This window comes from Mytilus galloprovincialis, chromosome 2 (assembly GCF_965363235.1).
Source record: "Mytilus galloprovincialis chromosome 2, xbMytGall1.hap1.1, whole genome shotgun sequence".
Taxonomy (NCBI): domain Eukaryota; kingdom Metazoa; phylum Mollusca; class Bivalvia; order Mytilida; family Mytilidae; genus Mytilus; species Mytilus galloprovincialis.
The window spans coordinates 59,304,727-59,364,850 of record NC_134839.1 but is presented as its reverse complement, the minus strand read 5'-3'; the positions used below and the strand labels follow the sequence as shown (position 1 = coordinate 59,364,850).

The 60,124-nt window shown below is 32.4% G+C and overlaps 2 protein-coding genes across 3 annotated transcripts; one reads left to right on the top strand and one right to left on the bottom strand.

The window, feature by feature from the left end:
- Nucleotides 1-19,804: 19,804 nt before the first annotated feature.
- Nucleotides 19,805-42,067, bottom strand: LOC143063987 (uncharacterized). Of its 2 annotated transcripts, XM_076236465.1 has the most exons (6): nucleotides 41,970-42,064; nucleotides 34,474-34,505; nucleotides 33,967-34,023; nucleotides 23,968-24,069; nucleotides 21,076-21,206; nucleotides 19,805-20,199 (listed from the first exon to the last, which is right to left on the bottom strand). In XM_076236465.1, the coding sequence occupies exons 2-6, from the start codon at nucleotides 34,481-34,483 to the stop codon at nucleotides 19,918-19,920; spliced, it is 582 nt and encodes a 193-aa protein (XP_076092580.1). In that variant the 5' UTR covers nucleotides 34,484-34,505; nucleotides 41,970-42,064; the 3' UTR covers nucleotides 19,805-19,917. The 2 variants fall into 2 exon arrangements, with proteins under 2 accessions (XP_076092580.1, XP_076092581.1); XM_076236466.1 differs by lacking the exon at nucleotides 23,968-24,069 and having other exon boundaries at nucleotides 41,970-42,067.
- LOC143062330 (uncharacterized) lies at nucleotides 24,816-27,506 on the top strand. Its single transcript, XM_076234049.1, has 3 exons — nucleotides 24,816-24,907; nucleotides 26,127-26,229; nucleotides 26,714-27,506. Exons 1-3 carry the CDS (start codon nucleotides 24,848-24,850, stop codon nucleotides 27,487-27,489), a joined length of 939 nt encoding a protein of 312 aa, XP_076090164.1. The 5' UTR covers nucleotides 24,816-24,847; the 3' UTR covers nucleotides 27,490-27,506.
- Nucleotides 42,068-60,124: the final 18,057 nt, after the last annotated feature.

Here is a 60,124-nt window from a genome sequence, read left to right as displayed (position 1 = left end):
AAAAGTAAAGGCGAGCCATTATTTTTATTTGAAAGAATACTTTTGCTATCAGACATTCGGCATTGTACTAAAAGCTTGTCAGCTGCTTGGCCGCACACAATTATGTATCCGGTATCTGTTTATTTTTTATAACCTCCTAGACAGATGAAATCTTGTACGTGTTTTCCTAAAGATCCGACGACCTTGAAAGAATGCATTTTGGCTTTTATCTAGACTTTCTCTCATTACATGTTTATAGCCTGGTATCCCGGCCCGATATCTAGCTGCGCGTCGTAAGGACAAGATAAGCCAGGACCTCCAGGCTATACATGTTCATATCTATTACTTCAGTTATCAAAAAAAAAATAAAAAAAAAAAAAATAGGGGAATAATTTTGTGAAGGAGACACATTGTCGCTTCCGATTCCCAGCACTATTTTTGCAATGTCAATGTAATACTATGATCGATTTGTTTTAATTACTGTTATTTAAAGATTTCGTCGGAATGAATTCCGTTTAAATATCTCTTAAGTTAACACCGTATTTTGTAAATATCTACTGAAAGCAGATAAATAATTCGTACAACCCTTAAATATCAACTGTTACAGCAGTTTGCATTAAACAAAAAATAAATTAACCTAACCCGATACCCAGCAATTCTGTTCTATTTTTTTGCTGTTCTGATCTCCATACTCGTCTAATTAAATTAGAACATAGGTGTATAAAAAACTTTGTACACCCATGGTTAGATTATGTACATCAAAGTCGCATATTGACATGTCGTAAATTATAAAATCTAAGCGTCAAGCTGAGTGATATCTTGAGGCTTGGCCACTGGATTTAGTGTTATGAATAATTGATATATAAGACTTTAATCAGTTGTGTTATTTGATCATTCACAAGAATTTAGAGAATTTACAATATGGTTTTGTGGAAAATTGAAGGAACCCACTTGGTAAAAAATGAAAACTCTGAAGATAGCAATATACAATGTTTGAAGGAATCTTCGAAACTTAGACGTGTAGAGGTATGTAAACACACGTAGCTTTAGAATATATACATGTAGTCAAACACATAGTCGTTAAATCAATGATTTAAATAGATGGATAAATTATTTAATGACGATAGGAGTCAAGCTCCGAGGGGTCAATGATGCCGTTTTTCATATTAAACTTTCACATAATCGTAAAAATTATTACGACATGCTATTGTATTTTTGTCTCATTATGACACGAGAACTTATTTATCAATCTAATGATTTTGAAAAGAGAAGGAAAAGTTCAAAAGAAAATATTAGATTATTGGAGTAGGCAAAATCACTAGCTTAGAATCTTAGACCTGAAACTTACAATGGATAAAAGTATCAGTCCAAGCTTGGACATTCAGAATATTTTACTTACATAAAGAGTAAAGTCATATTTTCAACTTTCCGTGAATTTCTCTTGACTACTATGACAACATTGCACTGATCGCTGAAACTGTTTAATATTTAATACATGTTTTAATTAATTTAACTTTTAGTATCTTAATACTGTCTTAGTGACTAAGAGTGTAACAAAAGGCACTTTGAATGATTACCAACCCTTAAGACATTTCAGTTTCTTACGGATTTAAGGGAATTTTTTGCATTCCCTTTTCAATTCAGATAACTCGAAAACATCTTAATTGTTTGGTTTTTAGTAAGAACTCTTTGCATCAACTTAAGCATTTACGAGCGTAACACGATTCTTTCTTAACACGTTTCAATGTAAGTGTGGCTCTACCTATTCCTTAACTACGTACACTTTGAATGAAAATGAAAATTATAATAAGCAGGCGAATAAATCAAGATATCTTTCAATCTTTTTTTTTAACTTCGTGATTGATCGTAATTACGGAATATATCGAAATAACCGGATGTGTTACAGTACTTTATTGTCAAGGGACCATGTCACTAAATGACAATATGTTAATTTTTACGATAACGATCCTTAACAAAAAAAACGGAAAACATTTATTTCAGAAATTTTAATTGTTAACAGAAGTCTAATGGCAAATATTTCATACAATTCAACAACTTTGAAAAAACAATTCATCCCCCCCCCTAAAAAAAAAAATCTTTCAGACGTCAGTTCGAGCAATCTCGGAATAAAGTTAAAGGTTGAAAGTTGGTTTTAACTTTTCAACTTTTACTGAGTATAATAGTCTCAGATTTTTATTATAACAGGTGTAACAATTCATCTGTCTCGTAACCAGATACACGCTATGAAGAATATTATCAACCTTTTAAAATCTCTGAATACGTTTAGAATATTTTCCATGTTTAGACGATAGAGATAACCATATAAAATATTCTTGTAAAATTCGATAAAAATTTACAACCTTAATTTTTAACTCAGCGATCCCACGAGATTCTGTACAGTGTTTTTTGTGCATTGTGTTTACTGGTCCGAGACCACAATTATTTCGTAGTGCATTTCTTTTAGAAGATAAACGAAAATTAAAAAAAAATCCCACCTGCGCTTTCTCAATGAAATTTTTACAGTGTGTTGTACTACTTTTGGGACAAATTATATCAAAATTATAGAAAACTTCATCGACTCTAACTCAAAATATGGACAATTTTATGTTTAGGGGCGTCTTAAAATGTTTTGAAAGCTTCCGAAGTGCTAATTTTCAACCTTTTTCAGCTGGACCAAATCACTACTTTCCTTTAAAAAAAATTTACAGTGTAATTTCACCCTTTCCCTACTTGCAATTTGAGGCATTAAACATGGAGAAATAAATTTGGAAGAGGTATGAAAATAAATGGCAAGTTACCCACTGTCAGCACTAGGGACTATATTTGCGAGAATCAAGGGACGACAATTGTGGTCTCGGACCTATTGTCAAAAACTATATGTATAAATACTCATAGTAAGTATTAAGTCCATATCGTATATATAGCAAAATCGAGAAGAGTTCATTTGGTTGATATTTTTAATCATTTGACAAACTTATAAGTAAATAATAATGATCGTATAAAAAGAAAAGCTAACCTAGGCAGCATTGATTAGGTAGATATTTTTACTACGTAAAAAAATACTTGTATAGCCATTTTATTAATAGTGGCAGGGGTTCCAGCAGTCGTACGCTCTTTGTGCACAATGGTTTGTTTTTATATAAAAAAAATCAATTAACAAATTTGCTTTTAGTCTAAGATAATTTTTTAAGGCTACTATATTAGTTGTTTACATTGCATTTTTGTTATGACCTCCACAATTTATTTTTAATATCCCAAATAAGACTGTATTTAAATTAAATTTGAACTTTTGAATATATCCATTAATTAGTTATGCCCAAACATCAAATACGTTTGGACATGTTTATAAAATGGAAACAGATGTCGTTATTCATGTGGCGATTCACAAATGACCACGGGAGTTTCCGTGTTTATTTACATTGGTATGTAGATAAGACTAGCTTCAGTTAACAGAACAGGCGAAGGCGGCATCGCAGATACCCCACAAAGCACGTACTAGAAAATCTTAGTCGAAACCTTAAATTTTCCTAAAGAAATCAGGGGAATGCGAATGTGTCAGTGTTTCGTTGGAGTTCCTGTCAATATAATACTTCCATTCTTTGATTTAGTAATAGAATTATGAAAAATACAAAAAAATGTCGTGCCTAAGTAAAAGAATTTTTCTTAATTATTCTTCTAAATCAATGATCCTGATTAAATTAAGAAAGAATGTAACGGCTCAGTGCATAAGACCAAGAAAACAGAGTTTTAAACAAGAGGAACCTCAAGTTCGCCCGACCCCTCGCACATGTCTTTGTGTATGTCTTCAGAGCTGCTGGATCTTTACTTTTTCCAATTTATACTCTTTAGATATATTCTCTTACAAATAAGATTATTATGTCATATACATACATGTACATATAAGAAATTGTATATTTATCAGTGCGTTTCTAAATGATCGCTGATTCCTCGTCATATTAATATTTATTAATATTCTGTATTTATTACTAAAACCCTGGTTTTCTGAGTACATATAATATTTCCCTCTGGACTTGGTAATACTTGCCAAACCTGTTCAGTATATATTGTTATATAACATAGTCAGTCAATTTGGACACACATCTTTTTGTGAAGAACAATAAATGTATTTTTTTAGCCAGATCTCTCCGCCACAGTTTTTCTCTTCTAAGGTTTATGATGACTGATAAGTATGTAAACTTCATTGACAAATATTGCATGAATATGAAAGAATGAGAACATGTTAGGTAGGTAGTGTGTTTACTATATACTGGAATTTGATTGAGCAATAAACATTAAATTCAATTCATGTCCAATCAAATCCCAGTATATATTGAAACTCCGCCTACCTATTGTTTACATCCAAGCAAACATAGCAAGCAAGTTGATCAAAGTCTTGTTTTGCATATTTCTATAGAAGAGCTGTTATGATATCTAAATATAAGCCATGCTTTATACTTAACTGGCATAACCCCGTGGATCAGTTGTGAACAATATAAGTTCTTGACTAGCTGATAACCTAATTCATAGCAAATGGAAATGTTGTGATATTGTCTCATAATGCCATACTAGAAGGAGCAAGATATTTGACATGCTTTTTCACAAGGTTACAGAAGTTAGAAGATATGAATAACTTGCCTTGACACCATGTTTGCTCTTATTACGAAATGCCTTCTGCTCGAATTGGCGGAAAGGCAGCAAATACCAATTTTCCTGTTTTTAATTTTACATGGGCAAGGATCAAACCATTACCTGCTGCTTTCAATGAACTTGTCTTATGACAAGAGCACTAACACTTGAAACACACCATTTTTTATCGAGCCTGTAACTTCTGTCCCAGAAAGCTTGACATATGGATAAAGTAATCTGGCGGCTTCGGCGGTAGCGGTTTTATAAATCTTATTAAAAACTTAATATTTCAGAAGGTAGAAGCCTTTATACTTTATATATAGATGCCTTGTGTTATAAAGTGTCCATCTGTCAGTCTCAGATATCTATTGTCCTTGACCTCGTTTTCATGTTTCATTGACTACCTGAAAAAAAGACTTAATGTGCCCCTCTTATAATGCTTCACTTAACGCACGTTATTTTTTTTTCGAGTCTGTGTGTCTGTTTGTTCGTCCGTTCGTCCGCCCGCCTGTCCCGCTTCAGTTTTTGGTCAAGTTAGCTAAGTTTTTTGATGAAGTTGAAGTCTATTCAACTTCAAACTTAGTGCACACGTTCCCTAGTGATTATGCTATGATCTCTCTACTCTAAATGCCAAATAAGTGTTTTAACCAAATTTCACGGTCAGCTAAACATCGAAAAATATATTACGGGTGGGGCATCCGTGTACTTTGGACGCATTCTTGTTAGTAATATCATTTTATAAATATATAACTATATTTGGTTTATGCATATATTTAAGGTCCTCATGCCTGCCAGACTGTTTTCACTACACCTTTACGTCATTTCATGGATCAGTGAATATGGTTAATTTTTCGTTGTCAAGTCTATTTTTCAGAAACTATGAGCAATGGGTCTACACTATTTCGTGTATCCAATGATTGAAAGGTGTACATCTCTAACTGGCTGGTGTTATTTGATCTTGACCTCTTTTCATGGTTATTTAGGTACATCATCTGACATTCTCTCGGACTTCTCTTGAACTGAATTGTAATGTGCGTATTGGCTTGTTATGCGTTTACTTTTCTGCATTGGCTAGAGGTATAGGGGAGGGTTTAGATCTCATATACATGTTTAACCCCGCCGCATTCATGCGCCTGTCCCAAGTCAGGAGCCTCTTGCTTTTGTTACTCTTGTATTTTTAATTTTAGTTTCTTGTGTACAATTTGGAGTTTAGTATGGCGTTCATTGTCACTTAACTAGTATATATTTGTTTAGGGGCCAGTTGAAGGACGCCTCCGAATGCGGGAATTTCTCGCTACATTGACGACCTGTTGGTGATCTTCTGCTGTTGTCTGCTCTATCGGGTTGTTGTTTCTTTGACACATTCCCCATTTCCATTCTCAATTTTATGTATATATTTCTTTTCCAGGTGGCAGTGACAGTGGCAGTGGCAGTGGCAGTGGCAGTTTAGAATACAATAACTTGACCGTTTATTTGGGAACAATAAGAGAAAAGACCATGACATTAGCTATAGCAAAACTTGGCAAGCTGACCAACCAGCTGTGCAAGAAGAAAATGTTAGATTCATCTCTTCAGCTGGACAATCTCTTCAGCTGGACAGCAATGATGTTCTTGAAATATTTAAAATTATTTGATATCCGAATTTAAAGGACATGTTAAAATGGTAAAATTTTATTACCCGAGGAGCAGAAATTGTCAATTGTTAATTCCATTACAAATTATTTAGATAAAAGAAAAAAAATATAAATTGAACACTCTGAATAACTTTTATATTGTGTTGTTTTAATAATTACAAGACAGACATCGTGAAAGAACTTGGAATTTTGTAAATGTAGTGTACAAACGAAATATGATCAACTGGATAATTCATAGCCTGCATCAAGGAAATAGGAGGGTGACGCAACAAACTGAAGGATTCATACTCTGCAATCGCATAATAGGAGGGTCTGGCAATACACTGGGGGAGATTCGTAGACTGTAGCATTGATAGAGGATAGGCGGATAAAAAAATGAAGTGAAAAAATTGAGATTATTAACTATAATTGCATTAAATTTTATAAGTAATGAATTATATTTTATTATTTGTTGGAAGAAATTTCTTCCAAGAAGGAACATTAAATGAAGTGAACTATCTGTGCTAAACAAATTGAAATTAATATGTAGATGTATTACGTGTTTCTATATTTGATGGGAGAAATTTTGAATGTTTGATATTACTTGGAAGAAATTTCTTCTAACTTGAGAGAGGATGAAAATGAAGTGAACAAGTTGAGTTTATTACATTTTTTTTTTGTAACTAAAATTGCCAACTTTATTAGAAATGAATTTTTTAATTAGTTGGAAGAAATTTCTTCCAAGAAGGAACATTAAATGAAGTGAACGATCTGTGCTAAACAAATTGAAATTAATATGTAGATGTATTACATGTTTCTATATTTGATGGGAGAAATTTTGAATGTTTGATATTACTTGGAAGAAATTTCTTCCAACTTGAGAGAGGATGAAAATGAAGTGAGCAAGTTGAGTTTATTAACTAAAATTGCATATTTTATTGGAATGAAATATATTTTCTAATTTGTTGGAAGAAATTTCTTCCAAGAAGACAGGAAAGTTTTATGAAAAAAATGTAGAGAACGAATATTGCTTTCCATTTTATTAATTTATAGGTTACTGTTCTTCATTTCATTGTGATTTGAATGTTTTGTAAAATATGAATGTAAATTTAATATATATATATCCAATAAAATAATCATATTAATGATGTTTTTTCTCCATGTGTTCCCTTTGCCAGAGAAGAAATTTCTTCTTACACTATTTGTTTATGTTTACAAAAAATACCAATCAAAAGCAGAATATTAACATCCGAAATTGCAAAATTAGGTATATTCACAATAACAGCGAATTTCGACCTCTAAAAAGGACATTCTTGGATTTTCCTTTTTTATTTTGGACTCTCTTATACTTTAATTCAGTCACGGACCCGTGATATCACGGGTGTGTTCTAGTAATTGCTATTTTTGTATGCATTGTGATATATATTTTCCTTCAATTTGATATGTTAAGCGCTTAGAGTATTATGTTTATTAGATAGGCGCTATATAAAAGTTATTTAATAAATAAATAAATAAAAGCCAATACCGCACAGTGAGCTATAAAAGGCCCCGATAAGACAATGTAAAACAATTCAAACGAGAAAACTAATATAAAAAAATCCAGGTCAAATTATGAAAGTTGTTATCCTAATTCTAAATTCCATTTCAAACCGTAGAAAACCTTGAAAAAACGTTGATGACGTCACGGTCACATGACTAAATTATGTCTATGGTCTGATATCAAAATAACGTCAGCCAATCAGAAGACGCGTTACATCCAAAATTAAATTATTTGGAAAATGGCGTTCAATATTCTTTCTGTGTACTTTTGAATTGTATTTTGCAAGAATTATAAATTGTTATTGAAAATATCAATATTTTTAACAGCTTCATAGCTTGTAGCATTATGCTAGCTTTCTCGTATTCTTAGCGTCTGCATTAACATAAAATTCTTGAAATATCTAGTGATATACTTGAAATTTTTTTAGTCTGTAGTTGCGGCGCTTTCTCTGTGGTTATTATGTGTGACGTCATGACGTCATTAATCTTAGTTCAGCAAGATTTTGTTATATTGACCATTAATACAATATACATATAAATAAAAACAAAGCGTCAATAAACGTAAAAATAGAAACAAGGCTACAGATACGTAAAATATTCTTTGAAACACTTGATCATAATATTCAATGAAAATAGTATAATGCTTTACACAATAAGTAGTCTATGGTTATATTAAACAATCATTATGCTCTACATAAAATCAAAGAATTACAAAAGGATCGAAGAACGCGGTATGATAGAACACAAAAATGCTGAGCAGTAATTAAAACAGTGATTCATATTTTACAACCGAGTAGGTTATCTCCACTCAACTGCCACCAAGGGACGAAACCTGTAAAACCGATAGTCTTTGCATTTATACAGTCCTACTCATATCTGGAAAGAAGAATGATATTCTGCAATAGTTTATTTTTGTTTGTTTATTTGTATTTGTCCACTTTTGTTAATGTTTGCTTTAAAGTGCTGTGTTATATTTTATGCGTATTCATCGTAACTTTTAACAAATACAAATGTAAATAGAAAAAAATCATTCTTGTCGCTTTGACACATTCCTCATTTCCATTCTCAATTTTATTAAAATTATACAAAGAACAGTCTGGGATAAAAGCCTTGAAGAGTACACAAAAAACTCACAAAAAAATGATACGCGTAAACAAAACTTTGAATAAAAAGATTTTAAGGAATAAAAAAGTTATGATTATATTATATTTGTCAAAATTATTTAAGATGAACAAAAACAGATAGAGGAAACTAGTTAATGGCATTGCCATAAAAGTGAACAAATAGCAATTAAAAAAAAAACAAAAACAAATACGCATCGAACTCCCGACTTGTGTTGAAAACGTTGCCGGAAATGAGAGAGAGAGAGAGAGAGAGAGAGAGAGAGAGAGAGAGAGAGAGAGAGAAGTCAGTTTGATATGGAATGAAATGGTGAAGACTCTTGATGCAAATAGCTTTAAAATATTAATAATTTGGTAAAGCAACTCATAAAACCAAGAAAAAGAAAAAATATTCTGTTATATCTCCTTAATATTATGAGGAAATTATTTTTTTTATTATTCTAGCTATATATGTATATAGCACAAACAGAAAAAAAGATAAAACTGCACGCAGTGTTTTAATTATTATATCTGTACAAATCAACTTGTCTATTGTAACCTTTCTTTTGCGCCACCTAATTTTCAAAACTAAAGGTATCATTTGCGCCAATAAAATAATCATCCTAATAAAATTATAACGCTTTCTGACTCGTTACACAACACAAAGTCTTCAATTTTCTTCTTCAATTTTGAAGAGCTCTGATTTTTTTTTTATTTTTAAAGGTCGCTCTGGCAACATATCGGTTGCTAAAATTCTTTTGCACGCAGTTTTCAAAATTTGACGTTCTTATTTCTGGACTTTTGTTTCGTGACATATAATAATATAATTCTCCATTCAAAATAATTGTACACGAATCATCTGTGGATAACCTAGCACAACACGACTTAACTGTACATCCAGTTTTTCTTAACTGTTACATCTCCACCTTATTTCTCCAGATTTCTGTACAAATGCCTGACGGAATTTTGTGTTCCTCAACAATGATGACCGGTTTTTCCTCTATCAGACTCTATTTTCTTGAATGGTATATCAGACACTCTTGACTCGTGAAAAAATATTCAATTACTTATAAACAATTTATTTTTTGGTATGATATATTATGTAAAAATATGTACAGGTAAATGTGGCGCAATTTCATTTCATTTATTGGCGCAATTAATACCATCAAAATAAAACAGAGTGGCGCAATTTATACCTTTTCAAACCTGCAATTGGCGCAAATTGATTCTGCCCGTTTTTTCTATCTTCTTTTATTCAAATTATTGAATTAAGTATTTGCTATAACTACATTTGGTTTTGACAAAAACATGCACATCAAACACTTTCGTATCTAACATGGCATGTATGTATGTATGTATTAATACATTACATTAAAAGCTGATATATCAACAGTGAAATCTAATTAACAAACATGAATATGACAATGCGATTATGATCCACATGGAGAGTAAATAACAACAGAAAATAATATTTTGTTCCAACTATAAAACGAGCTTTTCAACATCATCTTTTCTACAGTTTTTTTCAGAATTAAAGTGTCACTTCACTTTTTTTAAAAGTGGAATAAATCGAGCGGGATATTTTCAAATTATAGACTCGACTAAAAAAAACTCAATGTAACGTCGAAAATGTCAACAAAGGAAATAGCAGGCATTCCTATTTTTTCTTTCGTATCGTTTATTTTGACAATTGTGGCATTTGTTGTCGACTTAATTGGTTTTGCTGCCCCATATTGGTACTATGTAAAGATTTCAGGGACGTCTTATTACGGAGGAATATGGCTTAACTGCCAGTCATCATCTGAAACCAACTGTAACACGTATGTCAATATAGAAAGTAAGTAAAATATTGGATTCATTGAATTATTTAATATTCAAACCATTATATTTCAATACTAGAACACACCCGTGATATCGCGGGTCCGTGACTGAATTAAAGTATATAACTATGCGCAAGCCTTATCTTAGTATAAGTACTGTCATCTGATAAAGTCATGCCGATTATAAGATACTCAATTTTCTCTGCTTTCAAATCTTTCTGTTTGAACCCGTCGAACTGGAACTTATCAATTATTGGTAATATTAATTATTTGGAAAACAAAAGGTCCTGGAATGGAGTATTTTTTAATCAACAGCATTGTCCTATATTAGTTATAAATAAAGTTGAATTCTTTGATTCGCTGTTTTACGTCATGCCAGCTAACAAATTGAAACTTATTTTTAGTCCAGATTTTTAGTATTCGTATTGTTATCTTAGAAAGTCTTACGGATTAAAATACTACAATAGGTATCAATTTGACAATTTAGTAGTGTCAACCCTCTGATTATGACCCGTGTATATAGCATATTAATCCTGAATACACCGTTTGGTGGTGCGCCTGTCAGATGCGGAACGTACAGATAAGGTAATAGGTAACAGGTGATTATACTATTGGTATCGGTATCGGACTCGACCCGGAACTTCCTAATTATTGACAATATTAATTACGTGGAAAACAAAAGGGCCTGGAGTGGTGTAATTTTTAATCTACACCTTTGTACTATATTAGTTGTATATAAAGTTGAAGTCTTTGATTCGTCGTTTTTACGTGATCACGGCTGACAAATTGGACCTCGTAATTTTAGTATTATAGATATGTTGTTGAAGTGAATTAAACAGATGTGGAAACGACATCAAGCTCATAACACAAGATAGGACTAAAATTATTATTGAACATTCATATTGTACATTCGTGTGGTACAGACGCTAGTCGAACATTACATGTAGCTCTGATTGTAGAAGACAGTGTCATTCATCTAGAAGTCAATACAATCATTTAACTGATACTTATAATTATTGACCATCAATGTTCAGTCTTTGAACTATGTTATGTGTACTTTAACTAATCAGGTTTTTGAGACTGTTGAGCTTTTTTCAGTTTTTACACCAAAAAAGGTTTATGTATCTGGCTTCCCAACTTTATGATTTGATTACGGCTTTCGTACGGTATATTAATCAAAGGACTATCTAGTTATTTGTAATTCACAGAAACGCTATCGTAGTCTACTAACTAGAAAGAAAGAATGTTTAAAATTTCCTTCACATGACATAAGTTTACTGCACAGAAATGTTAGAAAAGAGTAGATGTAGCAGATATACAAAACCATAGATTTCATAGACAAGTTCGTTTCCAATGGGATTTTCCTTAGATAAACAACCTTAACAATAAAAATACGTGGTGTAATTGCAATGAGAGCATTTGAACATATTTTTAACCTCTAGCTATATATAGTCAAACGAAATTGCTTGAATTTCACAATCGCCACAATACATTATTTTCCAGTGTTGAAATGCTTTAATGACTAAGATGTTTAGTATGAAAATACAATAAGCAGTTTGAGAAAAATATGACATTTTGCAACGAAAAAACAAATGTATCGACAAGATTTAGGGCCATATGATGTCCAGAGGTTATGCAGTCCCGTTGGATTGAAATGATAAAGATCAACCACAAACCTTGAAACAAGTCGTCAATAAATATAGGTCTACGTTGTTTTCTATCATTACAGCATGGGTTGAGGCAGCTCAAGGTATGGAGGTTCTAGGGTTTTTATGTTTACTGGCAGCCCTTGTAACAATTATCGTCAAGTTATTCGTCGTCAAAGACAAACCTGTCTTAAAATGGGTCGTCGTAGGATGTTTGGTTGTTGGAGGTAAGAAAGCAGACATTACTGATTACCTATTTTATAGATTATACAATAAAGCATTTTAAATAATGTTAATAAGTCTATAAAACTACTAACTTTAACTATAAAAGTTGTTTTTTTTCGTTTTGTATTAAAATCATTTTACCCATCAATGCATCGGTAGTTTAAAAAAAAAACCCAGCTTCTATGTGTTGTCATTTAAAATTTGAATCTTTAATTTATTGCAAAAGTATGTTTTGTGCACCCATTTTAAAAAAAGAATGTTTCTACAATTAAAAATATACTCGTTTTCCACATTTATAAAAACCTGGAACTTTTAATGTAGTAGCTTTTAATATGGTGCACAAATAATTAAATATCGATCTATAAATAATAAATATAGTCATTAATGAGACTAATAGGAGTGTGTTATTGTCGGGTTACATGTACTGTGTGTTGATCTCAAGTGAATATTTTACAATAAAAATAAAGATAGAAGTCTGACCATTGTAAGATATTTAGAAATATATTTCAGAAGTTTTTATATATTTACATATTTGCCCTGCCAATCCTTTAAAATCCAGTAAAACAATGACCACCTGATTGAAATAAATAAAAGATTTTTGGCTCGTAATATACTTTCACCGTGTACATGCCTAACAAGCCTCTCGTAAACCTCTATTTAATATTTTTTTACATTCAATAATTTATCAAATATAGTTATGAAATCGTTTGCTCTTTTTCTTTTCAGATCACCATTCACAATCTGTATCATACGGAAGCCGATAAGGGCCATTCAAAAAAAAAAAAATTATGTCGTAATTACGACATAGCATGTCGAAATTTCGACATAACATGTCGTTATTACGACATCGCTATGTCGTAATTTCGACATAACATGTCGTTATAACGACATCGCTATGTCGTTATTTCGACATAACATGTCGTAATAACGACATCATTATGTCGTTTTAACGACATAGCTATGTCGTAATAACGACATCACTACGACATAGCTATGTCGTAATAACGACATCACTATATATATTAAAGAATATGTATTATGATTGCCAAGAGACTAAATGACACAGAAATTAACAACTATATGTTATCATAATGCCCCCAATAATTAGAAAAGCCCCTGCATAGTCAGCTATAAAAGAGGGACGAAAGATACCAGAGGGAGAGGCCCCGAAATGCTGTGTGGCAGACAGTTTTAACATTAATTAATTATTAGCTCCCTTGGTAAAACTCCAAATTTCATATTAAAAGTATTTTTAATTTACACGATGCTTATATATATTTGTTAATTGCATAGCTTTTGCTATTTGAATTCATTGGTTAAAGATATTTATTCATATTGTAAAGTTTAATATTTGTATCGTTGCAAAATCTTTGGTCACCTTCTTTGGTTACCTTCTGTGAGAAACTTATATAATTTATAGATCCTATTTAAGAAGTTACCAACCGAGGAAGGTATGCAGAGTCAGTCAAGGTCTTTTAAACCTTCTACTTGTTCCACCAAATATGTGTGGAATTATATGAGGACTGACATACAGTCCTACCTATAAACAAGCGCTAACTACATGCCTTCGTGTAATAAGAGTGAATTGAAATATAGATTGCTCTCTTTCTACTTTCAAACGTTGGACACGATGTTCCTACAACCTCTAGGATTTAAAACAGAATCTTCGAAATTTCATCCGCAAAACAAAATAAAAATGTTAGAAAACACGAACCAATATTAAAACAAATTCAATATATGTTTCAAATTATGTTTTTACAGCTCTTGATCATATACTAAGTAATATCTAGTATATTTGATGATTAGATTAGCAAAGCTATGTGAAAAAACCGGATGTCCAACGTTACATTTATGAAAAACTGTTTTAAATCTTATGTATAGTGATCCTATTTCTTATTCTCTGATCTTCTTGATAATTGGCAGGAACAACGACAGGTGTCGGTTCTTTGTGGCGTTAAAGCCGTTATTTTTGCCAAATTTTATTTGACTCGATGGCTTCATATTAAGCGGGAATAAGAAAAATGTCCAACGACGTTTTTCGTTATCTCAACGACTGAAAGTGAATTTTGTAAGTTGCAGAAAATGAATAAAAAGAGTAAGACAATAATAATATCTAACAAAAGTACAAATATTTGCCTCATTGTTCGTGAGTTCAAATATCGCTGATTCAATAAAATCTTCTCTACACAGTCGTTTTTCAAACGGTAGCCATTTTGTCCAAGTTGATATTTCATTTTTCAAAGCAGTTAACGCGTATTTTTTATAATTAATCAAAACAAAAGTTAGATACACGAAGAGTAAAAAATGCCAAGATTCTTTTCTTATTAACTACATGTTTGGGTCTTAAAGGAATAAAATGTTTCCACACATTACAAAACAGTAGCCAATTTGTCCAAACGTCGAAAGTTCGAAAGACGCTAATTTCCGTCGTTACATGTGCTAAAGTTTCAATTAAATGTTCATGATAATTAAAACAAATCGTGTTATGAAATTTGGGAAAACAGGTTGATGATTGCTGCCGAAAAAAAAAGAATAACGCATGTTGCTATAGACTCCACCCGGGGACATAGGTTCGACACAGGTTAAATTTTGCAATTTTTATTAATCGTTTATAGCTTTTAACGATTTATTTAAAAGAATGGGGAAAAACATCTCATTACATGAACTTCGTCCAACTTTTGCAAAGACAAATTTTAGACACCAAGACAGTCCTCTAAATGTAAAATTCGAATTGAAATTTATATTGTGGAAGTACTCCATAGATCATTTAAAGTCGTCACTTCAGTAAGGTGCAATCACCAATATCACAAGACTTATACCAGTTCACGGAGTGTTTTACTTCGCGATTTGTCCTGCTATTCATGTTATAACTGTCGTGATGAAATTAATTCCTGTACTAGCGAAGCCGGAACTTTTCGTCAATATAAACTTGTGCATGAAATGGAGGTACTAGTAATTGAAAGACAAATCCCAAACAGCGACGAAAACCGTTTCATCGAATTTTAAAAACCCGGGATTATTTAAGCCGTTTTCGCGGACGACCCAGGAGTAGATTACTATATTTTAAAATGTATATCAGAAATTAAACACTATAGATGACTTGCGGAAATAATTCTCAAGCCAAGGTTCAAGTAATTGAAGGGGTGTATTTCGACAACTTATGTACCAGGGAAAATACAATTCTATTCAAATTTAACCAAGGGTAAAAATGTTCGATTTACTTGCAGAGTGTCAGATATATTTGTATTGGGGTTGAGTTATTATAAGATATAGAAATTTTACAATGACAGATGATATGCACCTTGAAAGTTAAACATCATATGATAAAAGTTCCGTACATCTAAAAAAAATATTTTTTTTATGGAAAACTGTACCACATCTTCCTATATCTACTTCCGTCCCATCTTTCTTTCCCACATTACTTGCTACAGTAATGCATTTTAGTTGAAATAACTTAAAGGGTAAATATTATTAAATAGATTTCCACAACTTGAGGTAATTTATGATAAAATGACATCACAAAACGAACAGAACCAGAATCAGAAATTTAAAAAAATTTGTAATATAATAATATATATCACCAACATATAAAAAAACGAATAAAACTTGCAAAAATTAATCAAAAACCCTCTTCGACGCCGCTTTTTATGTGTAACGTCGTTTTATAGGAACATCGTGCCCATCGTTTGACAGTAAATAAAGAGCAATCGATACGTCCATTCACCCTCAAAACAACAAACCATGGTGTTGTGGGCTTCCTTAAAGAGAGGTGGAAAACTTTGCTTGCTTTGATAGGACTTCTGGTAAGTCCTCATAGTCCCCGGTCGGTTTCTTATTACTTTCAATCAGGATCTATAAAATATATAAGTTTCTCACAGAAGGTAACCAAAGAAGGTGACCAAAGATTTTGCGACGATACAAATATTAAACTTTACAATATAAATAAATATCTTTAATCAATGAATTCAAATAGCAAAAGCTATGCAATTAACAGATATATACTTATTCAGCTTCATGTAAATTATTTAACAATGAAATACATTAAATATGAAATTTAGAGTTTTACCAAGGGAGCTAATAATTAATTAATAACACTGTCTGCCACACAGCATTTCGGGGGCTCTCCCTCTGGTATCTTTCGTCCCTCTTTTATAGCTGATTATGCGGGGGCTTTTCTAGTTATTGGGGGCATTATGATATGACCTATAGTTGTTAATTTCTGTGTCATTTAGTGTCTTGGCAATCATAATACATACTCTTTAATATATATAGTGATGTCGTTATTACGACATAGCTATGTCGTTATTACGACATGTTATGTCGAAATTACGACATAGCTATGTCGTTATAACGACATATTATGTCGAAATTACGACATAGCGATGTCGTTATAACGACATGTTATGTCGAAATTACGACATGCTATGTCGTAATTACGACATGCTATGTCGTAATTACGACATAACATTTTTTTTTTGAATGGCCCTTATCGGCTTCCGTAGTATCATAACTCATTTTAGTTACTTTAATGGAATATGAAAGATAATTTACGTAAAATTGGGGGGGGGAGGGAGGGGATGATAACAATGGTACGTTGACGTTATTCCAAGACTTTAACAAAACATATGTACAGGTTTGTAATTCTATTAACACACAGCTTTATATGTACTTGAGGAAAACCAAGCAATTTTTATGATGTACATGATTGTGTAGTTACCGCCGCTATACAGTGAACATAATAATGGAAATGTTTTTATACATATAAATTGCATTGTTTCTTTGTTCCAGCTGTGCTTATCCTGATTGGAGTGTGTTTATTTGCTGGTAAATCAGTAGATGTGATAACAGAAAATCTTCATTTCGCTTTTGCCTTTGCTATAATAGGAGCAATGTTAGCAATTGCAGCAGCTGTGTTATTATGCTTGGATAAATCAACTTGATATATCTTATAGTTGTTTTCTTTAATGGATTAAAATTATAAGATTCAAAAATAAAAATAAAACTTACATCTATATCATAAAGTTTGCCGAGTAAAATACATTTTGAACAAAATAGATATAAGATGTGGTATGAGTGCAATGAGACAACTCTCCAGCCAAGTAATAATTTATAAAATTAAACCATTATATAGGTCAAAGTAAGGTCCTTAACATGGAGTATTGGCTCACCCCGAACAGCACTTACACTTATAGAATAAACATTTAAAGAATTAAAGAACATATAGAGCAAATTCACTCGTCAATTAAAGAGAGCAGCACAGAATAAAAAAATACCCCCCCCCCCCCCAAAAAAAAAAAAAAAAAAAAACACAAAACACAAAAACAAACAACACACACACAAAAGGTCTACATATGTGGTAGATACTTTTAAAATAATTTATCTTAAATGTCCGACCTTTTACCTTTCATTATAAACGATGTTCTATACTCCATTAGTCATTTAATTGGGTACCAGTATAACCAATATACACCGACTTCTTATAACTCTTTTGGATGCATACTGGTTTATTGGTAAGTTTGGACACAAAGTTTATTCATTTGTTATGACTGGACTTTTAACTAGCTTGTAGTACCGTGTAGTAACTATCAGTAATCATAGATATGAATAACTTGTATCTTTTTTTTTTTAGTTTGTTTGCCTAAAAAGCACTTTCCAATTATATTTTACGTGTTTTCAGTTGTTGCCAAATGGGCAGTCCGTTTAATTGTAAGGGATGAATAAATACGCAACCACGTTCGGTCAGAATGGAAACGTTAAATCGATGCATCGTGTAGGGGGATTACCATGCTCTCTGTACGCTGAAATTACAACCTTGCAATAACTATCATTACTCATAGACAGGAACTTGTGTCTTTTATCGTTTTGTTAATTTAATGTGCTTATCTCATCGGCCCTTTCCATCTAATGTTTAAACTTTACGTCAGTGTTTACCGTTGCAAAGTTTGTCTTCCGTTTGGTTATAATGTGAGATGAATAAATTCGCAGCCACTTCCGGTCAGAAGGGAGGCGTTAAAATAAGATGCATTGTGTAAAGGGGTCACCATGTTCTCTGTGCGTTAAAGAAACCTATTTGAGGTGTCTATAGGTGTACTATTACAACGCAAATTGTCTTCATTATCCAACATCTCCGTTTAGTTCTAAGTTAATTGCTGTCCATCGATATTCATTATAAAACCTACATTTTGTAAATATTGTGTATTTGCTACTGTCCTGAAAACTAGTATGCCAAAAAATTTGACACCGGTTAAATAGCCAGTTTCTCTTATGTTTCATCAGCGTGAAAGACTATAGCTATTACAGTGTTAAAAGTGTAATCAGGTTAATATGAAAAGTGATAACGATACATGCGGTGTTCACGCTTAGACCTGTTGAACTTCATTTGCAATATAATAAAAAAAAAAAAAAAACTGCAAACAATTGTGAATGATTTTGCAACGTATGTTTAACCATTCATTTTAATAACATGGCATGTTAAATGCATTGCAGCAAAAACCCGTTCATTAAAGTTTTTAAGCCTATTTCGTTTCGAATGGAATCAATGCATTCACAGTTGGAAAATATACCCTCAACTCCCCTTTTTCAAACCCTATAATAATATCGCTTGATGTATCTATTTAGAAACGTTATGGTAATAAAACATTTGAATGGTTTATTTATGGACTATTGCGGTGAATTATCCGTTTTTATCACTGTTTTACTGTAGCTATAGGTGAATCAAAATATTTATTTCAGTTGATCGTGTTTACTAGGTGATTCTTTGTTGACGCAGATAGATTGATTTTTATGCACTTTCTAAGGATTTCTGAAAACTGAATGAATTATTTATATAATCCAATATCTATTTTATTTACAAGTAAAATGGAATTAGGTCTTTCAATCTTTTTTTAAGACCTGAATAAAAATCTGCTAGTCTATACTAACTTAAAGTATTACTGTTAATGCATACTAAACCTTAAAACTTTAGAACGAATTTCCAATGAATTTATTTTACTACATCTGAGATATTGTTAAAAGGTTTGCAATATTTTTCTAACATTCTACAAAAGTTTGATGTGTGTATTTGATGTTTTGACAGCATTACGTTGTTATTTGAATCGTTTAGACCAAATAAGAACTTAGGAAATTCATATATAATTTATAAATATCTGCATATATATAATACATGTATATACTCTGTAGCTCATCTTATTGAATCTTTGACAGTGTTATTTGAAATATCACAAAACATATTAAGTAAAAAAATGAATAATACGGAATTCTGTTTCATTTGTATTTATATCATAAAAGTATATACAAAACTAAATGGTTTGGTTCTATTTTATTATACATGTACATAAACAAAAAACACTCTTCCTGAGTGTACTCTTATTTATTCTTTAATCATGGTATTGAATTGTTCAACATTCCAGTTCATTCTTGTTCTAACTCCAATTATGCCAAGTTCTTGTGCTTTCTTATATTGCTGATGGTTCAAATATTCTACGCCGACATCTCGCCATTTTCCTGCTTTCATCAGATTCGCCGTTTTTGGACCAAGATCGCCTCTGTATACTGCACTTATGACAGCAGACCTGACATTTGGTGGTAAGGAATCATATACGCTGTCTCCAAGCCTCGATTTGGCTCTGTTCACGTGTTCAGTAATGTCATGCTGCATTAATATAAAAGAGACAAGAATCTTCTTTATAATCATATTCATAATATAATATTTAAAAAAAATTAGATTGATACGAAAATGTCGGTACCAAGACAGGAACATGACATTTGTTATCCATTCGTTTGATTTGTTTGAGCTTTTGATTTTGACATTTTAATATTTTGTTTATTGACTTTCCGTTTTAAATTATCCTTGGATTTCGGTATTTTAGTTATTTGATTTTTAACTGACTTGCGTATTTAGGAATATTTTGTTCACCTTTTTCCCTAAAATAGAGTTCGACGGATAAGCCATTTTAATTTTGTCCTATAATGAAAAGCTAATTATCGAACAAAAATTTCATTCAAAGTAAGCCAATTAATAATGAACCTTGTCCTCCGGAGGTAATATTAGTTTGTCAATAAAATATAATCCGTTCAAAATGAACATTTAAGAGAGATATTATTCTGACTAGATGAACACTGAAATACTTTCAATCATTTCTTGCTTGACCTAGTTATAGAGAAAAGAATCATATTCAAATGCGACTACGGATTCAAACACGATCTAAATTGATTATCACTCATGTTCTTTTGCTTTCATTTATTCTACAGGCTTTCAAATAGGCAATACTATATTTTATTCGGGCATGGACTTAGTAATTTCTTATTTCCATTTAATAGGACTCAAGCAAATTGTTTGTTTGAAATAATTATAAATAAAAAACATATTCTTTTATAAAATATGTTTTTGGTTTTGAGAATTATCTGCCTGCTACTTCCCGTAAAACATTTTCGTGTAATCAAGATGTCTATCATTAAAGCCAGGTACACACCTTAGCCCAGCTCAGCCACACAAATCTATTTCAGACTGGTAACTTTTTATACTTACATTAAATAGTGTAAGAGCTTGTTCTTTTGTTATGTTTTCTTGTCCCGTCTTAACATTGTCAAAATCAACCTCTGGAACAAGTTTTTGGAAAGTTACTTTTGCATCTGATCTGTTTAGGTTGAACCCATAACCTTAAATATTAATACCAAGAGATAAAGCTAATTTGCGGTGAAAAAAAGTCATAATTATGAGGCTTGCTGTTTGGTTTAAGCCAAGGCCCCGTGTTGAAGGCCGTACTATGACTTTGTACTTGAGTTTTACAAATTGTGACTTGAATGGTGAGCATCCCATCCAAAGAGTGACTCGGGAATAGAAATATGGTCACTTGGTCATCTTCCGACCGGCAGTAAAACGCTTGCCAAAGTGGGGCGTCCGTTTGACCAGGCGGAATGTATCAAGTTTGCAGTCACGTCCGGTCAGAATGGGGACGTTAAATCCGATGCTTCGTGTGGAGAGAGCGCCACGCACCTTGCACGTTAAGAACCCTTGCAACAAACCTTTGAGGGGTTCATAGGTTGCCTGTTGCAAAACAATATTTCTGTCTCTATCCAATATACCATCATTTTCCAGTGGCAGTCCAAATTTCCCCGACTATCATCCCGGATTGCCCTTTTTACAAGACCTACATATTGTATTTATTGTTAACCTGTTCTCGGCCTGAACATACATGAAATATTTGCCACTGGACGTTAAGAAACCAGCAATCAATCATTCGATGGAGGTATAGAGTTGTCTCATTGGCACTTATACATGTACAATGTACCACATCTTCTTATATCTACAGTATAAACTTTTTAACGGCTTTAATGATACGAATTTCTAGTTGTTTGCACTTTTTTCTTATTGTAATTTACAAGCCTTTTCGCCTTGTTTCTTTCTATTTTTACTAAAATAATTTTAATGTGGGCGTCACTATCAATTTTTTGTATAGTATATGTTTTTGTTTTCATCCAGTTATAATGGTGTACTAATTCGATTCTCCGAAACAAGTCCTATTAGTAGAATTTCATGAGAAATCAACGGAAAACATGCGGGCTTTAACACCCCTTATGTTTGACTGAAGATTCGATCTGACGAAGAATTTAGCGGCTCTGTCTTTATATGCGTAGCGCACAACGCAAAGATGTAAACATGATTGTAATTTCGTTTCAAGAGAGGACGTACAAATCAAATGTGCGTGTTGATATGACATTGTTAAATTTTAATGTCAGAGTCAAGACCACTCGACCAACTACGCTAATAAATAACTTAGAAGAAGATCCCTTTAACGAATCAATTAGTGAAAACGGCTTACATTAAATCACTTGACAAAACCAAAACACTTACAGCTACAATAAAGCCCCGTTATACTAAAATAGCAATGTAAAGTCGTACAATGAAAGTTATTGGCGTCTTTTCAAAAGTCAGAGGTGAAAAAATACTAGGCTAGACCGCTGGGTTGTATGGTGTCGGTGTTGTTATTGTTGATACAGTCGCACGACTGGTTAAGAAAGAGAGGAACATTGGTTGGCTTCCTTCTAAAGATTTTTGTTCAAATACATTTGTAAAAGTCGGTTATATAAATAGAATCATATGCAAAACAGTGTGGCTGTGGCCATTGATTGACGACCTAGGTTATTCCATTGAATGGGACAGATTAGGTGAACGTTTGTCTGTAACGACCACTGCTCACTACTTACTTATTATAGAATTTAAACTGTGGGGTAACTAAAGTTCTGAACGTCTTCAATAATAAAATAATTCGAAAAATTAATCAGGAATAACCTTTATGTTTTGATTTATATTATTGATATAAATCATAACATCGTGTTATTCCTGATTAATTTTTCGAATTAACTTCATTTAGGTGTTGAGAACCTTTGGTGACCCCACAGTCTAAGTGTCTTTAGCAAGTACATAGTGAGCAGTGATCGTTACAGACAAACGTTCACATAATCTGTCCCAGTCAATGGGATAATTTAGGTCGTCAATCAATGGCCACAGCCACACTGTTTTGAATATGATTCTATTTTGTTCTAACATTTGATAACAGCTGTGTTGGTTATACTGCATACATTTTGGTGTATAGGTGTAAAACCACCATTAATTTCCCCCTACTTGTCTGTTATCAATAAACTCAATAACTCTAAAAATAAAATTTTGAATCATCACAAAAAAGTATACAGACCTTTAGATAAATATAAATAAGAAGTGTGTAAAGTTTTAAGCAATAATCATAAATAGTTTTTGAGATATGGTGCGACATGTGAAAAAAACACAACCCTGTTTTAGATACAAAGTCCTGTAACTCAAAATGTTTTAATCTTATTTTCACCAAAAAAGTTCATCATGTACAAATCATTTGACAATCATAAGAAACAGTCGTTCTCAAGTTACAGTGCGACTTGGATAAGCCGAACACAGACAAACGGGAGGACATCCAGACGGACAGACAGAAGGACAGACGGACACCAGACATTTGTATGCATTATACGTCCTGTCAAAATTGTGACGGCCGTATATAAACCACCACTGGAAGATAACCAATCAAATTTTCACCTCTTTTGTACCGGTGTACATTTGTGTACAAGCTTAACATGCTTAAGTAACCATGTACACTCAAGTTCCCAAAATATTCAATAGAAACCCCAAATAAAAAAATGATGCTTTGAAATACCCAAGATATATGTGTATGACCCAGAAATGATTTACAGCAATAAAATGTAGGATTAATTACTTACAACTGTCAAATTCAAGGGAATATTTTTTTTTTATCTATTTTAGTATGCAACCGGAGCCGTACTATGATTTGGTGGTGTTATACCTATACCCATTCCATGTACAAACTTTAGTCATCATTTTATTCTTTTTAGCTGTAAAAACAAACCGAACATTCTATTATATATATATTACCTATTGTGGTGTCATGAACGGAAGGATTTTTAGGTTGTGCATCGTAAGCCTTGAGGTTAGGTTCTCCATTTGTCTCGAACCGTATGATTACGTCAGTAATGTCTATAAAGATAATTATATGTATGTGTTACGAATTTAACTCAAAAACACAATTGTTTATAAATATGACAATTTTACTGTGCACCACTATTCGTAAGTATGTTGTTTGCTATATACCGACTCTATGAAAGAAGATACTAATATTAATACACAAAAACACAATGTAAGTTATATATCTTACAAACAGAGACATATAAAACCATCTTTATGTCGCTGATATACATGCATATAAAAATTGTAGACGATGTTATTTTAAAATATGATCTTAAGGTGGCACCTAACACAATAGGGAGATAACTCTGCAAAATCAGCTAAACGTTTTGATTACGTTGTCTTGTTAAGGGAATATTAAGCTTCTCAATGATCAAAATAAGTGTTCGTCAAACTGCTATATAACCAGTGTAATTTTGCTGATAAAACGGTTGGTTCAAATTTTTTGAAATTTTAATATTTTTTCAAAGGGTCAAAATTAATACTTTTTTCTAAATTTTAAGAAAATTAAACGAGCCAAATTAATTTTAGTTAAAGTGTTAGGTACCACCTTATATGATCTTAAATGTATATTACAGTATACCTATTTAAAAAAGCAGTTGGATCTCTGTAATGAATATACATTACCTATGATTTTTTCCCTGAGTAATCAGTAATATTTTTGTCTGATACTTACCATACTGGCATAGTACTAAGTATGTCAACTTAATAATTTAACGTTATTACTAAATTATTGGTAAGTTAGCCCTCCATATTTAAATTAGGTCAAACCAACTGATAATAGAAAAAAATGTTTCGTCGATGTGTTACTGTTAGCAAAACCCTAATCTTAAGCAACACTAAATTATTGGTAAGTTTAATAATGAAATGTATCAAAATTAATGTATTTTGCTCACACTAAAATTATTGACGTTACCCTAGTATGTAAATTTGCTTAGAAATTTCCCATGGAATGTTTACATTACGTAAATGTTTGCTGTGAACAATACGGCTAAATCAAAATTTTTATTCGCAGTTCAATATCATGACACTAGTTTTTGTAAATGATGTTTATGCAGGAAACAACCTTGAATGTGACTTTGGTATGAATCAGAAAAGTACACATAATAATGTGTGTATCACGCGTTTCTATTTTCTGATGTTGTCTATGGCTCGCCGTTCGCGTCAACAGAAATTATAGAACACCAAAAGGGCACATAACAAAGGTGAAGGTATGAGCACAAATTACAAAATTATATATATATATATATATATATGAAATAGTTTGCCAAAATGTAGTTTACATTACACTGCTAAAAATATGATAACAAGTCTATGTCACCGAGTCTGCTTGCATGCTACATGTAACTTAACACTTTCTTGTGTAGGAAATTGATATGTGCATGATCTGAATGAAAATAATACGATGAAATAGAAAATAATAAAATTTTGAAGAGATAGTTTTCAATAAAGAAAAAAGAAAAATAGCGGTTACCTAGGTACAAAATGTACATGTATTTTTTCGTGCTACATTACTCACTGATATCAAAAGTTATATATGCACATTACAATTATATCTAAATAAAATTTAACAACAAATGATTTACACTGATGTACATTCTGCGCCTTTATTATATACATGTATATCCCTTGTTTTTGTTTGATAAAAAAGTGTATTTGCTGTACTATTTAAACAATGATACATAACAATATAAAGGGTTTCTTGTACATGAAGTCAATGCAAATAAATGAAATTTTTATATAAAAGATCGCCAATTCAAGTAAACTTGTACACCGGCGTAATTATACCAATCATTTATGATCCAAAATGGCAGCTATGATGATCAGTCAACTTTAAAAGTGCAGATACATGCAGCTTTTTTACAGTGTTTTTTTTTTAAATTTGATTATATTTTCGAATTTTCAAAAACACGATGACATTGTACAAAATTATTTTTAAAAACAGGCTGGTTTTTTTTTAAATGCACAGCCGAGATAAATAAAAAAAAAAACCAAAAGGTACAGTAGTGTAAAATTCAAATTTTTGCTAAACCTGTGAAATACTTGACTTTCAATCATGTATTCTTCAGGCCTGGGCGAGTGATAGAGGTATATACACCATAACAAAGGTTACACCTGACTACGCAGAAATAACAACAAAAGGCATACCATACGGCTTTGATAACAGAACAGGTTGGTTTTAGAAGTCAACACTAAATCAAAGCAGTATATGTTGGTTTAAGAAAAAAAGACACAAAGCAGAAAAAGAGTTAAAAATATTAACAGTTAATAGCATGCAATACAGAATAACAATTAAAATTGAAAATGAAAACGGGTAATATGTCAAAGAGACAACAACACGAACAAAAAAATAAAAAATGTCCTTTCAGCTTATTTTATTTTAATTTAATTTAAATATAATCGTTTATTATAAACTATTAGAAATTCAAATTAATATAAGTCGAAGACAACGTCATGACTAAAAACGAAAAATATCCTTTCAGCTAATTTTAATTTAATTTAAATATAATCGTTTATCATAAACTATTAGAAATTCAAATTAATATAAGTCGAAGACAACGTCATGACTAAAAACGAAAAATATCCTTTCAGCTAATTTTAATTTATTTTGAATTTAATCGTTTGTTATGGGTCTTCATATTTCTATTTCTTTTAGGCAAATGGGGTATATGGAATTTGTCATTATTTCTAGACGGAGCAGAATTTAAAGCCCGGCAGTCAGAAGTATTCATGAATATCTCTGATACTGACAATAACATGTGTGAAACATCGACATTCATCATGCTAAAAATGATTTTAAATTATATCAACCCAAAAGTATACCAGTTCGACTACCTTGATCCAATAAATTTGACAGTAACAAAAGAACTGTGCGAACCAGGTACCAGTACACACAGCACAGTCACAAAACTTATACACAGTGATACGGGAGAACTTTTGGTAGAAAGGCTGGCAAAACTTTGTAGGGTTGACAATGAAACACACAGACCAGTGAAGTGGTCTCCGCAATTTCACCAAATGTTTTCACATTTGAAAGATCGAGGAATGCCCAAAGTATTGAAGAAAACTAGTACTCCCATTCCGACATCACCGCCTGATTGCTTTAAATGGACCTTTAAATCCCGATATAGTGATATGGATGTCAAAATGCATGCTAACCAATCAATGTACATCAAATCTTGTATAGACTGTGCTACTGAGGCTTCCATGAATGGTCAACTCGATCAATTTAACGGCGATATTATTTGGTATCCAGTGAAATATTTGAGTATAAATTATATAGCAGAAACTTTTGCCAATGATACACTTACTGTCAATATGTGGCAACATGACAAAGACGTTTCTATACTTTACTTTTCAGTGTGGAGTGATGCTTTAAAGAAAATAGTAACATTTATTGAGGTGAAAATTGATCTAAACAAAATAAAATAAGCTGGAAGTAACTGATATTTAAGCTAATATAATAGTTTAAAATATTACATACATTTATTTTAATCGCATGGGAATTTTTTTCAAAAGAGTTTAATGCAACACCTATATGTTAATGATCCCGCTATGGAAAAAAAACAGTTGCGTCAATAGCTCATGGCACACCCTTATTGTGCATATTGAAATTGTTGCAAAAATAAAATGGGATATTTTAGATAGCATTAATCAGACGCAAATAAAAAGGCTCTGTAGAAAAATATGCATAAAGATACACTTTAATATGCTACAAATATTATATTCTGACTGTTAAAAGTCCAACAACTCTGGAACGAAAAAAAATTTGTAGTTATTTAGCTACTCAATGAAGTTTACAAATAACATTTTATTTACATGCATCTGGCAGTCAAAGTCCCATAACTCTGGAATCACATTAGTTTTCTTTTTACGTTAACCCGAACAATCCAGTCGTTATATATAACGCTCCCTATCGATCACTTCATCAACGAAAGGTGGAGAGAATCGGAGACGGTAAGGGCTTGAATCATTCGAGTTAAAGTCGGATGTGTTAAAATATCCAGTGGCGTAGCTTTCCTTCTGTTTATACCGACTCGAGGTTGGGGGTTCAGGGGGGCGCAGCCCCCTTGAAGCTATAGAGGTTTTTACAATTTAAACAAGAACAAATCGTTAAAAATAGTTGCTGTTCAATGTTATTTCATCTTATAACATTGGTTGCAATGAATTACATTGATTTCCCAGTTAGATAAAAAACCGATAATTTCACATGTGAAATAAACGTGGTTATTTCACTCTCTGACGTCATATAACAATAGGCGTTGTCAAGACGTCGATAACGGCGGATCAAAACAAATTGTAAATACGCTGAAAAAAAATAGTTCCTCACATGTTTTACATCAATTTTTTTCAAAAACGCCATTTGCCAATGTAATAAAAAGAATAACTAATTAAAGAATTCAAATATCGAAAAATATTCAACTCGTGACCGAACAACACTGATAATTAACTCATGCGCTACGCGCATTCGTGAATTAATGTGTTGTTGGGTCACTCGTTGAATATTTTTCTCTATTTGAATTCTTCGATTAGTTATTCTATAAATAATAATGTTAATTATATGCCTTACTATCTATACTCAAAGCTATAGAAATAACAAAATACGTGATGGTATCACATTAGACAACCAATGAAAAGTCAGTTTCCTGACTTGCTAGCAGTTACAGAAAGCAGGAACATATATATATATATTGACATACTGTTCCCAGCAGAAAGCAAGCTCAAATTAGGAGATAACTGTATTGTATTTTAAGCTCCGACGGCATCAATTGGGGATTTGATGGTCGCAAATTCAGTTTACTGTCGACGCGTTAGCGGAGACAGTAAACGGGTATTTGCGACCATCCAATCCCTAATTGATGCCATCGGAGCTTAAAATACAATTTTGTTATCTCCATTCTAATGAAACTGACAGAAAACAACGTTAAAACATGTATTTAAAAACTGTTATATGCCGTCTGCGCTTGCGCGTACGTTCCATAGCATCAATTGTCAATTGATGCCATGTAGATAAGTGACGTTATCCAATCAAAATGAACGTTACAATCGTTGTTGCATTAGAATGCCTAATGGCTCCCAATATATTTCCAAGCAGTAGTACACTCTAATATAGTTGGTTGTACCTCACACGTCATATCACAAGAAATCATGACCTTACTCGGTGGATAGAAGAAACCTGTACAAAATGTTCAATACAGAAAGAAAAAAAAACGCAATTATTAAGGTTTATTTGTAATAAGTTTTGTGATGATCATTTATTTGGTCGTAGGTCACGAATCAACGAATTATAGATAATCACCACAAAATGATAGCTGGATTGAACAAACGAATTTCGGGATAAACTAGGAGAAAAACATATGCTACATGTACATTTAAAATAGCGAGAATAAAACTTGAGAACCACAACATATAAATTATTTTCTGTGCACTATAATACATAAATGCATATTTTGTTTTGTTTAGTACCAATGTCAATGAACATAGTCGTAGGGGAACATGTCAACGGTTATAAATGAGGGTTTGAATGCTTAGAATGGGATTATCAAATATTTATTTTTTAATCGTTGTCGTCCATAATTTGATTTCCCTTTATTTTATAATTTAGCATCATTTTAAATCCATATTATTTTAAATTTAAATTAATTTCAGGACCGATTTTTCTGTTTTCTTAAAACCTCACACAGGCCCTCATATATACTAGAAATTATTCTGACACAAAATTAACTAATTGACCTAGTTCAATGGTAAAGTGATTTTATCGGGTGACTCGTGAGTTGCATCCTCATCTATTCTACTCACTGTTTTCGCTTGCAATGGGGTAGGACAAAATAAATCGGTTGTCGATTTCCCTTTACTCTGCCAAACTTGAATTACAGAAAACTACCGCAAAGGGTATTTCCAAGTAGAGGAGGGAAAATTAATTCAAATGTCCCCATAAGTCTTGAAGAATTCGTAAAGGGTATGAATGCTACGCCCCTGAATTATCTGATGTGTTATACGATACCAATTTCAACGAATATTGTCAAAAAATCAACAACTTTAAGTTAAGGTACATGTGAAAATTTATCTTAATCTGACATTTCATATCATCTGGCGGACTGCGACTTGAGAATGGAAAGATAGAAATAATAGGGATTTCCTTTTAGTTATAACTTATCAGGTTGGATAGATTAATCTAGCACAGTAAGGTTAAAGCCTCCTGCGTCAATATGTGGCCCCATAGGGTGACTGGGGAATAGCTTTACGGTCACTTTTGTCTTCTTCCGACCAGAACTATTGTACTGTCTCCAAAGTTGGGAGTTTGTTAGGTTGTGCAGGATGTACAAGTACGCAGCCACGTTCATACAGTCAGAATGGGAATTTCCAATTGATGCCTCATACAAAGAGAATAATCGCTATCTGCACGTTATGAAGGCTTGCAACCATACTTTAAGGGTCCATAGGTGGTCTGTTGCGAGATCTAATTATTTTCTCAATCAAATATACAGCGGCGATAAAATTTCTTCGACATAAATCTTGCATGACCTCTATTACAGGACCTACCAATTGTATTTACTGCTAATTTGTTCTCCAACTAAACATGAAATATTTGCCAGGGAATGTTAAGCAAGCAACAGTTAATTGATCCATCAATATGTGTCTGTACTTAGATTTGTTTGCGTACTTTATACAGGTCTTTGTCACTCGGATAAATTCGCAGACAAATGAATCATTGGGGATTCTGTTCAATTTGAATTTTGTTCGTATTTGGTCTTTGGCTTTTACCATAGACATATAGCCGATGATGGTCATTTAAGCAATACGCAATATTTGTACTGATTTCGATCTAGCAGATTCCGCATAAAGTCCATATACTACGTAAATAAAACTATTTTCATATTGATTCAAGTTTTTAAGATATATTACATTGTAAGTATATATACTTTTAAAAATTTCTTATGATTGCTGAAATTTCTAATGAAATATATCAGCATTATAAGTGTCATTTTATAATCTGTCAAGGTAGTTACGAAATAAGGAGATGTACCTGGTATGCTTACCAATGATACAATTATCTACATGAAACCGGATTTATGCAAATTACAACAATCGAAAAACTAATGAGATATACATATAGACAGCAACCAAAGATTGCTACTCGAACAATAGGCTCTTAACTAGGGACAGGCACTTAAACAATGTTTCGAGATTAAATATGTGTATTAGCGCTCAACCCTCCTCTAACCTGAGACATTGGTGTAGCAGTTGAGCAGTAGAATGAGCTATTAATTTCGATTGGAACAGGATTGACGCAATCACTCTGAAAAAGGGACACAACTGTCGACAAAACACTTCGTAGAAAAACAAGATTAGACAACAAGAACCCATCCAAAAACTGGGGTTGATCATAGATGCCCCGAAAGGATAATGAGATCCCTGAAAGATCTGACATTTAAAAAGGGGATGTCAGAAGACAGTATAATTAAACATATTTACTCTAAGCAGACAGTCATTTAAAATGACAGATTCTTTTCACTTCAATGTTAAGAAGCGACACACAAAATGAGGTCTTCTCGTTTAATAGTATAGATAGATAATGAGATAATGTAAATTTGTACAAAATTAAATGCAATTGTTTTTTTATACGACCGCAAAAATTGAAAATTTGTTGGTCATATATTGGTATCACGTTGGCGTCGTCGTCTGCGTCGTCGTCGTCGTCGTCGTCCGAAGACATTTGGTTTTCGCACTATAACTTTAGAAATAGTAAATAGAAATCTATGAAATTTTGACACATGGTTTATGACCACAAAAGGAAGGTTGGGATTGATTTTGGGAGTTAAGGTCCCAACAGTTTAGGAATTAGGGGCCAAAAAGGGGCCCAAAAAAGCATTTTTTCTTGGTTTTCGCACCATAACTTTAGTAATTAGTAAATAGAAATCGATGAAATTTTAAAACAAGGTTTATGACCACAAAAGGAAGGTTGGGATTGATTTTGGGAGTTGAGGTCCCAACAGTTTAGGAATAACGGGGCCCCAAAAAAGCATTTTTTCTTGGTTTTCGCACCATAACTTTAGTAATAGTAAATAGAAATCTATGAAATTTTGACACAAGGTTTATGACCACAAAAGGAAGGTTGGGATTGATTTTGGGAGTTAAGGTCCCAACACTTTAGGAATTAGGGGCCAAAAAGGGGCCCAAAAAAGCATTTTTTCTTGGTTTTCGCACCATAACTTTAGTAATAGTAAATAGAAATCTATGAAATTTTAACACAAGGTTTATGACCACAAAAGGAAGGTTTGGATTGATTTTGGGAGTTGAGGTCCCAACAGTTTAGGAATTAGGGGCCAAAAAGGGGCCCAAAAAAGCATTTTTTCTTGGTTTTCGCACCATAACTTTAGTAATAGTAAATAGAAATCGATGAAATTTTAAAACAAGGTTTATGACCACAAAAGGAAGGTTGGGATTGATTTTGGGAGTTGAGGTCCCAACAGTTTAGGAATTAGGGGCCCAAAAAAGCATTTTTTCTTGGTTTTCGCACCATAACTTTAGTAATAGTAAATAGAAATCTATGAAATTTTGACACCAGGTTTATGACCACAAAAGAAAGGTTGGGATTGATTTTGGGAGTTAAGGTCCCAACAGTTTAGGAATTAGGGGCCAAAAAGGGGCCCAAAAAAGCATTTTTTCTTGGTTTTCGCACCATAACTTTAGTAATAGTAAATAGAAATCTATGAAATTTTAACACAAGGTTTATGACCACAAAAGGAAGGTTGGGATTGATTTTGGGAGTTGAGGTCCCAACAGTTTAGGAATTAGGGGCCAAAAAGGGGCCAAAAAAAGCATTTTTTCTTGGTTTTCGCACCATAACTTTAGTAATAGTAAATAGAAATCTATGAAATTTTAACACAACGTTTATGACCATAAAAGGAAGGTTTGGATTGATTTTGGGAGTTTTGGTCCCAACAGCTTAGGAATAAGGGGTCCAAAGGGTCCAAAATTAAACTTTGTTTGATTTCATAAAAAATTTAATAATTGGGGTTCTTTGATATGCTGAATCTAAACATGTACTTAAGATTTTTGATTATGGGCCCAGTTTTCAAGTTGGTCCAAATCAGGATCCAAAATTATTATATTAAGTATTGTAAAATAGCAAGACATTTTTAATTGCACAGTATTCAGCAATAGCAAGAAATCTTCAATTGCACAGTATTGTGCAATAGCAAGAAATTTTCAATTGCACAGTATTGCGCAATAACAAGAAATCTTCAATTGCACAGTATTGTGCAATAGCAAGTGTTTTCAATTGCACAGTATTGCGCAATAGCAATAAATATCTAATTGCACAATATTGCGCAATAGGAAGAAATTTTCAATTGGAGTTATCTTTCTTTGTCCAGAATAGTAGTTGGATCAACATAAATCATTGTTTTATACAATATACAATGTATATTAACTTTTACTACCAACTGATAAATTAAAACAATCTTTACCATTCATTGATAACAAGCACTTTTTTTACATTTTAATATTTTATGATGCATTTAAATGAGTAGTTATTGTTGCAAACTCCATTAGAAATTTGAATTGAGATCAGTTTTGGAATAAGGGAAAGGGGGATGTGAAAAAAAAATTGGGGGGGGGGGGGTAAATTTTTCTCATTTCAGATTTCATAAATAAAAAGAAAATTTCTTCAAACATGTTTTTGAGAGGATTAATATTCAACAGCATAGTGAATTGCTCAAAGGCAAAAAAAAAATTTTAAGTTCATTAGACCACATTCATTCTGTGTCAGAAACCTATACTGTGTCAACTATTTAGAGCTGAATCCAGCTTGAATGTTGTGTCAATACTTACCCCAACCGTTCAGGGTTCAACCTCTGCGGTCGTATAAAGCTGCGCCCTGCGGAGCATCTGGTTAAGACTTACCACTTGGGTTTGGGATATTGGCCTTTGCAGCTGCTATATAGTGTGGGTTGCTTTGACCTAAAGGAAAGTAGCAAACAATATAAACATCATCAGTAGTGTAGACAAACAAACAGCAAATAAACAAAACAATAAATGAGAAAAAAAAACATTTCCTTATCCAACAAATATGCTGATAAAAAGAAAAACTTCTACATGTATGTTTTGTTATAAGAGATTTATAAACTGGAATCGAATTCACTGGTCCATCAATACGATTTCAAAATTTTCCTAACATTACTATTAGAAAAGTTACTATTTTTTTCCGTTTCGATAGTATCTGTATCGGTTAGCATGTTTTTTTTTTATTCCAGCAGGTTGGTAAAATTCGACAATTTTCACCATAGACATTTTTAAATATAATATTCTTCTACAAAGGTTAACTTCTATTTTTACTTTTAAAAAATGCTTGCGTTACATGGGATATAGCAAGTACATATTATATAACGATATTGATTATAATATACTTACTAGCTGACATTGCAATGACTAATGAGGAATATCTGAAAATGAAATTGTATAAAATTATTAGCACGTACAATGCATAATGCTATGCTTATGTGAAAAAGTAAAATAAAAACAATGGTAGTTTTGTATCTTTTGATTTAATTGAGTCTGGTTACCACGATCGCACCACGCTCACCTCGATCAGAAATAATTTCAGATCGTGGTGAGGTCGCGGTATGAGCGACATGAAAATGTAAATTTTCGTTGATTTCACGATGATACTACGTCCTTATTACGCTTCTACAACGATCCCGATACGATTATACCACGTTCTCACCACGCTTTCTACGACTATCATGATCTGACTACGCTCATCACGTTCTCACTACGACCTTACTACGAGTTATCCGACTGCATCACGATCTTACCACGCTTCTACTGCGATTATAGCACGTCCTTACCACGATTATACTACGTTCATACCGCGATCTTACAACGTTCTCAGCAATTTAACGTCAATATCGTGTTCCATATAAATACTGTTCCATTCCTTATATTTCTGATTAATACGTAGATTTCTCGGAAACAGCACAGTCATGCCACCAAAATCTACCAGAACAAGTGGGCGTGGTGGTAGGAGTAGATGTAGAGACAGAGGGCGCTCTGATAGTAACGAATCCTGATCTAGCAGAGATGTCGGACAAACCAAATGACGATGTTTTAGTGAACGATAGCAGGGATGATACAGATGTGTCAAGCATGGTTGAGTCGTTGGAGAAAAGGGACAAGAGGTCCAAATTACATACATACAAACAAAACCTGGAGAGCTTTTATATATTTCATGTGAAAATGACAATGAGCTCGATGGTCGTAGTATGAGCGTAGTCAGGTGGTAAGAATAGCGTGATGAGGACGGCATGGGCGTGCTAGAATCGTACTATGGTCTTGAACAGCGTGGTGTAAACGTGGTATAGTCGTGGTGGAAGCCTAGATGGGTCCTGATGAGAACGTGATGGTCGTAGTGAGGTCGTAGGAACGTCGCATTGAGATCGTAGCGAATACCGCAGTCCCACTAGGCCACGATCGCGATCTCACCGCGACCCAACTACGCTTCCACTATGACTATACAACGCTGATCACAACCATAGTACGATTCTAGCACGCCCTTGTCGTCCTCGTCATTCTCTTCTTACGACCTAACAACGTTCATACTACGACCATCATTCGCATTGTAATTTTCACATACAATACGTGTATATCAAATCTCTCCAGGTTTTGTTTGTCTGTATGTAATTAGAACTTCTTGTCCATTTTCTCTAACAGCTCAACCATGCTTCTCGTTTTTATATAGATTAGACCGTTGGTTTTCCCGTTTGAATGGTTTTAAACTAGCAATTTGTGGGGCCCTTTATAATAGTTTGCTGTTCGTTATGAGCCAAGGATCCATGTTGAAGGCTATACATTGGCCTATAATGGTTTACTTTTATAAATTGTTACTTGGATGGAGAGTTGTCTGATGGCACTCATACCACATCTTCCTATATCTATTGACACATGTGTGTCATTTCTGCTATCGTTCACTAAATAAACTCATCATAGATACCAGGACTAAATTTATATATACGCCAGACGTGCGTTTCGTCTACAAAAGACTCTTCAGTGACGCTCGAATCCAAAAAAGTTAAAAAGGCCAAATAAAGTACGAAGTTTAAGAGCATTGAGGACCAAAATTCCTAAAAGTTTTCCCAAATACAGCTAAGGTAATCTATGCCTGAGGTAGAAAAGTCTGAGAATTTAAAAAAATTCAAAATTTTATAAGCAGTTCATTTATAAATATAACAATATCAATGATAATTCATGTCAGCACAAACAGTGCTGACTACTGGGCTTGTGATACCCTCGGGGAAATAAATCTCCACCAGCAGTGGCATCGACCCAGTGGTAGTAAATAAACTCATCATAGATACCAGGACTAATTTTATATATACGCCAGACGTGCTTTTCGTCTACAAAAGACTCTTCAGTGACGCTCGAATCCAAAAAAGTTAAAAAGGCCAAATAAAGTACGAAGTTTAAGAGCATTGAGGACCAAAATTCCTAAAAGTTTTCCAAAATACAGCTAAGGTAATCTATGCCTGAGGTAGAAAAGCCTGAGTATTTAAAAAAATTCAAAATTTTATAAGCAGTTCATTTATAAATATAACAATATCAATGATAATTCATTGTGACTACTGGGCTTGTGATACCCTCGGGGAAATAAATCTCCACCAGCAGTGGCATCGACCCAGTGGTAGTAAATAAACTCATCATAGATACCAGGACTAAATTTTATATATACGCCAGACGTGCTTTTCGTCTACAAAAGACTCTTCAGTGACGCTCGAATCCAAAAAAGTTAAAAAGGCCAAATAAAATACGAAGTTTAAGAGCATTGAGGACCAAAATTCCTAAAAGTTTTCCAAAATACAGCTAAGGTAATCTATGCCTGAGGTAGAAAAGCCTGAGTATTTCAAAAAATTCAAAATTTTGTAAGCAGTTCATTTATAAATATAACAATATCAATGATAATTCATGTCAGCACAAACAGTGCTGACTACTGGGCTTGTGATACCCTCGGGGAATAAATCTCCACCAGCAGTGGCATCGACCCAGTGGTTGTAAATAAACTCATCATAGATACCAGGACTAAATTTTATATATACGCCAGACGTGCTTTTCGTCTACAAAAGACTCTTCAGTGACGCTCGAATCCAAAAAAGTTAAAAAGGCCAAAAAAAGTACGAAGTTTAAGAGCATTGAGGACCAAAATTCCCAAAAGTTTTCCAAAATACAGCTAAGGTAATCTATGCACGAGGTAGAAAAGCCTTAGTATTTCAAAAAACTCAAAATTTTGTAAACAGTTAACATATAAATATAACAATATCAATGATAATTCATAGTGCTGACTATTGGGTTTGTGATACCCTCGGGGAAATAAATCTCCACCAGCAGTGGCATCGACCCAGTGGTAGTAAATAAACTCATCATAGATACCAGGACTAAATTTTATATATACCGTCATTTGAGCTTTATGGACCAGCAATAGGTTGTAATTTAGGTTGGATTGGTCGGTCCAACATCTCTGTTTGTTCAGGATTCGTTACTATCAGAGCTCCCTCTGGATCTACATCAACCCCTACCACCACACCCACGTGTTCTAGTAGATTGTGGTGGAATGACTGTATTGTTCCGAGAAATCTACGTATTAATCAGAAATAGAAGGAACGAAACTGTATTGATATGGAACACGATGTGGACGTTATTACTGAGAGCGTCGTAAGATCGCGGTATGAACGTAGTATAATCGTGGTAAGAACGTGCTATAATCGCAGTAGAAGCGTGGTAAGATCGTGTTGCAATCTGTTAACTCACGGTATGGTCGTAGTGAGTACGTAATGAGCGTAAAAAGGTCTCGATAAGCGTCGTGACGTCGCAGAATAAGCGCGGTGAGAACGTGTATAATCGTAGCGGGATCTTTGTAGAAGCGTAATAAGGACGTAGAAGCATCGTGAAAGCAACGAAAATTTACATTTTCATGCCGCTCATACTGTGGCCTCACCACGATCTGAATTTATTTTAGATCGCGGTGAGCGTGTTGCGATCGTGGTCTAGTGGGACTGGGGCTGGAGTCTCTCCGAATAGAATCACGCTTTCGCTATGCTCTCGCTATGCTCTCGCTACGAAGGTACAGCGACCTTTGCGATCTTACCACTACGCTTCTACTACGACCTGATGTCGCCACGACCGCACCACGATTTGTTTAACATGTTCAAAGTTGGCCACGCTCATCACGATCTTGAAGACCTCACCACGACCGTATTTTGACCTTACTGCGATCTACACGATCGCACTACGATTGTCAAAATTTTTTTCACAGGTCGTAGTGCGATCGTGGCCTAGTGGGACTGCGGTATTATAAGTATTGAGCGAACCCACACACAGGAGAGTAACTTCCACTGAGGCAGAAGTAAAGCAACTGCCTAACCATTTATTTTTACATTAAAATAGATGGAGAATTATTAATTATATATAAACAGAAATACAATGTATTCCTTAATATATTATGAAGATGGTTCCAACATTTGACTTGTCTATCCTAAAGCCCCAGTCCCACCAGACCACTAGCGTACTACGCTCACCGCGATCTAAAATAAATTCCGATCGTGGTGAGGTCGCGGTATGAGCGGCATGAAAATGTAAATTTTCGTTGCTTTCATGATGCTACTACGTCCTCATTACGCTTCTACAACGGTCCCGCTACGAGTACAGGAACACGTTCTCACCACGCTTATTCTGCGACCTCTCTACGCTTATCAAGATCTTTCTACGCTCATCACGTTCTCACTACGACCATACCAAGAGTTATCCGATTGCAACAAGATCTTACCAAGCTTTTACTGCGATTATAGGACGTTCGTACCACGATTATACTACGTTCATACCGCGATCTTACTGTACAGTTATCAGTTATAACGTCATTATCGTGTTTCATATCATTATAATTCCATTCCTTCTATTTCTGATTAATACATAGATTTCTCGGAAACAATACAGTCATGCCACCAAAATCTTCTAGAACACGTGGGCGTGGTGGTGGTGGTGGTGTACAATCATCAAAATTTGCATTTTTGTCACAGATCGTAGTGCGATCGTGGCCTAGTGGGACTGCGCGCGGTATAACATACGTGGAATTCGTAATTTTAAAGACTCGTTGTTCCAAATTTATATCATTAAAGAATATTTGTTAGCAGACAAGGGAAACGTTTGAAGAAAAAAAAAACATAATTCAAGCAAAGAGTGAAAACTGTGCGTGAATTTGACATACTATTTTCTTTTTAATAATAATAATGCTTGAATAAAAAAAAAAGGTAAAACGCCAAATAAAGCACGAAGAAGAAGATAATAGAGGTCTTAAAACTCAATAATGTTTTGTCAAATACAGCTAAGGCAGTCAACTCCTAGGGTAGAACATCATGAGTATTTCCGAAAAGTCAATGTTTCATAAACAGTTAAATGATTATTTTGGCATATACATGAAGTTCTTACTTGGTTGGTTAAATTCCCTCGGAGAAACTTCACCAACAAAGTTATTTAAGTTTAAATTTTAAACTGTTATATATCCGAATCTGTTTAAAAACCTTTGTAAGGTAGTCAAGGTTATCTCAGGTATTTTTCTATCAGTACTTTTTTCTAGGTTTAATTAATGATTATAGAATTTTTAACGAACAGTTTCATTCAAATTTTTTATTAGATATGCGCGGAAATGTTGCATGAATAGAAATATTCCCAAATCAGGATTTTTCATAGAAAAACACTTTGTTTCAATGTGGAGCTGATTATGAGTCCCTCTTTAATAATAATAATAAAAAAAAGACAACACCTGGGGACGGTTTAGGCTTGCAAATGAATTTAAGCCATCCGCATTCTGAATATGCCTGTAATTCAATGGTTTTTGTTTGTTGTCTGTGATATTTGTTTTAGGGTTGGCAGTTTTTAGCGTAATTCAGGCCGTATTTTGGTTTGAATTTTTTACATTTTGTCATGTCAGAACCGGACGAATCTTACTCTACGTAAAAATTGAAGTTCAGTTAAGCCCCAGTCACACTGTCACGTTTAACTACGTTTTAAAATGCTACGTTTCAACTACGTTTTGAATAAAAATGTCCCGTTGTTTTGAAAGCTAGGTTTTATTAGGTTTGTGCTACGTTCTTATCACTTTTTGCTACGTATTAGTACGTGTAGACCCACGTTTCCACCGCGCATTGATACGTTTCGATACGTAAGTAAGCACGTTGTGTTACGTTCCGCTAAGCTTTGATACGTGTTTACTAGGTTTCTACTTCGTTTCAATTTTCGTTACGTTTGTTGTTGAATTTTCAAAACATACGGGTCATGTCCCGTTTTGAACAAGGGATCACTACGTTTCGTTAGGCTTCATTACGTATATATTCCCGTTTCGCTAAATACGCTTTCAAAACGTAGTAAAACGTCGCTCTTGAAACGTGACAGTGTGACTGGGGCTTTAACGTTTCTGACTTATTTACTCTCATTCTTAATGCCCCATCTTGGGGCATTATGTTTTTCGGTCTGTGGGTCCGTTTGTTTGTTCGTTCGTTCGTTTGTCTGTTCGTCCGTCCATCTCTCCCGCTTTTGGTTAAAGTTTTTTTGTCAAGATAGTTTTTATGAGGTTGAAATTCCAATCAACTTAACTTTGTTCACATGTTGCCTATGGTATCTTTCTAATTTTTATGCTAAATAAGACTTTTGAACCCAATGTCATAGTCCACTGAACATAGAAAATGATAGTTCGAGTGGACAGATTAAAGGTTTTGGTCAAGGAAGTTTTGATGAAGTTGAAGTCCAATCAACTTGGAACACATGTTTGCTATGATATGATCTTTCTAATTTTAATGCCACATTGAAGTTTTTATCCCAAGTTCACGGTCCACTGAACATAGAAAATGATAGTGCGAGTGGGGCATCAAATATCTTTAATTTAGTTTTGTCTAAAATGCATGTAATATTTGTCACTTGTCGTCAGGCATACAACCACCAATCAGACCCGCATGTAGTTCGACGTATTTGTTTATGTCGTAAGCTCTTTAAATTAAGCGATGCCAGTTTACATTTATCAACTGTCCACTCAGAAATCAACATTGCAGCCTTCGAATCGTATAGTGGCGAATTATAAACCCCAAACCGTTTGCTACACTAAACAAAAGGGTCCAAGCTACGTTCAAATAGAAATAAAGGGTCGGGCGAAATTGGCATACGATGGTTTGGGCCATTTTGGACATCTGGTACTTTGGCAGGGTTAGACATTTTGCGTCTAAACAATGCAAATGATTGTAAATATTACTTCATGTAAAATACTACTTAGATATCTCTGTTTTTTTAATTGTATTGCTCAAGTAGATTTCTTTCAGTATTCTTCAACTATCCCTTTTTCAAAATTCGACAAAATTTTACCCCTAAAAAACAACACTAAAAAAAAAACCCAACCAAAACAAAAAAGTATCAAAGACTTATAATCTTGGGGTATTTAAGAAATTTTACAGTTCCTTTTCTATTGTCTATAACATTGACAAAGACGATAATTACTTGTACGATACATGTAATTCTGGAATACTAGATACTTACTAGATCTGACTGATAACAGACATTTTCAAGTGAAAATATTGGGGTAAACTAAGTAAACCTGAATTAGGCAGTTGATTTTCTCGTTGGAATTGTTAAACATTTGTCATTTGGGGTCATAAGCTGACTCTTCTGTATGTGTTTTGCTCATTATTGAAGGCCCTATGGTGACCTGCTGTGATTTCTGTGTGATTTGGGTCTCTTGTGGAGAGTTATGTCATTGGCAATCATACCATATCTTTTTATATTTGCAGTTCAATCCATCCAACTGGCTTGTATTATAGATTTATATATTTAGTAAAATGTAGTGTTCAGATACATTGTAGCAGTTTGTATGTACATACCCAAGACGTCTAAGCTGTGTTTACCCTAGATTTTAAGGTTTATATGTAGGAAGTTTAATATAAAATTTCCGTTTTATGAAGTGTTTTCGTAAAATCTATTTATATAGATCACCTTCAAACTATTATATTTCTACCTGGTTATTGGTCATAGTTCGTGTTGTATATCCAAATAACCAGGATTTATTACAAAATGTATATTTAAATGTTTTCATAAAATTATTTCAACACCCGAATGGTTCTTTTATTAATAGGATAATGATATCAATATTATATCAAAATAATTCAGTTTACGTATGAACTAATTTAAAAGGAAGATGTTGGGTAAATGTAAAACTGACAGTTTATTCCACATCAGAATTAACTCTAAAACATGTCACGGCCAACATACTGTTCATGTTGATGGTTACGGTCTTACTTGATTCATATGCTATTTGCATATCAATTAAAATATAAATTTCTGAAAAACAAATGAAAATTGGCTTCTTGTATGGCATGGTATTGGTTGCAAAAATTCGATATTTTTCATTTAAATGCAATATTTTATATTTAATTGGTATATTTCTTCATTTAAATGCAATATTTTTTCATTTGAATGGTATATTTTTTCATTTATATGCAATATTTTTTTATTTAAATGGTATAATTTTTCATTTGAATGGTATATTTTTTCATTTAAATGTAATATTTTTTATTCAAATGGTATAATTTTCCATTCAAATGGTATAATTTTTTCATTCAAATGGTATAATTTTTCATTTAAATGGTATAATTTTCATTCAAATGCAATATTTTTAATTCAATTGGTATAAAAAATAATTTGCATGCAATATTTTTTATTCAATTGGTATAATAGTTTTATATTTATATACAATAATTGCATCATGGGAAATTCTTTGACGCCTTAAGGTCAAATTTGGAACAACGTTTGTGATTGGTCGGTATTTATTTGGATTTTCTCCCCTTTCTTTCTAAACTTGAGTGACCAATAATTAAAAAAAACCGCTTCAGAATATCGCCCCTCTAACTAAATCTGGCGTTCGTGCGAGTCCTGCACTGGCTGTTTTATTAAAAACTGGTGGTCCTGACTAGTATTTCTATTGCAAAATTTCGATGGTCACAATGTTATGGCCACCTTTCTAAAACTTCCATTGTGTATAGATATATATGCAAGTACATTGTATACCTTTTTTTTTTTTTTTTTAAAAAAAGGTTAGACTTTAAATGGTTTTACACTAGTCATTTTTGGGGGCCCTTTATGGCTTTCTGTTCGGTTTGAGCAAAGGCTCCGTGTTGAAGACCGTACTTTGACCTATAATGGTTTACATTTACAAATTTTAACTTGGATGAAGAGTTGTCTCACCGGCACTCATACCACATTCTCTTATATCTATATACAACGTAAACTAGACGTTTCTCAGACTGTTTTTTTTTTTAAATCCTTTGCCGCGCGTTGTGTACTATTTGATAACTGAATCAGGAAGAACAAGATTTATTTCAGTTCTAGTTGTTACATGTATTAGCTTTGAGCAAATTTCCAGTAATTGCAAATACTCTTATGTCGGTGCTTTGTGTCTATTGTCTAAAAATTAGGTTTTTGTGTGTGTCTCGTTCCGATCTTTTGAGATAATCTAATTGCAACTGATTTTACAGGTTGTTAAATTACTGTACTGTTATACCACTGTCCCATATTCGGGATGGATTGAGTGCTCACAAACATGTTGTTGTACTGTTACACCGCTGTCCCAGATTAGGGGGAAGATTTGGGATCCCGCTAACATGCATGTTTAACCCTGCCACATTCTGTATGTATGTGCTTGTCCTAAGTCAGGAGCCTGTAATTCAGTGGTTGCCGTTTGTTGCTGTATATATACATATTTGTGTTCGTTCATTTTTTTGTACATTAATCCAGTCGCTAGTTTTCTCGATTGAATTGTTTTACGTTTGTAATTTCGGTGCCTTTTATAGCTGACTATGCGATGTATGCTTAGCTTATTGTCGAAGGCCGTATGGTGACTTATGGCTGTTTATTTCTGTGTCATTTTGTTCTCTTGTGGAGAGTTGTCTCATTTGCAATCATACCACATCTTCGTTTCTATATCAACCCTGCCATATTCTTTATTTACCTGTCCAAGGTCAGGAGCCTGTTGTTTAGTGGTTGTCGTTGGTTCATGTCTCGACTCATATTTGATATTTTGTAAATTGTTTTGTTATGTATAATTAGGCTGTTAGTTTTTTCGTTTGAATTGTTTACATTTTCATGTCGGGCCTTTTATACACGACTTTACAGTATCAGGTTTTTGTCATTGTTGAAGGCCTTACGATTGTCTATAATTGCTTACATCCACTTCATATTTGAACTCCGGTGGATAGTTGCCTTATTTACAATCACATTCCATCTCTTCGTTTTTATATTATATACCTGACTTCTAAACTCGTGTTTTCATGAACAAGCATGAAATATTTGTCACTGGGTGTTAAAATAAGTAACATACAATCAATCAATTTAAACTTGTGTTAAATAACAGCCATTTTATATTTATTTATTTGTTCGGGTGGGGAACAGAAGGATTTCATATATGAATATGGTTGCCTGGTAAGAGCTGAAAAATATGCATGATTAGAGACAGATTGAAATGAGTAATTATAATGCTCTCCCTTCCTTTCTCCATCCTTCATTTATAAATTTAAACTGACCACCACGGAATAGCCCAATTGTGTTGACAGTAGCGTTAAACACTAATCAATCAAAAACCCTTCCATAGAATATCAAATAATTGTCAGTTATTGTCCGTTTAGTTCTTATATTTATCCAGCTTATCGTCCTACTGTCATACCATAAAAAACGTTTATTAATAGCTCATATTCTTATATATCTGCATTCATAAATTAATGTAATTCCATTTAGACAAAACGACGCGATGTTTGTTTTGTGCCTCTACCGTCTTAATTAAGTATCAAAAAAAGAAGAGATAAAAGAGAGCCAGAAGATCTTCCAAATGCAAAAAAAAAGAAACAACACAGAAATAGACTTCTTCTGGCTGAATTCCGAAGAACAAACAAAAAAAAAACCGACTTGCCCCTACCTTTTTTCCAAAAAAATGGCATTATCGAATATATAAACAACATAAAAAAGATAAGGGGCGGGACCAAACTTATAGATAACATAATAAAAAAAATGGTGTCTTCCGCGAAGGCCAACATTTTATATGTTACCTATTCCTTGAATGCCAACAAAAATATTTCAATAGATGTTTATATAATAACAATAGGTGTTTTTATAAGTATTTAACTGTTAAAAATAGTTAATGAACTTTACAGAAATGCAACATTTTATCACTTTCTCATAAGGAAAAATAGTAGATTTTAGGGGTAAAATTATTATGAATTTTTAAGAAATAAAGAGAATTAAAACGTTTTATTACTTTTTATCAAAAGAAATGTTTGGAAGGAATATGTTAATAACGTAAGAAATATTAAAAATTTTAATGAAATTTTAGTTTAATACAATTATTTCAAACTAAATAAAGGATATAAGAGATTTGTTTAGTTCCATATCAATTTATATATTTTATTAGTTGATATAAACTTATATGAAGATTTCAGTTGTACAATTAATAAAATTAAAAGAAAAATCAAGTTAACTTGATAACATCTTAGCTGGAAACTCTGCTGGAAACTCTACAAAAGTTTCAAGAAAATTCATGAAATATGGCAACAAGAATTCAGATGAGTTGCGAACATGACAAACAACTCGACGATGATATTTTACGAATCACTTACAATAAAAAAAAAAAGGGGGGTGTAATTGTATAACCAAGAAAAATATCCTGAACAAACTGAAATAAACAAAATAGTAATCTAACACGAGATACAATTAAAGTTTCAAGAAATTTAATCTGTGATATGGTAGGATATTACAGCACACACAACTATAGAAATATTGGAAAAAAAAACCTTCAAAGTCCAAAGAGTCTATTGTAGAATTTGTGCAAACTGGAACTCCTGTCCTGACAATATGCACATATTGACTTTGTGATGCAAAACTTTTGAAAGTTTCATTTTAAGAGAATCCATATTTGTTCAAGTAGGAGCAGCAAAATGCGATTTTTTTTACAACTTAAATGAACTAGATTTAGTTACATATATTTACCTATCTGTTTAATTAGTATGATTGTTTTGATAAGCATGCACTATTGTTGTGATAACTACTTGCACCTATTCCTTGAACGCCAACATAATTTTACAGGTAAATTGTCGGTAGAACAAAGGATGTAGGCATTCAAGGAATAAACAAAAAAAAAGGATGAAATATACAGAATAAGTTGATTGATTTTTGGTTGCCAGTGTCAAATATGTCACGCATGTTTAGGACAAATATAATAGAGATTAAAGGATAAAGAATAGAGTGAAATGGTAAAAACTAAAAGTTAGAAACGATATTTGATCTGAAACCCTCCCTACACACACACCCACACCATAACCATTGCTGTCAATACTCGCATATATACATATCTATACAAATATCTAAATTTGAACCCCCCTCCCCCTGAGACACCGAGTTTTTTTTTATCCGCCCCTGTTATGTGTTTCTTAATATATACATTTTGTACGAGTCTAGATAATAGCTAAACGTACAATCATATAATTTGTTGGATACCTATAATTATATTATATACTGTATCACAAAATAAACTTGTATACCCACTTCCTTTCCCAATACAGTATTGAAAAGTAAATCATTTTAAAGTCCTGAAGATAAAATATGTTTTGAAATATGCTCTGCATACTTATTTAAACAATGACATATAGTAATTATTGAACTACTGTGGGGCTTTATTTAAGGGATTCGGAGATGAGAACAGTAAAAAAAAAGCCCAGTAACGAATCCTATATAAAAAATGATTTGCTGCATAATACATGAGAGCACATATTATAGATAGTATTAAATATGAAGTTCACGCCTCATACAGTGAAGTCCTATGTCATAGGACTATTGTTGTAACATGGGTTAGCAACTGGTTCCAATTTATCCTGAATTGTCTTTATCAAAAAACTTGTATAACAGCTTATGTCTCTCCTTGTCACGGGGTCTCTGGTTCTGCTGTTGTAATTAGGTGATTTTTTTTAAAGAAAAAAGAGGTGGCTTAGTTCAAATAATTATAACGTCCTGGAAGGCTTTTTATTCTTTTTTTCATGTTTGCCTACCTGCAACGTCTCCGAGGATAATAAAAGTAAAAAAAAAATAATATACATGTAGCACAAAAGAACGTCATGATAACATGTATCTGGACTTAGAGGGGGAGGGGGACTAGCTATGTATATATTTTTTTTATTTCAATGTGAAGACTGTAGGGGAGTTTCTTCATAAAGGGTTTTTATTGGAGATGTTTTTGCAATGCACGCAGGCATCTGTTTCTATCCATGAACAAGTTGTGTGTCAAATTAATTATTATTACTGGTCATTCGCATTTTTTGCTCTGTCTGGCCATTATTGGCATTAAATGCCAGTGCACGAACTCGCACGAACGCCAAATTTTAGTTAGACGGGCGATATTCTGAGGCTGAATCGTTTTCTAATTCTTGGTCACTCAAGTTTAGAAAGAAAGGGGAGAAAATCCAAATAAATACCGACCAATCACAAACGTTGTTCCAAATTTGACCTTTAGGCGTCAAAGAATTTCCCATTGTGCAATTATTGCATATAAATAAAAAAAACTATTATACCAATTGAATAAAAAATATTGCATGCAATTGATTTTTATTACCAATTGAATAAAAAAATATTGCATTTGAATGAAAATTATACCATTTGAATGAAAAATTATACCATTTGAATAAAAAATATTGCATCTAAATGAAAAAATATACCATTTAAATGAAAAATTTTAACATTTAAATAACAAATATTGCATCTAAATGAAAAAATATACCATTCAAATGAAAAAATATTGCATTTAAATGAAGAAATATATCAATTAAATATAAAATATTGCATTTAAAGGAAAAATATCGAATGTTTGCAACCAATACCATGCCATATTATTGGATTATTAAGTTTATCTACTATACAAATCTAATAAATTGATCTAATTTTAAAAGGAGCAGATTTTAAACAAATTTGATAAAACATAGAGGTTGTAACCGTGACATAAAAACGGTAACCCTTCTTAATCATAAAAAACGTACATGCAAAGGGAATTTACTGTAACAGTTATTGTTCTAAAATGCACATCGAACATTTCTTTAAGTATTCTCGTTCAATATATTTTCATATTTCCGAAATGACTTAATTTGATCAAAAACAACACGAAGCATTATAACAAACAAAGGAAAATGTTTTGTAAGTCCTTGACAAAAATACAAATCGGTATTACCTGTTACGGGACTATACCGAAAGAAAAACAATAGACAGGGAATTGGACAGGTTTATTATCTCTCGTTATTCTACCCTAGCGGTAGTTGACAAATATATGTTGAGACAATCGTTATGCATCAACCCAGTATCTCAATTGTCTATATCCCTAGCCACATTTTTATTTGAAGTCAAGAAATTTAAAGTGTACTATCCGAATCATTTTGCATGGAATTTTGCCCAACCGTGCTAGCGACCGTCTTAACTTGCAGTGAGGTGAAAGTTTTGTTGAAGACCTCTCTGTGACTTTAAGATGAAGCACAGTTATAAAAAACGTGGTTCCTTTGCTTTTTTTAGTGTTGTTTTGCTGTGCATTTTGTATTATACTAGTTTTGTATTATGGATGTGTACCCCACATTCTTTGTTTTTCTATTATACTAATTTCCTTATATTAAAAAGATTTTTTTTTTAGTTAATTCGAGTAAGTGCGCTTACCTCCATATCAAACCAAAATGTGATTAAAATTACTAGTTTTTGTTTTAGTATACTGTAGACGAACAAAACCATGCATAACACTTTATTGATGAATATAACCGATATCAAAGGAGTAGGTCCGGTAAGACCCTTATTTGGCCCCAAAATATAGCAGTTTTACAATTTTTTTAAAATGTAAACTTCTAGTTATCTATTAGAAAGAAGAATGGTTCTGCTACATAAATATATGCTGTTTTTTATAATACAATTTTAGCATTTTAGTTAAATTTTTGGCGGTTTTCGTCTTAAATGAAAGTGGCCGCATTTGTGTTCATTCATAATATTGAAATGTAAGTTGTATTTGATGATAATACATAACATATTTAAAGGTTGCGGATGAACACGGATGCGGCCACTTTCAATTTTGACAAAAACGATCTGAAAATTTACATTTTTTGGCATATTTGATAGATTTTTCATATTTAAGCTAGAATCGGAGCGTTTTTAATGACAAAATCAGTTAAAATTTTTCACATAAAATAATTGAATCAATTGAAATAGACACTGAAGTGTTTAAAAAGTGTCCAAAAACTTTCGTTAGATGAACCTGAAATTTGAGGTCAAAATCGGCCCTTATCGGACCTACTCCTTTTATGTTAAATAATATATACAGATATCAGTAATTAGGGAATATGAAATAAATATCGTGTTTTACAAATTAAATTTCTACAGCACATAACATGCGATTTTCCAATCTCTTCTCAAGCATTCACATATCACAGATAAAGTTGTTTGTGCTTTCACATTCACGATCATCCCATAGAAACCTAAGTGGTAGTAAGAATTTACAGTACACCAAGCAATGTTGGTTTCCCTTATAGTTGTCTGGTCTTCCTTCTCCCCAGGGCCATTCCTTATCGGGGACCGAAATCTCCGTGGACGAGGTATTCCATATCCATTTCCCCGAATCAATATGGTGATAACCGCCAATCCAGACATAAGTACTGTTTATTCCTTAAAATAGAAATGGTTAAACAAGCTATGTTTTAAAAGACAAGTTCAAGAAGTTGAAATGTTAAATGGTACAGAAAAAAAAATATCACATGTTCACTTAAAATGCTATTTTCTTATACTCAGGTATATGGTTTATCTATAATAATTCAAAATATTTTCAATGTAAAGGATAACTGAATTAATTTCCAAATGAAAATCTTAAATTACAAGATAACAATAATACTATAATAAAAAGCAAACGAATTTGATAAACTTTATTTTTCTTTCAATAAACGCCCATAATCTGCATAAACTGCGACATCGTCCCCGTTAAAACATAACAATCTTGAACATTCTGAAACAATATCAATTTTGTCTTCTGATCGGATTAATGTAGACTACATTTTTGTCTGTTTTCTAATACAGAAAATGTAGTATATACCTGATATCAAGTTCAGGATGTATTCATGTTCTGCAGTACTTTTCACCTCAGCAAGATTACCGCCTATAGTAATACAATGATTCTGTAATGATAATCGGATATATTTGAACAGACATTCGATGATAAATACTACCACTGATAAAGGTAAATTGTCATAATATTCTGCATTATAGAAACAGTTTGCAATTCTAATTTGAAGATGATATGTGTCTTTGATACTGAAATTTTCGAATACAAGTTTTAATTGAAATATCATTTATTTAGAAGTTTATGAAGGTTTATTTTACAAAATATTGATATGAGAATGCGGTAGTATTGACAATGAGACAAGTATATCCAAAACAGACTCTTATTACATTCGTGTCTAATAGTTTTAAATTTGAGCACACAGGACTATATTCTATCCTGCATAATATATGGGAAGCGAAAATTACTTCGCTTCATATAAAGTTCAGTTCAACAAATTTGGTCGAATGACATTTAAAATTGAGGTAATTTTTTAAAGAAGAAATATTTTTTCGTAAAAATAATTATGTTAACACTCTTTTTTAACACCGAAGTTAAAATAAAACCCTATTAAACATTAAGACACAGGTTTCCCTGAACCAGTCAAATCTTTTGTCCTGATGGAGTGAGTATTTGCAAAATTACTGAAAAAAAAAACTGATTGAAAAATATCGTCAAATATACCAGGCTTATTATGTTGTACGTCAGCCAAGCGTTTCGCCTACACAAGACTCATATTGACTATCAAACCAAAACAGTTTGAAGCCTGGTCAAATACGAAGTAGAATAGCATGAAAAACGGAATATTTCAAAATATTGGTTCAGATAGGATTAAGCTACTAGTATTTATATGTGAGGTAGGAAACCCTATAAGAAGTGATTTGAACGATTTTAATAATTATTAAAAAAATAATCTGAATGATCAAGGATATTTCATGTAAACACTAAAATGCTGACTATTGCACTGGTACATTTATAATAGAACCCTAGGGAAGAAACGACCACCAGTAGTTGACCAACCAAGAAACACCTAAACTCGAAACATTTGATTGATTAATTGATTGTTGGTTGCTTAACGTCCAGTGGCAAATATTTCATGCATATTCAGGACGAGAACAAATTCACAATAAATACTATAGGTAGGTCTTGAAATAAAAGAGGCCATCTGGGATGATGGTCGGGGAAATCTGACTGCCACTGGAAAATGAGGGTATATTGGATAGGGACAGAAATTTTGCCTTGCAACAGGCCCGAAACATTTGAAAGCAACGTACTAATGCATAACTACTTTTGAAATATTTAGATGTTATATAACAGAAAGAAAACATAAAAAAAAAAAGAATAACCAAATTAATTGCAACTTAGGTCTACTTTATCTGAGTGAATTAGAACCCTATTTTCTTAATACAGTTCTAAATTATAAACGTGTCTTTTAGAAATGAAAATATCATTTTTATTAATTGCTGCATCCAGAATTTTTTTGATGTACTTTCGCTCAAATTTCAACATTGAAAGCAAAGGATGTTTAAGACCTAAACATGCGAAGAGCTATAAGATGATATGACCATAATGGAGCTAAAATAGCCAAATTCATCTAAGGCCTATTTTTTTTACATTTTTTCCTTTTATGTTTGTTATTTTTGTTCAACTTCACTGACAGAATAATGGAATTTTATGGGACTGTCATACAAAAAAAGTAAAATCACAAAAATACTGAACTCCAAGGAAAATTCAAAAAGTCTCTTATCAAATGGCAAAATAAAAAGCTCAAACACATCATGGACAACAACTGTCATATTCCTGACTTGGTACACTAGGCGATTTTTTGTGAAAAAACTGATGGATTGAACCTGGTTAGCTAAACTTCTCAAATTCCATTATATTGACAACGATGCATGAACTAAACAAACAGACACAATAGGTTAAAATGTCAAAAATAGGAGTACAGCAGTCAACATTGTGTTATCATCTTAATCACTATAAAAACAAACAAATGTAACAAAGAAGCACAAAAAAAGGCATATACATCTAATAAAACAACCTTATTTTGCTTTTTTGATATACGAATTTATATGTCTATGTACAATCCACCTATAAAGAATAAAAAGATTTTAAGTACTGGGACCGAATCCTTACCCTGACAGACGTAGAATCGCGCGATGACGTCATACATGTGTATATAAGATAATCGTGTCGTTCCAAGTATGACACGATGCATAAGTACAGAGTCTCGTCACAGGTAAATCACAAAATCAGACTTTACAGTAACAGTAATATTAATAAAGACAAATGAAAGAATACTATGAAACGTTATTAAGATGATCAACGTCAGTACACAGAATCTAAGTGAGAGGTTTAGCTACATATAAAACCAGGTTTAATCCACCCTTTTTTACATAAGGAAATAATTGTATCAAGTCAGGAATATGAAATTTGTTTGATGTGTTTTTATCTATTAATTTTGCCAATTTAGATTAGGGACTTCTGTTTTGATTTTTTTTCGGAGTTTGGTATTTTTTTTTTTTTTTTGATTTTTCCTAAATATGTTATATTTTCAAAGAGAGTTACATACCTTTGCGTCTTTCCACGACTTTTTGTCTTCAATGAGCACTTTTTTACTAAAACAAAAAATAGAAGTAAAGTGGTTTTACTGAATAATATATCGTTTTATTTATTTCTTAAGCTCTAATATTTAAACAATAATTTTTTTTTCTCTTTAATTTATCATAGCGACCACCTGTCAAAAAGTTGTTAAATATGATATGATTCACACGTTAGAACCAAATACAGAATTTATTTTGTTAGAAAAGAAAAATAAGTTTTAACTAAGATACCGACAATTAATGTTATAAAGTAGTATAGCAAAAAAACTAATTACACATCATTTTTTTTAGAATCACCCACAATTGTATTGTCCCTTTATTTTACACACCAAATTTAACGATCGGGCTTAGAATTGTTTGTATGCAATGTTTTAATAGTTTTGTTTTATGTTGCTCTAGCCTTGGATTTATTTTAATGTTCGATGGAAGTCGATACTGAACTAATGTTTATATTTATAGTGATTTATGTAAAGCTTACCAGTAATATAAACACTCTAGAATGATATAGTTTTTTTTAAATTCTGTTACTATTTAGTCAGTTTTATAGTTATCCGAAACACACACGTTACATTAACAACTCCTTGTTTATCAAAAAATACTTTTCTTATAATTATTCGGATTATCAGTTGCTATCTTTAAAAAATATAATATTAAATGAGTCTATGTGTATTTGAAATCGGATATTATTTTATACTTCATTTCTTCTTTTAAAACCACGGATATCAATGAGTCTGTATTGACACGACTTATTCTGTAGAAATTGGTTCTATATGATAATCTTACAACGATTGTGTTATATTTTGCCAATCCTACACATTTTGTTAATCTTGCGTGTTTTCTTATTCTTTATTTTTTAATTCTCCAATAGGATAAAGAATTATTTTCTATTGATGTTTTTTTTTAATTAGATTTACCAAAGGCGGTATTATCTACGTGTAGACATTTTCACAATATAAAAAAAACCTTGTACATTTCGATTGTTATTGACATACATCATAAGAATTACTTGGATTGAATTTAATGTAAAATAACGATTTTTTTTTAGGAATACGAAGCAAAATAAACAAAAAAATCGTCTTTAAACTGCCCAAAGAGACGGAAGTCCTTTGAACTTATTACAAACGCCGTAACTTATTAAAATTCGATAATTCATGTTTACTCTTCTAAAGAATTCAAATCAGCACTGCAGTGCTCATATTGGATATCAAAAATATCTCTTCTTGGTGTAAAAGAAAGTCTACGATACATGCAATAAATTAATATGCATCCATGAAATGGAACACACATTAAAGATTTTACTTGCAGAAACTCCAGATCATGAAATCACACAATGAAGGAGTAGAAGAAACGAGAAACCCATTGACGACGATGGAAGTCTGTCACGACTTTGACTGGCTATAAAGCTATGGACGGTCGGTATAATCAAGTGTCGTAATTGTGCAACTTTTTATACTGTGTTTTTATCTCATCCGCCAAGCGATAAATCGTAAAGTATTTTCAAGATATCATTCATTTTCGATATCATCAATTAATAAGATGTCATCCGATATCAAAATAACTGTTTAAACCTTTTCTTGAACAGCAAGCATGCTTGTAGAGTACCCTAACAATTAAATGTGGACTGTTTTGTTTACACATTGTCGTTAATATAATGGCATTGTTTGCAACTGTCATACAATTGATATAGGTTTAGCTAGCTATCAAACCAGGTTTAAGCCAGCATTTTCTACATAAATAAATGCCTGCACCAAGTCAGGAATATAACAGTCTGGTGTGTTTGAGCTTTTGATTTTGTCATTTGATTATGGACTTTTCCATCTTAAATATCCTTGGAGTTAAGTATTTTTGTGATTTCACCATTTACATGACTTACCAACGAAGAGCTTGGTCTTATCAAATAAAATAACAAAAATACCGAAATCCGAGGACAATTCTAACGGAAATTCCCTAATCAGTATATGCATATAAAACACATCGATGTTTGGGTCGATGAATGATGTAAGATAACTTTCTGTGGAGAGCTACATTTACTTGAGTTAACTCATGTATCGCTGCATATAAAACATTGAAATCTTAAAAAAAAATAACGGATCTCTTATATTTTTATCACCCAAATTTGTTTGGTTTTATGACTGTCTAAATATAATTAGTTTTAAATGTTTTTTTTTGTTTTAGTACCTAACAGGATTGTGTGAGGTAGAAAAAACATGACTTTAAAACGATCGTATTGAATTATGACATACAAAAATTGGCAGATCGGACATATTTTGACTTTAATTACTTACTTCTTTTGTTTGGGTTTAATTGTAATTGCAATATTGAAATTAGAATGAAAAATGTTTTTTTTTTGTCAAGATAAACAATCATTTTACCTGGCGAAGCCGTGCGTAAAATGAATTTCGGCGTTTCTCTTAAAAAAATTACTTGTTTAGTGGAAAAAAAAACCTTTTGTTAGTTAACTCCCAATTTTTTCTCAAGAACGGGCAATCCATGAATAATGTAATTGCTCCAAATAAAAAGCATTTTGATAAAATATAAGAATTTGCAATTACAACCTTTCATACCTTTAGTTTCATTGATAAAAATAATATGGACTCGTCCACTGTCCAGATTGAAGGTCGTTAAAGTTACTGTAAAGAGGAAAACCAATTATATTATACACTTTAAAGGTAAACTAATAATAACATTAATTACTTAAGCCAATCAAATTGCGCAACTTTCCATAACAATGACCGGTCCACATCATTATAAGTGATAGTGGTAATTTGGGTAGGGAGAAAATGGTAGAAATTTAAGTTCATTTTTTGTAAAAACGACTGAAAATTTGTAAACCAAATGTTTTGATATTATTTGATAAACATGCGGCTCTGTATTGGTACAATTTTCGCATCTCTCGGTTGTGTATTTCATGCAATAAAAAGTGTGGTCTCCAAAAGTCAACATAATTGTTGACCTTATACAGAAAATTAGCTCTATTAAAAGTTTTACTTTTTAACAAAACATACATTTATACAATGTAAAATCATTTCTCAGCACACTTAAAAAAAAATCTTTCTGATTGGTTAAGTAGTTTTGTCAAAAAAAGCAATGAAATGAACTATGGTATAGCAAACATCGAATTCCCTCACAGAATGTTATCACACACTATAATGTATACAAGTTACATATGCATCTCTCTATTTTCCTGTTCATCAACGTATTATGGGGAAGTCATTTTTTACTGAGTTTTCCTAATTTTACATTGTGAAAAGGAACATTGAGTTGATGTACTTATTACACTGGTTCAAATGATTTGTATTAAAAGTCACATTAACCAATGCATGTAATCATACTAAACTAAGTCCTGTATGTACTTCTGTTTTAAATATTTATAACGAAACTATAAAGTATTATTGACAAATGATATTTTAGTCAGTGGTTGTCGATTTTAAAGTAATTAACTTTCCAGTTTGTTGCCGAAGTTTACAGGATCGTGTACATTGATAAGCAATAAACAAAGTACACTGATTATCATATTTTTGTAAAATCTTTTCTATGCGTTCCAATTTGTTAATCAAACTGCCCTTAACAGTTTTTAGCTGATTCAGTCTATGGAAGAAGCGTATCGATAAAAACTGTTCTTATATCACATAGCGATATTGTCTAATATCAATTGTAATTTCATTTATGTTTCATTTATTCAACAATTCAATTTTCTCGTTTAAATACACCTTGCTTGTTATTACATAAAATAATTCATGGAAATTTTACAGCAGACGTATGTCGTGTTAAATGTCACCCTGTTTTCAAAAAAGAGTCATTACTTTATACCGAGAAATCTGCTTTTCTTCGTACAAATGCTAACATTCGTCTGAAATTTCCCACAATGCAACTCGTTGATATAAGACAATATCGCTCGTTGATATAAGAAAAGTTTTTATCGAATTGCTTCTCCCACAGACTGTGATTTGTTGTACTAATATCATTTTTTTAGGAATCTGTTATTTCTATTTACCTTTCAGTGCATATTTGTTTTTATTTATTCTTTCATCACGATTTTTCACTCGCGCTTTAATCTGACCGAAATTGTAGTTAAGCTAATTGCATGGTGGAAAATGTTGCAGTAGTATATTTATGAATATATCGATAATATTAAGGAATTTCTTTCACAAGAAAGTTCACGCAAACTTGTTTTATAGTAAAACAGTATGATAGCTATTAAACATGTTCCACTTTTTTAAGTTTTCATGATAAATGATTCCTAATTTTCTTACATTATCACCGTCAAAGCAGTTTATTTCATAATTTAAAAGATGGAAATCCTTAAATTTACCTCGTGTCTTTAAATTAAGCAACAACAGTGATTTATAATCTTTACATATGATTTACACATAGAGTGGTATGAAGCAGGTACCTTCTTTTTATGGTACACACTTTCAAAACTATTTCTTACGTTTTATCAAAATTTCATTTAGGGATTATTGACTGAGAACTCAAGCTACTAATGAACTTGATAGTTTTGTTGGTTAAATAACTCGATCATGTACTTGATAATCAATCGTCACTGTATCATATAGCACGTGAAAAATATGTGAGTTGATGTTAGTTGTTTTCATATTAATTTTCGTTGGGATCTAATTGCTAATTTTACTTTGTCGTAACAAGTGTAAAATATATTGGTGGAATAAATGATCACTTTCAGAACCTATAGACACTATCTAGCTTCCAGTGTACGTTTGTTTAAATCACGAGTTTTCTTTTGCACTTGCGCTGTGGGGTTCTGGAGTTCCAGCACAAGTGTTCGTTATCAAGGTTACCAAAAATGAACAAGGTATCGGCAAATAAAAGATCTGCGAATAAAAGTACGGGAAGGCAATAATTGAATAGCAGTACTTTTCTGTTAATTTAGATAAGATAAAGGATTTTCTTTTACAACTGAGTAAATATTCACTAATTCAAAAGTAAAACCGAGCGAATCATTTACATCAACATATTATTTTTTCTTTGATTTGCAGCACCGTATGAGTTCAATGCCGTTCACTTCTGAAAAGACTAGTGATTTTGGAATGACCTTAGTGTAATATAACGCAGGCAAACACTGAATGACCAATTGATAACATATATATATATATATATATATATATCTTCCACAATTTGAAAAATTCAGCACGTTACTACATGTCCATACCTTCATAGATTCGATCAAAGGTTCCCGTATGTATGTATGTACTGGTAGATTCCTCCGTTATTCGGATCAACCCTCGAGAGCTGCGAGGGTACAGTGGAATCCGTGTACACTCCCTTTCATGATTAATGGATTATTTGTTTTTGTTTTAAGGGATTAACTTAACATTTCTTTTATGATATTTTATTTTGTTTCATGATTTACGCGCAAAACACATCTTCTACATTCCAAATATTTCTCTTGAATTTGTTTTATATTTTATCATTTTATTATTGTCTTAGTTTAAAATTTCAAAATGAAACACATGGCTGTCATGCAGCTATTTTACTTTTTATTTTTTTGTGTAGATAAATACCATTGAAATATTTGAAACATTGATAAGCCTTATAGGCTGCACTTTGTAAATACAGCTGTTTTTCAAAACACGCTTCTTTGGTATGATCTTGAATATTCATAGAACATTAATTTTGTTTACATACTGGTTCCCAGTTATGCTTTCTGTGTTCCATCTCACAGACACATAACTTGGGAATGTTACCAGTAAATATACATGTGCATATTGTTTACATTGAAATCTGTGGTAACCTTTCATTCGAGGTAGGGGTAGTTAAGAAAATAAGTGTTAGTTTAAACTCTGAGAAGTTCAGGGCATATAAACGTTGAAAATATGCCACACAGCCCTATATTTTGACCTTTGAAAAAAAATGTGGTGCATATGAACTTTCAATTCTAGGATAAGATTTTTTTCAAAACTTCATAATAAAAGTGGTACAGTTTTAGCCGTAAAAGGATTTCCTATGGGAAATTGAATTGTCAATATTTACAGAAATGCTACCTATATAGAGTGAAAAAGGGGAACATTCAGAATTTAACCAAATTTGCTTTTTTTTCACAGATTTTAAAGAAATTAACTCAAATATGAAGTTTTTTTAAATACTTAATGAATATTGATAGAATCTTGGGCCTTAAATAGGATGACTCAGCATAAATTCACACTTTACAGTATGCGTAGTCTACTTTAAGTCCTGGATACAAAATTAATTCATAATATTTGCATATTTGTAAATTAAATTGTTAAGAAGTGCTTATAGTTACTCTTCGCAGTCATTGAAACTCATAGAACCTTCCTGAATATTTTTTTTATGGGATGTTTGTGTCCTTTCGATAACCCAAAGGTAAGCCGCAACACCTAAATCTGCTTTTTTGTCGCCGCGGCATAATACATACAAGCTAGAAAAACAAAAAATATCTCAACAAAACTTAGTGTGTTCTTCCCTGAATATGTACTAAGATATTCTAAATTACTAGAAACAGCAGAATGATTTAGGAAATTTGAGGCCCCAGGGGCAAAACACATAGATAATTGCCTAGCCCCTGGGTCATAAAACCAATAATTTAACTTGTAAATGCTATGATTTTATGATTTTGAAGTTCTTGATATAGAAAACAATAACTATGCTTGGAAGTTATGCAAAAATCAGATGTTAGCAGTCATCTCTATAACATTTTAAGTGAATTTATATCTCAGACTGGTATCTGCAACCATACAACTATTGCAAACATGGCTTTGTTTGAACACTTCTAGTATATATATTAGCTAAATTGTGTCAGATATATGGTTACAGATGATACTGTTGTGACAAGAATTCTAAATTGACCATTTGAAACAGAAAATGTGTACTTTAATTGACAAATAGGCATACAGTAAGATGTGGACTGGAGATAGAGGCTGGATTGGATACTTTATATTATCTTGAATGTTGTAATGATTGAATGCTAAACATTACATTTATAGTATTCTGATATGCTTTCAATATGTTATCAAAACAGTTTTAAACAGGTTCTAGGCATTTTTTATCAGAAAATATGCAAATAGGGTAAGCTGGCAATAATTAAAATCTTGTTTTCAAATTCTTCAAAAAATTGAAACAGGAGAGGGGATATGAAATGTACAGTAAAGAAAACTTAGAGTATACGCAGTGTTTTCTTTAAGGCTAGTATAATTCTGATAAATGAATATTAATGTGAGAAAAACTGATTTTAGAGAGTTTTCTATTTTAATAAATGTTTGTATAGGTTGCACTTTGTAAATACAGCTGTTTCGCAAAACACGCCTCTTTT

Excerpts from the sequence above, each read along its gene's own strand:
- LOC143063987 (XM_076236465.1), bottom strand. Across the intron at positions 24,070-33,966 it reads CAATATCCCAAACCCAAGTG|ACATTACTGACGTAATCATA; the intron begins GTAAGTCTTAAC and ends TTATCTTTATAG. Across the intron at positions 20,200-21,075 it reads AAGCTCTTACACTATTTAAT|CATGACATTACTGAACACGT; the intron begins GTAAGTATAAAA and ends ATATTAATGCAG.
- LOC143062330 (XM_076234049.1), top strand. The coding sequence starts at position 24,848 with ATGTTTCGTCGATGTGTTACTGTTAGCAAAACCCTAATCTTAAGCAAC. Across the intron at positions 24,908-26,126 it reads TAAGCAACACTAAATTATTG|GCCTGGGCGAGTGATAGAGG; the intron begins GTAAGTTTAATA and ends TGTATTCTTCAG. Across the intron at positions 26,230-26,713 it reads CGGCTTTGATAACAGAACAG|GCAAATGGGGTATATGGAAT; the intron begins GTTGGTTTTAGA and ends TATTTCTTTTAG.